The following is a 72,089-nucleotide window of genomic DNA, read 5'->3' on the forward strand; positions in this document are numbered from 1 at the left end:
CCTAGCTGCTGTTCAATTAAGGAAAGCAGAGATAGACAAGCCTGGTGAACTGGGGACTTGGAGTCGCGGGTACATGTCCCCAACTAGAGTTGGCCTTTATGCTGGTTCTCAAAGATTCGTATAAAGAAGAATAGGGAAGCCACAATAAGTTACCATTTAACACCCTTCACATTGGCAAAAATTAAGAAGTCTGCCAATACAAAGTTGATAAGAATTTGGAGCGGTGGGAAGTGGGGGGAGTGTAAGGTGATAGGAGCGCTGTGGAAAACAATGTATTACTGTCCTGTAGCCTGGATGCCACATACTGTATGACCCAGTCATTCCATTCCTGGATACGGAACAGTAACCTGCAGAGATCTGTGCAAGATGCACTAGGAGACATACACAGAAATGCCTGTAGCAGCACAAAAAGGGAAAATAAACTTAGTAAAAGTTTTCATAGAGCACAATAAGGGGAACAACACAAATGTCCATCAATAATAAAATGAAGAAAGAGAATACTATATAAAGTATACATAAATTTCATAAATGCAATATTAAATGCAAAAAAAAAAAAAAAACAGGCCAAAGGAAACATATCTAGAATCTTTCCACCTCAGATGAAGCTCAAAAACCTGCAAAACAGGGATGCCTGGGTAGCTCAGTGGTTGAGCGTCTGCCTTCAGCTCAGGGTATGATCCTGGAGTCCTGGGATCAAGTCCCACATTGAGCTCTCTCTTTGTGTCTCTCAAAATAAAATAAAATAAAATAAAATCTTTTAAAAAACCTGCAAAAGAGATATATTCACCTATGATAAAATTTATTTTAAAAAAGCTAAGTGATTAATAAACTCAGTTTTAAAAGAATGATTGCAGTTGAGAAAGATGAACTCCAGGAGCTGCAGTATTATTGGTAATGTTCTATGTCTCAAGCTGGGTGGTGGATACACAGATGTTCACTCATTATTGTCACTACTTAAATTAAATGTGCAGATATTACTATATACCTACTTATATTATTGAGATATATTTCCTAATAAAAAGATTAAGGAGCATGGGATATCCTCTACAGGATGTAGAGTTCCATATCCAGGAATGGAATGACTGGGTCATATAGCATGTGGCAGCTAAGTTACAGGGCAGTAATGCATCGTTTTTCACAGAGATCCTACCAGCTCCTACCAGCACACCCCCCAACAATAAACAAGAGCTCCTGTGGCTCCAAATACTCATCAACTTTGTATTGTCAGCCATTTTAAGCAGTGGTAAAGAGGAATAGTCTTTTCAGAGAAGCTCCAGATGAATTTAGAGCACCCCCAAAAGAAGCATGCCCTGTAAAAGTCAGGAATGCCCTCCACACAATAAAGGTCCATGAATCCTCTTAAATTTGATCATCCAGTCAGCTCAGAGGGTGCCCCCAGGAAGCAAAATATATATATATCTGAAGCCAAGGGTAATGGAGAAGAGGCTTCCTTGAGTCACTGTGCTGTCTCCTAACCTCTTTTATGGAGGGTGTAGGGCTTCATAGCCCTGACAAGCACAAAATATGTGTTGGGCAGTGACCATGAGTTATTGACTGCTCACAACAACCCTGTAAGGAGAGCTTTATCACTCCCATTTTACTGATGAGGATACTGAGGCTCAGAAAGTTGATGCTACTAGCTCAAGTTTTTAACTACTAAAAAGTATAGACAAGTTTCAAACTCAAGTCTATCTAATGTCAAATCTTGACTTCTTTCCTATAAGAAAGACTGCCTTTTGAGTTTCATCATCTACCAGCACCCTTCCCCATCCACCACAGAAATACCTTTGGAGAAACAAACACAAAGACCCCTTCCTTACAGGTTGTTTCATATAAGGTCAACTTAAAGGGGAGCAATTTTAATCTTCCCAGCCCAGCTGCCAGGCCAATAGTATAACTGAGCAGTCACTAATTTGTCATTAGTAAGAAATGATAGCAGAGGAAGGATACAGGGAAGTTGTACCCAGTTTCTTTTTTTTTAAATTTGTTTTTATTGAAGTTCGATTTGCCAACATATAGTATAACACCCAGTGCTCATCCCATTCAGGTGCCCTCCTCAGTGCCAGTCCCTCAGCTACCCCATCCTGCCACCCACCTCCCCTTCTGCAACCCTCTGTTCATTTCCCAGAGTTAGGACTCTCTCATGGTTTGTCTCCCTCTCTAATTTTTCCCACTCAGTTCCCCTCCTTTCTCTTATAATCCTTTTCACTATTTCTTATATTCCCTGTATGAGTGAAACCATATGATGATTGTCCTTCTCTGATTGACTTATTTCACTCAGCATAATACCCTCTAGTTCCATCTATGTCAAATCAAATGGTGAGTATTCATCCTTTCTGATGGTTGAGTAATATTCCATCATATATATATATATATATATATATATATATATATATATATATTACATCTTCTTTATACATTCATCTGTCAAAGGACACCGAGGCTCCTTCCACAGTTTGGCTATTGTGAACATTGCTGATATAAACATTGGGGCACCGGTGTCCTGGTATTTCACTACATCTGTATCTTTGGGGTAAATCCCCAGAGGTGCAATTGCTGGGTCAGAGGGTAGCTCTATTTTAACTCTGAGGAAACTCCACACAGTTTTCCAGAGTGGCTGCACCATTTTGTATTCTCACCAACAGTGCAAGAGGGTTTCCTTTTCTCAACATCCTCTCTAACATTTGTTGTTTCCTGTCTTGTTAATTTTGACCATTCTCACTGGTGTGAGAAAGTATCTCACTGTGGTTTTGATTTGTATTTCCCTGATGGCAAGTGATGCGGAGCATTCTCTCATGTGCTTGTTGGCCATGTCTATGTCTTCTTTGGTGAAATTTCTGTCATGACTTCTGCCCATTTCATGATTGGATTATTTCTTTGCTGTTGAGTTTAAGAAGTTCTTTATAGATCTTGGAAACTAGCCCTTTATCTGATAGGTCGTTTGCAAATATCTTCTCCCATTCTGTAGGTTGCCTTTTAGTTTTGTTGACTATTTCTTTTGCTGTGCAAAAACTTTTTATCTTGATTTAGTCCCAATAATTCATTTTTGCTTTTGTTTCCCTGGCCTTCATAGATGTATCTTGCAAGAAGTTGCTGTGGCCCAGTTCAAAAAGGGTGTTGCCTGTGTTCTTCTCTAGGATTTTGATGGATTCTTGTCTCACATTTAGATCTTGCAACCATTTTGAGTTTATCTTTGTGTATGGTGTAAGAGAGTGGTCTATTTTCATTCTTCCACATGTAGTTGTCCAATTTTCCCAGCACCGTTTATTGAAGATACTGTCCTTTTTCCAGTGGATAGTCTTTCCTGCTTTGTTGAATATTGGTTGACCATAGAGTTGAGGGCCCATTTCTGGGTTCTCTATTCTGTTCCATTGTTCTGTGTGTCTGTTTTTGTGCCAGTACCACACTATCTTGATGATCACAGCTTTGTAGTACAACTTGAAATCCAGTATTTTGATGTCCCTGGCTCTGGTTTTCTTTTTCAAAATTCCTCTGGCTATTTGGGGTCTTTTCTGATTCCATACAAATCTTGATATTATTTGTTCCAACTCCGTGAAGAGGCATTTTGATAGGGCATTGAATGTGTAAATTGCCCTGGGTAGCATAGACATTTTCACAATATTAATTCTTCCAATCCATGAGAATGGAATATTTTTCCATCTCTTTGTGTCTTCCTCAATTTCTTTCACAAGTGTTCTGTAGTTTTTAAGGTATAGATCCTTTACCTCTTTGGTTAGGTTTATTCCTAAATATCTTATGCTTTTAAGTGCAATTGTAAATGGGATTGACTTTAATTTCTCTTTCTTCAGTCTCATTGTTAATGTATAGAAATGCCACTGATCTCTGGGCATTGGTTTTGTATCCTGCCATACTGCTGAATTGCTGTATGAGTTCTAGCAATCTTGGGGTGAAGTCTTTTGGGTTTTCTATATGAGTATCATGTCATCTATGAAGAGGGAGAATTTGACTTCTTCTTTGCCAATTTGAAAGCCTTTTATTTCTTTTTGTTGCCTGATTGCTGAAGCTAGGACTTCTAGTACTATATTGAATAGCAGTGGTAAGAGTGGACATCCCTGTCATGCTCCTGATCTTAGGGGAAAGGCTCTCAGTTTTTCCCCATTGAGAATGATATTCACTGTGATTTTATTAATTTGAGTATTTTTAAAATAAATAAAATAAATAAATAAATAGTGGTTTAACTATCTTATTAATTCTTTCAAAGAACCAACTCCTGGTTTTGTTGATCTGTTCTACAGTTCTTCTGGTCTCTATTTCCTTGAGTTCTGCTTGAATCTTTATTATCTCTCTTCTTCGGTTTGGTGTAGGCTTTACTTACTGTTCTTCTCCAGTTCCTTTAGGTGTGAGGTTAGCTTGTGTATTTGAGTTTTTTCCAGTTTTTTGAGGGATGCTTGTATTGAGATGTATTTCCCTCTTAGGACTGCTTCTGCTGTATCCCAAAGATTTTGAATGGTTGTGTCTTCATTTTCATTAGTTTCCATGAATCTTTTAAATTATTCTCTAATTTCATGATTGATCCATTCATCTTTTAGTAGGTTGCTCTTTAACCTCCATGTGTTTGAGTTTCTTCCAAATTTCTTCTTGTGATTGAGTTCTAGTTTCAAAGCATTGTGATCTGAAAATATGCAGGGGACAATCCCAATCTTTTGGTATGAGTTGAAACCTTGATTTTTGACCCAGTATGTGGATATATCTGTGAAATCTATTTGGTCCAGGGTATCACTTAGGCCCTTGTTTCTTTGGTGATGTTTTGCTTAGAATATCTCTCATTTGCTGAAAGTGGTGTGTTGAAGTCTCTGACTATTAGTGTATTATTATCTAAGTATGTCTTTACTTTGGTTATTAATTGATTGATGTACTTGGCAGTTCCCACAGTAGGGGCATAAATATTCATGACTGTTAGGTCTTCTTGTTGGATAGACCCTTTAAGTATGATATAGTGTCCCTCTTCATCTCTTACTACAGTCTTTGGTATAGACTCTAATTGATCTGATATGAGGATTGCTACCCCAGCTTTCCTTTGAGGACCATTTGAATGCTAAATAGTTCTCCACCCCTTCATTTTCAAGCTGGAGGTGTCCTTAGGTCTAAAATGAGTCATTTGTAGACAACATACAGATGGGTATGCTTTTTTTATCCAGTCTGATACCCTGCTTCTTTTGATGGGATCATTTAGCCCATTCACGTTTAGGGTAACTACTGAAACATGAATTTAGTGTCATCGTAGTACCTGTACAGTCCCTATTTTTGTGGATTCTTTGGGCTCTCTCTTTCTTTTACTAGGCCTCCCACCCCCCTTAATATTTCTTGCTGAGCCAGTTTGGTGGTCACATATGTTGTGCCCAAGAATACGTATCCAAGAAACCACCAAGGAGCCGACACTGATGCAAACACACGAGGGTTTATTTACAAACTCGAGCTTGGGTACAAGCATACCCGACACAGCGGAGCAGGGACTTGGACCCCGAGGTGGGTTCCAGCTTAGTTTTATGGGCTGGTCTAGGGGACCTCCAGAAGGGGTGGAGGAATTTCTCAAGTTCTGTTTACATTCTGATATGGGGCTTTCAAGGGCATTTAGCTCTGTTCTCATTCTAATATGGGGCTTTCTGCCACTGGCTTGGGCTATGTTCTCATTCTAATATGGGCTTTCTAGGGCGTTAACCTGTAAGCTGTTTTTTTTTTTTTTTTTTTTTCCTGTAACTGATGTAATGTAAAATTCAGCTCTTATTCAGAGGGCCCTGGGATGGCTGTACTTGTGCTAACGCTGAACTTAAAGTGGAATGGCCTTAGTTTTCTCAGCCTCCACAACATACTCTAAGTTTCTGCCTATCTTGGAAACTCTTTATCTTTCCTTCTGTTCTGAATGACAGCCTTGCTGGATAAAGTATTCTTGGCTACATGTTCTTCTCATTGAGTACCCTGTGTATATCCTGCCAGCCCTTACTGGCCTGCCTGGTCTCTGTGGAGAGGTCTGCTCTTAACCTAATACTTCTCCCCATATAAGTTAGGGATCTCTTGTCTCATGCTGCTTTAGGGATTTTATCTTTATCTTTGGAATTTGCAAGTTTCACTATTATATGTCAAGTGTTGAACAGTTTTTATTGGTTTTGGGGGCAGTCCTCCCTATCTCTTGGATCTGAATGCCTGTTTCCTTCCCCAGATTTAGGAAGTTTTCAGCTATGATATGTTCAAATATACTTTGTGGTCCTCAATCTCTCTCAGCCTCTTCTGGAATCCCAATTATATGTAAGTTCTTCCTTCTCAAGCTATCATTTATTTCCCTAAGCCTTTCTCATGGGCTCTTCATTGTTTTTCTCTTTTTTCCTCAACTTCCTTCCTTACAATCAAAATGTCTTCTATGTCACTCTCTCATCTATCTCATTAACCCTAGCAGTTAGAATATCCAGTTTGGATTGCATCACATTTAATCTATTTTTTCATTTCAGCCTGATTAGATCTCAATTCTGCAGCAAGGAATTCTCTAGAGTCCTTTAAGCTTTTTTTTCCAGAGCCACCAGCAGCTTTAAAGTTGTACTTCTGAATAGATTCTCTGACATAGTATTAAAATCCAAATTCTGCAACTCTGTGGCTGAGTAGTGTTTCCGGTTCTTCTTTTGTGGTGGGTTCTTCCTTCTAGTCATTTTCTCTAGTGTGGAATAGCTGTATGAGAGGGCTGAGTCAACAATATCAACCACGACCTAAGTAAAATATACCCTAGATGATTCCAAAGAGGTCTTAGATCAGAAAATAATAGAAAAAGAACAGAACAAAATAAAACAAAAGTACCCCTAAAGTGAAAAACAAATTTTAAAACAAAGTAATAAAAAATAAAAAGCCAAGAACCAAAAACAAAGAAGAATAAAAAAGAAAAGGAAAAAGGAAAAAAGTAAGGAAAAGAGGAAAAAAGATTTAAAAAAAGAGGGGATGGATGGTGGTGGTGAGGAAGTGGTAGTAGAGATTGAATGTAGGCTACTTGACAGGTCCTAGAGGGTGATCTTCTTGGCTCTGAGTGTATATTGTTCTGAATGTTAGAAGATGCTCAATCTCAAATTTATATAAATCTGCAATACTTATAGAAAGCCCAACATTGACCAGAAAAACATATACAAGATAAAAGAGAGGGGTGGAATGGGAAGGAAGAGAGAATATAATCTTGCAGAATGAACTAATGCAGCGTTCCATTTGGTTCTGGGTTATGTTGGTTGTGTTTTAGAAGGTGCTAACCTCTACAGTGTAAAACAAAATGAGCAGAAAAACCAAAAATCCCTATCTCGTATATTTACCAAAATTAAATTGAATATGTTGATGGGAATTCAGAAGTGAAAAATATATCTAAGACATGTAACTGTAGAAATATAAAAGTCAAAAAGGAAGAAAAAAAGCTTAAAAACGAAAAGATGGTTTTTACCAATATTTTTATTGTAGGTAAGGGAGGAAAGAGAAAAAAATATTGGAAATTTTTAGCCTGATATAAAAATGAGGTGTAATGGAAAAAGAATAAAAAGGACCCTCTAGTTCTATATAAATTTCCCTTGGTCCTGGAGCTTTCCAGCGCTTCTTGGTTAAGAACTTGCTCTTCCCTTGTCCTTCCAGCTGGTCTTCTGGGGGAGGGGCTGCTGTGCTGATTCTCAGGTGTGTGCACTTGGCGGAGCTGCCCCGACCCCTGCTGGGTGCCATGGGTGCTCTTTACCCCATGAGGCCTCTGTCCCCTGGTGGCCCCGCCTCTCTCAGGCACAGGGTAAAACCAAGAGGAAAAACAACACTGGCAGCGGCTAGATTCCCAGCTCTGGAGTCAGGTTCCCCACTAGCAACTAACTGTAATCTCCCAGTCCTCACCTGCCTAGATGCTCCTGGGGTGCCCCCGGTGCACTGATTTGCATAGCTTGCGAGGCGCCCAGTGGCAGGAGAGTTCTTGCTGTCTTGTGTCCGCCCTCCTGTGTTCTCCCAGGCAGAATGCAGGATCGTCGGCTGTGGCTGCTCGGGCGCCCTGGGGTCTGGGCCTGTGCCGCTGCACCCACAGTCCGGGCCGCCTCTCCCGAAGGGAACGGGGTGCAGCCACCCCCATCCGGAGCCGCCCGCGGACCCCACTGGCTTCTCCCGGATGCCCCGAGGGCTGCGGCGCCCCAGCCCTTTACCCACATGGACTGCGGTTGGCAGAGCCCTCCCCGGGCCCCTCCTGCAGTGACTCCTGGACCTGGAGGCTCCGCTGCCCTCCTGCTTCACTGCCCTTCCTGCCCTTCCTGTGATTCCCTACTAAGCACTTTTCTGTCAGGGAAAACTCTGGCATGAATTTTTAAAGTTCCTGTTTCTCCAGGGCTGGGCTTTCCTGCCGTGGAGGCTTTTGCTGCTCTGCATAGCCCGGCTACTCGCGGTGCTCCTCTCCCACTTTATTATTTTTTATTTTTCATTTTTCATCTTCCTATCTTGTTAGAAGTGAAAACTTTTCATTCTGTAACATTCCAGCTTTCTCTTTTTAAATCTCAGGTCGAATTTGTAGGTGTTCAGGATGTTTTGAAAGTTATCTTAGGTAAGTTTGTGGAGCCAGGTGAGTTGAAGACCCCTCTTCTGTCATCTTGTCCTTCCCTCCTGGTGCCTCGACTCTTAAACACTCACAGTAGGTGTTCTTTTTTTTTTTTAAGGTTTTATTTATTTATTCATGAGAGACAGAGAGAGAGGCACAAAGACACAGGCAGAGGGAGAAGCAGGCTCCATGCAGGGAGCCCGACATGGGACTCGATCCTGGATCTCCAGGATCAGGCCCTGGGCTGAAGGTGGCGCTAAACCGCTGAGCCCCCCGGGCAGCCCACAGTAGGTGTTCTATACATGACCTCTGAGTAAATGAATGAAGGGCTGAGTAAACCATGAATTAATGATTGGGCTTGTTGAAGCTTGCTCCAAGGCTCTGGGAACCCAAAGATGAATGAGGGAGTCCATGTCCCCTTACAGTGATCCCAGGAAGGACTTCCATCAGAGGAAGACAGGAGGTGGACAAACTTTCAGAGCACAGTGATGGGAGGAGTGGGTCTGAGGAGAAGGTGTGGTGGGTGAGTGCTGTTTGCACTGTCCAGAGGAGGCAGCCCAGGTGTCCTCAAGCATGTCTTTTGGGCTAAGCATGGCTCTCAGGCTCAATATCTTTCTTTAGCTGCAATACCAGCTTCTTCAAAAGGCCCCAGGAACAATCCAACAAAGGACAGGGGCAGCTTGCCAGCCAAAAGTATATGGCAAGTGGAGGAGTGGGACTGAAGACTATAGGAATAGGTAGGATCTTCAATGATGCTTTTTAGGGTAGGCTTGTGACTCTGCCTGTGGTTTACAGACCTATTCTGATGACTTATGTGTGAAACCCATCTGTCCCACAGAATGACTCATGCCAGAGTAGTGCATACTGAGCAACTCCCATATCAACTGATTGACACACAGACTCACACACTGGGTGACTCATAGCAGGGTGACTCACACACCAGGGTGACTCACCCAGTCTCTCTTTTTAAAGAATTTGTGTGATGTGGTGTACAGCACTATCTTTTATGGATTTAACCTTAGTGATGGACATGGTGGCCACTACTGCAAAGCTGGACAAGCTCACCTCTCAGGGCACCTTACCACATCCTGGATGGTTTGGGACATCCAACTTCATTTTCATTCAGTCCTGGTATGGGCAACGTAGTGAGGGACTTTGTGAAAAGGATGGACCTAAAATCTGCTTGAATTAAAACCCAGGCAAGGAAAGAAATCCAAGCTAATGGTCCCAAGCCACAGATCTCCCCAGTCAGGTACAGTGTGCAGCTCTGTGATGATTTATCAGTGAGCACTCCAGATGCCAGGTCCCTTGGGGAAGCGCTTTGGATGGAGAGCCACGACTGGGTGCTGAAGCCATAGCCTTCTTTCCTCCCAGGGACTCATTTCATCTCCCCTGCAAAGGACCTTGCCTGCTCTGTCTTGTGGATACCCGCCCCCTGGTGTTAGAGAGGTTCCCTCATCCAGTCCTGTGGGCTCAGCCCCAATTAATCCCCATTCTCTAGAAACCCCTGGATCAGGTATTACTGGGCTGAGTTGTGCAGTCACTCAGGACTGGCTCATGGGCCTGAATGCCTCTTATCCACTGAGGCAGAGGACCTGCAAAGTCACTTAGGCCCTCTGGCCCTTATTTTCCCCATATGTAAATTATAAGGCTGTGGATGTGGACCAGATACTCAGTAAATGCCCTGAGGAAAAGGAATGTTAGGAGGAAGTAAGGAATCTGGGGGTGTGGGCCTTGAGCTAGTTTGTCACCAGTGCCCTAGAACCCTGGGCCAAGTGCATGTGTACATGAGGAGTGTTGCAACAGCAGTTCCAGGAACGTCTGGAACTCCAATGTTTTGTGATTTGGGGGTTGCTGTCTCCAAACCATAGTCCTTGGCCTCCAGCCCAGGGTCTCCAGGCTCTGATGAGGACCCCGAAAGGCAGATGGCAGAGGCTAGCAGGACTGCCTCCTCTGGAACACCCTGAAGGAGGTGATCTTGGCTCCTTCACCCCCTCTCAGAGCATAGTAGAGACACTGGCCCTTAGCTGGCTCAATGAATGTTCACTGGTGAGTGAATGGCATTGACTTAGGGGCTATAAATATACTCCTAACTCCCTAATAACTCACCAGGAATAGGATGAGGATGGGCTTCTCTAGAACTTTCCAGAAAGGGCTCCACCCTCCTCTTCCTGTGTTCAGAACTTCTTGAAATAGTACATTCCTTAAATTTATCTTCCACAACTAGGAGCTCCTAGAGCTCAGCTAGGCACCTGTAGAGATTCAAGGACTCACTCATCTGCATAGGTTGCCAAGCTCAATTGGGTGGGGGCTATGCCATGAGCCAGGTTCCCACAACCGCACAGGGAGGAGAGGTCTCTTACAGGTGGGAGCATGAGATAGGGAGCCCTGGGCTCTGGGCACAGGAAGTGGGGCTCTGCATGCAGGCTTCCTGGGGAGGTGACAGCTGAGCTTGAGTCACAAAGATTTCAGATGGATTAGCCCCAGCTGGTAAAGGAGAAGAAGAGGTGAAGAGGGACTTGGCAAAGGAATGAAGTGTGTTTGAGCACAGAGCTGCTGAATATAGGTGCAGCTGTATAAACATGTGTGTTCATGGATGTAGTTGAGTCTGTGTGTGTGTATACATGTGCACATGTGTGTGAAAGAAAGTTTGGGGAGGGAGGGAGGAAAAGCTGGCAATGGAGAGACTCAAGCCTTGGGCAGGCACCAGGACTGGTGGGCGGGGGTCATTTCTGTCTTATATTTGGATGTGTCCTCTGTGCTCTGTAGGCTCAGTGATGTCTGTTGGATGGATGAAAGGGAGCACAGGGTGTTTCCCAGACCTTGGGCAGGAAACCTCTCTGTCTGCTGCAGTCAGAAGCATGAAAACAACCCCCTCTCCCAGAAGCCACTTTCCCTCAGCCTGTGAATCGGGGCATCCACAAGCCCTCCCAAGTGCTGGGGAGAGGAGCCAGGATTTTCTTAAAGGTCCACTTTCCTGCCAGGCTCTGTCTGCTACCTGAACGAGGACAAGGTGGTGGGAGGTCAGACATATAGAGTACAGACAGTGAGGGGGACAGGTGAAGTATCTATTTAGGCAGGATTTTTAAATTTGCAATTGACAGAAATCCACTCAAATTGTCTTAAAAAGAAATGAATTAGATCCCAGAACTGGAAGTCCCGGTATGGCCAGGACCAAGGCTCAGAGGATGTCCCCAGGAGGCTGTCCACACTTGGCAGCTTGGTCTTGCTCTGGGAATAGTTCCTCAGGCAGGTGGCATAGACAGGTCCCAGCCACAAGTCTAAGGAGTCCTTAGCACCTGTGACTTCTCCACCCCATTCTCATAGAAACCCACCCAGGAGGTTCTGACTGGCCACTTGTCAGCCCTGCCCCAGTTAAGACCGCTCTGATTGGCCATCCCAGGTCACTTGGCTGCTTGGCACAGAGAAGGCAGCTGAGGAAGTGCCCTGAGGGTTCGGAGGGGTCGAGGTGAAGCTGTCAGGCAAACAGAAACAATAGGCGGGCCTCATTCTCTGCCACAGGCACCTTACAACCACATTCACGTCTTCAGCAAAGGGAACAGGCGACCTGGGGACATTTCCATGTGTTCAAGATCTGGGAAATGTTTATTTAAAGACAAAGATGGAAAAGAGAGAAGCTTGGTTAAATAGAGGTGTCCTATCTGAGTAATGCTCAGGGAGAAGAGGAAGGTGTGACTTGGGGGCCAAAAAGAAAGAGTTAAGAAAGAAACTTCAGATTTTCCAAAAACATCTAGAAGTGAACTCTTCATAAAGACACCCCAAATAAACTGGAGAAGTATCTCCAGGGCCCAGCAGTCCCCAGATCACAAATGAAAACACTCTCTGCTCTAGCACTTAACATGAAGAACAGAGTGTGAGCTTGCATTTTGCAAATCATTTCCTCCATCATTTTGTTTTTCCATAGTGACACATGGAGTTGCCCTCCTGATGTAGTATCTATCATACGGTGGCTGGTTTCCTTCCATCTTTTTAAAATAATATATTTCCACTTAGCTTGTGCTGTCTTCTGGGATTAATTAGTAACTGCACAACTTACATGAGGTTTAGGTGGCCAGTGCCTCTTGACAGATGGCAGCTGGAGAAAAATGGGAAATGATGGCAAAGACGGTAATTATGATTTTCTGGATGTGAGAAGTTTATGAAATATCTCCAGGGTTGAAGCTCCCATGTAAGTTCTTGGAGCTCCTGAGCCGCAGCCATTCATCCTCCTCTGCACTCTGCCTGGAAATGGTATTTCCCTTTACATGGAAGGCAAGAAAAAAAAAAAAACAGAAAAGAAATTTGATTTATATGCAAGACTCCTGCTCCATAATTATGGTCTAGAATTAATTGAATACCCTGTAGCTTTTTGTACTGTATATGCTAATGATGACCAAAAATGGATTCTCTTCTATATTTCTTTATTAACTTATCTTAAAGTGACATATTGTGAATAACAACCTCCTGTACTGCTGGACTAGGCAACTTTATAATTTCCAATTCAAGCTGTTTATTTTATTCAGTTTGTTTAGGTAATTAATTTTTCTAGGGAGGACAAAAAAAGGAACCTAAATTGTAGGAACTAACAGTCCCTGTTGCTGGAAAGTGCAGGGATTGGGAGTGAATAAATATTTCTGAAATGAGATGATCATGACCTTGCGTGGGGGGCTCGGTGAGTGGTCATGCTAGTTTTATTTTATAGACCATATTGAATTAATTCAATTATAGAATATCAGTGCTCTGCCTGGTAATTAGCACTGCAGAGATTTCTCTGAGCGCTGGCTCCAATAATGGGCAGGGCTGTGAAGGTGCTCAGTGGCCACCACCTTGCGGAGGTGGATGCTGACTCTGCAGCAGGAGGCAGGTGGGCATTCCCCCTGGATTGACAATTTGGGGGTTCTCACCTTCTCCTCAAACTGATCCAGCCCCTCTCTTCCCTGGAGATAAATGCAGGGGTCAAGCAGAGAGAAGTCAATATAGTGTCTTCTTTCTTGCCATATTATAATTTGTTGTGGTTTTATTACATAATCTAATTATTAATGTTTTCAACTACGGGAAAAGTCAACGTTTTGTGTCCAGCTCATCAGGCATCTCAGCACTTTACCTCCAAATCAGAGAGTACCTGTCTGAACTAGAGCAGCCCTCTGCCATGGAGTCTGGCTTTGCTAAGAGCAGGGAAGATAAGACTTTCCCTGCAGGTTCCTGTCACATCCCAGGCCCAGGAATCCTTGATTCTTGAGCAGCAGAGGAGGAGTGAGGGGTGAGGCTCTGGCCAGCAAATGCTCCTCTGTCACCACAGTGACCATATTGAACCTTCTATAGCCCTGTACCTCTTGCTTTTTTTTTTTTTTGTTACTCCCACATCTCAGCTGGTGATTGACCGCTTCTTTTGCTGAGTAATTGAAAGATTTTATCAGACAGAAATTCAATTTCCCCCCAGCAAGTTAACACATTGATCTGTGTCCTGTGCGGCCCTACCCTTCCTTCCCTCTTCCCTCACTTCCTCCCTTCTTCTCTCCATCCCTCCAACCCTTCTTTCCTTCCTTCTCATTGGGGATGCCCTACTGCTCAGGGCCAATCCCTCCACATTATTCTGGGTTCCAGCCCTTTCTGCCTCTTCGGAGATGTGACTTCATTGGCCATCTCTTCTCCATTCTGTATCATTAGACCTCTTTGTGTTGGTTCCTTCCTGATGGTAATTAAATCTTCTCAAGTCCACTAATATTAAGAAAATTCTTTCTCTGACTGACTTATTTCCCTTAGCATAATATTCTCTAGCTCCATCCATGTCATTGCAAATGGTAAGATTTCATTCTTTTTTTAAAAAAGATTTTATTTATTTATTCATGAGAGATACAGAGAGAGTGAGAGAGGCAGAGACATAGGCAGAGGGAGAAGAAGCAGGTTCCCTGTGGGGAGCCCGATGTGGGACTTGATCCCAAATCCCAGGATCACACCCTGAGCCAAAGGCAGACACTGAACCGTGGAGCCACCCAGACATCCCAGATTTCATTCTTTTTGGTGGCTGAGTAACATTCCATTGTATATGTATACCACAGCTTCTTTATCCATTCATCAGTTGATGGACACTTGGGCTATTTCTATAATTTGGCTCTTTTAGATAATGCTGCTATAAACATTGGGGTGCATGTATCTCTTTGAATCAGAGTTTTTGTATTCTTTGGGTAAACACCTAGTAATGTAATTGCTAGATCATAGAGTAGTTCTATCTTTAACTTAAAGAAACAAAACAGATGGGAAAAATGAGAGAGAAATCAAGAAACATACTCAACTACAGAGAACAAACTGTTAATTACCAGAGGATAGTGGGGTGGGGAGATGGTGAAATAGGTGATGGGGATTGAGGAGGGTACTTGTGATGAGCACTGGGTGATATATGGAGGGTTGAATCATTATATTGTACTCCTGAAACTAATGTTACGCTGTATGTTAACTATATTGGAATTTAAATAAAAATTCTACTTTCACTCATTGTTTTCTGGCTACCACTCACAGCATTTCACATTTCTGGTATTTTTTTGCTTCTCTCATTGCTTACATCCAATCTCACACTTCCACTAAAACTGCTCCTGCTTCCAGTGTTCCTGCTCTCCATGGGATCCTGATTGTTGGATGGACCATTCTCATTCCTCTTCTTATTGATACCTTAGCCTTAGTCCCTTTTAACAGGGAGCATAGTGGCTAACAGCTTGGGATCATAACCTTTGTGACCTCAGTTTCTACATCTCTAACAAAGGAGTAATAATAGGATACAGGAAAGTGCTTAGAATACTACCTAAGCACTCAATAAGTGATATGTATTGTGATTATCAATGGCTCCCTCCCAAACTCCATACTCCACTGGACATATCTCAATGCCAATCTTAACCCATTAACCCTGAGTTCATTGTCTTCTCCAGCATTCTTTCTCCCTATGAATGGATCCTTTGGATGAAAATCTGCTAAAGTCAGAATCCTAGGCTTGGCTCTGGTTGTTGGCCTGCCTTCTCCTTTAGTACCCAGGGCTCATCAACAACCAAATCTATTTCTGGAACTATCTTTCTTTCTTTCTTTCTTTCTTTCTTTCTTTCTTTCTTTCTTTCTTTCTTTCTCTCTCTCTCTCTCTCTCTCTCTCTCTCTCTCTCTCTCTATCTCTGATTTACTTATTTATTTGAAGGGAGGGAGGGACAGAGGGAGAGGGAGAGATAGTCCCAAGCAGACTGCACTGAGCATGGAGCCCGACATGGGGCTCAATCTCACCACTGTGAGATAACGACCTGAGCTGAAACCAAGAGTCAGACACTTAACTGACTGCATCACCCAGGTGTCCCTAGAACTTTCTTAATATTTGTCAACTCTTTCTACTTTTCTTCATCTTTACTGCCAGTACCTGAGAGCATACTGCCAGAGTGTTCTGACCTACCTCTTGATTTTTGAATCCATATTCTGAAGTAGCCTTCTGGAAAGAGATCCATGTATGTGTCTGTGTACTGCAAGAACTCTTGGGTGGCACCCAATGCTCCTGAGAGGAAATAGCATTCTCTGGAGGCTGTTCCAGGATACTTAAGACCTGCCATTCACTGCTTCTCCAGCCTTGGCATTCTCCATTTGTCCCTTACACCTGCTCTGGGCAGCATTGAACTATTTGGAGTCACTTGAATATACTGTATTGTTGGAAATGTGCTTCAAACCTTGGGTGAAAAAAAAAAAAAAAAAACAGACTCAGCAGGGAATCATCCAAAGAATGTCAAATCAGAGATGGCACCTGCATTGGCTCCCTTTTAAGATGACTTCCTGGAAGCCCAACACATTATTTGTACACACCTGTGAAACACACTGACAGGCTCATTTCTAGCTGTAAGGGAAGTGAGGAAGGGTGGCCATGTGTCAGCTAAAAGTCCATCTTTACTGAGGTTGAAGGGGTGTGGGTACTGGAGATATCAGTATTGTAACCACATGAGCCATAGTCCCTGCCAGTCTTGCATGTACGAATGGAAAGGGGAGTGTGGGTTTCTCTCAGTCTGGTCTACAAGACCTGTTCAGGGGACTGGGGGCCTCATCCCAGGACTGGGGGCCTCTCACTGCAGTTTCTCACTATGTCCACTGAGCCCAGGCTCCTTCCCCTCAGCTGTTCTCTGGCACCTCTGGGTAGAGAAGCTTCCTGATGACCTTGCTCTGTCTCCCCAGGGCAGACCCCCATCTGGCCCACAGCCAAGGCCTCTGGTCATTAGGTATTTGTGTTGGATGGGAATCAGGTCTTGTCCTTGTATCACCCAGAGATATACACCAAACCCTCCTAGGGACTCTCATGAAGCTTCTTTCACTTGGCTTAAGGTGAAGACAGAAGAAAAACCAATGGCACTTCAGAGCTAATCTTTCTCTAGATAAATCTTCTCCTAAATTTCTCCCATCTCTCTTGTCCTATCCCATGTACTTCCCTAAGTACCTACCTTGAGCTGAATGGTGGACTGTTTACTTTTGGTCACTCCTTCCTGAACAAGTTATGCAGAGAATGATGGAGCTGTAAGCCCTCTGGGTGGCCTGTCATGGCAAGACAGTCTTAGATCGTAGGATGCAGAGTTCTAAGGGGCATAGTTCTGTTACCCTTGTCAACCAGTAGCCAGTGGCCTGGACAAGAAGGAGAGGAACTGAGGTGAGACTCTGGATTTTCTGGAGCTGCTCTCATTAGAGATGGAACATAGACCTGGCTTGGACCTTGCCACTTATGTCAAGGAATTCAGTGTATCCAATGGAAATATGATGCCAGGCACACACGTGAATTAAACTTTTTCTTGTAGCCACATTTGAAGAACCGGGCATAATCGTTATAATTTATGTTTTATTAAACCTAATATATCAAAAAAGTTATCTCAAATTGCTATAAATATAAAATATATTTATAAAATATTTTATGCATACATATTTTTCACTAAGTCACCCAAACTCAGCATGCATTTTATACTCATGGGATATCCCAGTTCACAATGTCACTCTCCAAGGCTCGTGAGCCTTTTGTGGCTGGTGGCTGCTACATAGACAGTGCCTGTCCAGCTGGCTGGACACTAGATTTCTTTTCATTATGGGAGATTTACTTTCTATGCCTCCACTCCCTGGGCTCTAAGGAAGGGTGGTAATGTCACCCATTGGCTTGTTGGGAATAGTAAAGTAGTAGCAGTAAGTGTCACATGGTAATATTTGAGGTAATTACTAAGGTATTTCTTTGCTGTATTTTTGTTTTAGGTGTGGTTGTCCCATATGCTTCCTCCGTGGGCCCTTTGTTGCTTTTGGGGGTATCTTTTGGTCCAGAAAATAGAGGCCACGAAACACTAAGAGAGAACAGAAAAGTCAATTGCCTTTCTAAATGTTAATAATAGCTATACTTTTTGAGTGACTCTTCAATGCCTGATACTTCTGAGCACTTTCAATTGTATTACTTCATTATTAGTATTCTCATTTCATAGATGTGGATATTGACATAGAGAGGTTCACTAACTTGTCTGAGATCACACTGAAGTTAAGGAAATAGAGGAACTGGAACTTGTCAGTTGGCAAACTGACTTCCTCTGTAAGCCTCCTATTAATTTTTTTAATCTTATAAAGACAATCTTATCTCTGGCCAAAGCACAAGTACTTGGTATTTTGAGGGAGAAAAGATTTGTGCAGTTCCTGGCTTTGGTATCTAAAAAGAGCTTCAAGAAGTAACAATCCCAAAGAAGCTAAGTCTAGACCTAAAAAGTGTGGAAGATATAGAGGTGGGAAGAATGCCAAATAGTATAGAGGGCCCTTCTCCCAGTACACAGATGGAAGTGGACAGCTAGGAAACTCAGGAGAAGAGGGTAGCAGAAGTCTGAATAAGTTTGGGCTGTCCCAGAGCAGGGACATGCAACTGGCCACAGGCCTCCAGTGCAGCTATTGATGAGGGTCCGTAGCAGGTGGAGGGTCTGCCTCACCCCCATGGGCTCTTGCTCATTCCCTGGGGCAAGGTTGGCTTGCTGACCCTGCCCACGAGGGCAGAACAGGACCTACAGATGGAAAGCTAGGACTAACCCCCAGGGGGCTTCACAGAATGAGAGTCAGTGAAAGGCCATAATGAGCTAGGATCACTTCGGGGCAGCCAGCAGGGGTGCTGGGGTATGCAAAAGCAGGTGGCCAAAGGAGTGTTCCCTGGGCCCTGAAAGGCATGGAGAGAGCCCAGAGGCTCTGTTCACCATGCAAGACACTACTTTCCAGGAGACCCCCAGGACCTACAGTGGCCAAGGTTAAACCTTGTTTACAGCCATTATCATTTAATGGAAATAAATAAGTTTTGGCTAAGAAGCCCAAGCAAAGTGGAGCTCAGGCTTCTCTAGGCTGGGCTGGATGCTCATCCTGTCAAACTGGGGAACATGGTGGTCCTAGAAGCTTCAGAGCACTAAGGGATGCTGAACCCCAGCCCCCATACAAGGGCAGGCCATCTCCTGTGCTGTAGTCTCAATGGCCACACCAGAGAGGTCCCTGTGCATGAAAGCATTCTGGTTGCCTCCTCCCCACCAAGGCTGAAGACTCCCAGAAGAAGGAAGGGGATGGAGATGAGAGAGAGAAAATGGGGAGAATAAGAATGATTTTTTTTCTTCCATTAAAGAGGCAATTGCCTGAATAGCACTTGGGCCAGGCAAGGGCAGGGATGGAGGAAAATATTTTTGATACTCGTCCATCCTGAAATACCTGGGTCAGACAGTCGAATCTGTGGATGCCACCAGAATTCATCTTAGAGAGGCAGGCACAGAGAAATATTCCAGTCAAGTGCAGACATCAGGAAGCACACATGCCACAGGTCAGGGCATGTATATATGCATGTGTGTGCATGTGTGTGTGTGTGTGTGTGTGTGCATGTGTGTGAGCCCCTCAGCAGCATGACAGCTCTGGGGTCAGGCCCACGCCCAGCCTTCCCAAGTGCAGGCAGCCCTGGGAGCAGGTGTCAGGTCCGATGTGCAGATATGTGCAGATGGACAGCCCCATCTGGTCCTGTTCTCCACTTGCAGAGTGACATCATGATGCTCTCCTGAGAGACAAAGAAATTAAGACTCGGAGGCAAAGGAACTCATCCAGGATCACACTGATTTGGTAGGGCAGCCAGGGTTTGAACCCAGATTTCACTGGCAAGCCTATGTGTTTCCTACTGCCTTACAGTGTCATTTCAAAGCCCCCAGGTCAAAACTCAAAGATGTGTCTATAAAATGCTGGAAACTTTGGACACGGAAAAAGTGTCTTTGTTTAGGTGTGGCTCTGCAGAAGTTGGTTTCCATTGCCTGCAGCTGAGCCGGAGACATCAGAGCACAGGGATGGAGCTTTGCATCCTTATGCCACTGTGCCCTGATGGCTGTGTGTGGCCTGGCCCATGGGAGTGGCTGCCACGAGACAGGCAGCAGGGAGGGCTGGACTGGGAATGGGGTCCCCTGTGGTCATGGGAGGCGCCGAGACAGTGCCCTCTCAGTCCTCACTGGACTGCTAGCGTAGGAGAGCATGAAGGGCTAATTTCATGGCTGATAAAACTCTCTGTACACGAGACTTCACAGACAAATGAGAGCACGGCTTTTCTCTTCACTATGACATTTATTTTCTCCTTTCCTTGAGAGAGGTACATGTTACAGCCTAATTCAGTCCTGGCCACCCCCAGCCCTGTGAGGGGGCAGGGGTCATTTCATTGGGGAAAGTGTGAACACCAGAGGGGTGAAGTAGCCGGGTCAGTGCCCCCAGCCACATGGAGGTAGGCCTGAGTCATGCTGCCGGGGAGCATACTGGGGCTGTGTAGCTGGCTGGTGCCAGGTTCCCCGTGACACTGCAGGGTGCTCCGTGTCATCCTGGAAGGCTGCATTCTGACTGGCATTGAAACAGCGGGACTTGATGGAAGGATATCCTGTCAGCCTGTGTCTTCTAATGGCCTTCCCCAGCCATACCTGCTTTCAGTGAACTCTCCATGACCCAGTTGAACCCTTGCAGGTTCCATGTGGCCCTTCTGATTGCTCCTGTTCACAGCCATCTCCTTTTCCCAGAACAGTATCTGAAGCCGACTCTCCTATTCCTTCTGGCTCTTTCCCCTGGGCCAGGCTTTGCATTTCAGGATGTTCTTCCTGGAGGCCACACTATCTGCTGCAGAAGAAGTTAGTAGTAGAGGTGAGGAGGCTGAGGTCCAGCCAGTGCTGTGTGATCCCCTAGCTGATATGTGGTGGAGACTGATGAACTCCATGGCCTGTGTGGTCCAAGGCCTGAGCCTAAGCTGCACTGGCTCACATGACCTGACTTTTCAGAGGTCACACTTTACCCAAATGCCTCCATGTGCTTGGTCTCTTCACTAATTACCTAGAAGCTTCTTGGGAGCAGGTATCACTTTTGTCCTTCTGTGCTTTCCTCTAAGTACAAAATGCAGATACATACAGATACAGAAGATGGAACACACACACGTGAAGAGATACCCACAGATAAACACACATAGGACACCACAATACACACATGAACACACAACCACGTGCTGCATATACATGTCTGAATCCACATGCAAGGCTGTGTGTGCATGACATCTGCCTGCAGAGCACATGCAAGCATGCTCACTTACATTCACTCCCCAAGCACACAGACATGATAGGAAAAGAAAGCTGTGGAAGGGATTTTGGCAGAAAAGAGGACTAAGACTTCCTTGAGAATTGCCTGCAGCAGGCATTTGGTTTCCCCTGCCACCTCCAGGTCTGGCACGTGCGCTGTGGCTGGGTTGTCGGATCACAGCTCATTGGCTTGTCCCAACAACTCTCCCAGCTCAGTTTCCCCATCTGCAAAGTGTGTTCAGCCTGCCTTGCTCAAAGGCTGGTATGAGGATTAAATGAGAGAACAGAGGCCCCAATGTTGGGCTCACAAAAAAACAGACCTTTCATTTCTCCCTTGACAATGAGACTTACTACTCAGAAATGAGATCTTTTCCTCTGGCCCAGGGGAAAGAGCCGCATGGTGGTCAGTTGTCAAAGAAAGATGCTTTTGTTGGTCCCAGGCTGGAAAATATTGGCAGGAAAGGGAACTCAGAAATTTTCACAAATTGACTTTAAAAAAAATGAAATTTGTATCATTTATTACATTTTTTATCTTATAGGTAGGATACAGTCCATTTAAAACATTTTAGAAAATACTGGAAAATATTAAGAATATTTTTAAAAAGTACCCAGGGACCAACCACTCTGGCTACTTTATTCATGGATTCACTCAGCAAGTCTCTTTTGAGTACCTAGTGTGTGCTGGTCTTGTTTTAGGCCCAACTGGTCAGCATGAGTGAGACAGGAAAAGAGCCTACTGTCGCAGGACATAGGTTCTGGTAGGGAAGGGATAGACCACAGACAGGTTAACAAATAAATATTGTTCCACTTTCTAAGTGCTTTGTTATAGTCACTGCAGCAGGGTAAAGCATGCATTTAGGGACTGTGAGGGTTAATTTCATGTGCCACCTTGTCTGGGCCATGGTGTTCCCAGGTATTTGGTCAAACATTATTTTTGTGGTGTCTGTGAGGGTGCTTCTGGATGAGATTAACATTTGACTCCATAGACTGAATCACGTAGATTGCCCTTTCCAATGTGGGTGGGTCTTATATGGTTCACAAAGGCTTGAACAGAACAAAAGGTAGAGCAAAAGAGAATTCACCTTTCTACCTGTCTTTGAGCGGAGACATTGGTCTTCTTTATCCTTTGGACTCAGAGTTGGACTGAGACCTACACCATTGGCTCTCCTGGTTCATAGGCCTTCAGACCACAGATCTTAGGAATTCTCAGCCTCATGTGAACCAATTCCTGACAACAAATCCTTTATTATCAATTTATATCTATCTATCTATCATCTATCTATCTATCATCTATCTATCATCATCTATCATCATCATCTATCTCACCTATCATCTTTTATCGGTTGTGTTTCTCTGGAAAACCCTAACTAATTCAAGAAAGAGACTGTCTTTTTAAGAAAAAAACATTTGGGTAACAGATGAAGGATAGGAACTGGTGGGCAGGTCCAAGGCAATGAAGGACGGGCCGCTCACCTTCGTGAGTTTCAAGAGCTGGAAGTTGATAAAGCTGTACTGCACATAACAGCCAACTGGCTGGTGCCCCTTGTGGTCTGGTTGCATTGCATTTGCTTTAAGAGAGCCAATACGTGGGTCTTTTCCCACTGTTTGTTCACACTGCAAAAAGTTATATGTGGGAGCATGCAGGATCATTCATTTCTCTGACATACACTGAACTCATTGCATAGGAACATGGAAAGTGCTGGCTTGCACCATCCCAGGATGGCACGATGAATTACTGGTGTGGAGTCCCAAGAAATGAAGCTGTGATCACTGTGGAGCCCAGATTGTTGGGGTCAATGCCCTCTTTCTTCCGCAAGGTTGACAATGGGGAGTGATGTACAAAGGTTGAATGTGTAGGACTTGACAGGCTCTGGAGCATTTGGACTCCTTAGATAATACAGTTGCAGTAAAACAAAGCAGAGATCCCCAAACCAGGATCAGAAGAGTGAGGAGCTGGGAGGAGGAAGAGAATATCCACAGATTGGACACTATTCCATAAACTAGGTGGTCATGGGCATGTCTCTGCCTTTGCCTGCCCTGGGTTACTTGGAGCCAGAAAAGTGAAGCTGGGCCAGGACCCACAGGGTGTGTGCACCAAGCTGCAACCCATCAGTGTTTCCAGCCCCTGTCCCATGTCACAAACTCAGTGGACATTATGCTCAGGTAACACAAGCTCACCCTGTCTCCTAAGTTTCCACACTTTGTCATGCCATTCCCTCTGCCTGGAGTAACCTCCCCACTGCCTGTCCTCCTCCCTCTCCCCTCACTGCCTTCTCTTTCCATACAGTCAATTTCCAATATTACAGGTCTTATGTTCATGTCTCATCTATAGTGAAAGGGTCCTTGGACTCCAGACTACCCCAGAGCCCCCAGTAAGCTTGACATATATGTTTTTTTTTTAATTTTTTTAAATTAATTTATTTATTTATGATAGTCATCAGAGAGAGAGAGAGAGAGAGAGAGAGAGAGAGAGGCAGAGACACAGGCAGAGGGAGAAGCAGGCTCCATGCACCGGGATCCCGATGTGGGATTCGATCCCGGGTCTCCAGGATCGCGCCCTGGGCCAAAGGCAGGCGCCAAACCGTGGCGCCACCCAGGGATCCCCGACATATATGTTTATGGTAACTCTTATCACACTGTACTACAGTCCCCACACCCCCCCTCCTTTTGATTTTTATAGTAGACTGTGAGCATCCGGAAGATGGGGCTATCACTCCCTGGAGCTGAAGAGGTATGGAGTATGTATGCATGGTGGACAAGTGGCCTTCTCCACACCCAATAGCCGCCTTGGGGTCAAGAGATCCATGGTCAGAGGCTTCTTCCTGAAACCTGGCTCAACTACCTGCACCACTGAGATAACACTTTGGCTTTCTGTTCTGAATGGCACCTAAGGGTGAGAACAAGGGGGACTGCTAGTCAGTGGCTTTGAGAGTTTTTGACTCCAACTGCACCCTAAGAAACTAACATTACATGGCAAGCTAGGACACCTGTGGACAAGGACGAGTGTTGCCAGCTGGCATTTCCTCTCACACCTCTAGACAGTTTCTATTCTCTATTTTCTTCTTTTCCCTTTCTCAAAGAACACTGGTCAAGACCCACTGAATCAATCAAGGGACACTACCGGATAACTTGCACTAACTGACCTCTTACCTCTGTACATTGTCTATGAATTGGCAGCTACAGCTAAGTCACCTCCCTAGAATCAGTATGGCCCACGTGTGTGTAGCTTTCCTTTATGTGTGCATGGGTATGAATCTGTGAGTGTGTAGGAGTGAGTGACTATCTCAAGTGTGTGTGTGCTGGTGAACATGTATGTTTGTGATGCACTGTGCAGGTCAGTGTTTCCCTCACAGTAGAATAGGTGTGACACATTTTCATCCCTCCGTCCATCCATACATCCAACCATGCAATGTTAATTGAGTCCTGCTGTGTGCCTGGGACTGTGCTGGGTGGTAGGGAAAGGGCAGCGCCCGAGATAGAGAACTTTTGACACAGTTTCCAGTGTGGGTCCTTTCTTGGCTTCTCAATGTGGTTGGTCATAGGCAGTGAGAGGCTACTACTCAGGCAGACTTTTATATTCTTAAACTCAGCATTTTTGCAGCTCATGCTGGACTCCCAGGGCCTGGAAGAAAGGGAATGAGCAGTGGAAGGACACCTGCAAGGACTTCCCACTACTAGTACCTCATCCATCTCAGGGACCTGAATGCCCTGGGTCCCACCAGATGTGAGAAGACCCCCTGCAAGCCATGTTTACCCCATGTGACACACTGCCTACCTTGAACTCCTCCTTTGAACCTTCCGTGGTGGCTGGTACCTTCCTTCCAGGTAAGCTTGTCCCCCAGATCTTGCTCACTGCCAGTTCCAAATGCCTCTTCTCTACCTCTGTGCACCCTCTGGCTCTGTACACATGGTACATAGCCAGACAGTGCTGATTCCAGAATCAGCTTTTATAGACCATCCCTGCAGGAAGCCTGGCCTTGCCTCTGCCTCTCTAGAGAGTCCCTTCTCCCTGTTTTTGCAGAACAAGCCTGCCTGGTGCACGTGCTGGGCCACCCACCCACTGTCCTTTACTCTGGCATGGAGTACAGGGGCAGAAGCAGCCACATGCTTTTTCAAATCTGCTGCCTGGCATGGATTGGCTGTGCACACAGGTAAAGCTAACTGAGTTAGTGCCCATCAAAGCTCCATGTGGATGCTGGCATTTGCAGCAGCTCTCAGCAGGTAAAGAGGCCTGGGGATCAGAGCCTTAGCAAACGTCTAATCACATCTTCGCTGTCTTCATGGAGCTGGAGCACTGGGGTCATACGGCCATGCGTGAATCTCACCTCCAGCACATATCAGCTGTTCGGCCTTGCAAGTCATGCCCCTTGCTTGCTTGCACCTTGGTTTCCTTGCCTTCATGAGGGACACAGAGCAGTGTGGTGCAGGGGCAGTTCCTGTCCTGCGAGATTCTGCACTCGGGTGGTGGCAGCTGCCGTCACCAAGAAAGGCAGGTGTCTGCCCACCACCACCCTCCCCCCCGGCTCCTGTCACCCACATCTGTCTTTCCCCTATTGGATTTCCACATTTCTCCTTGGGCAGAAAGGACAAAGCTGACTTAAGTGTGGGGAGCCTGTCAGTGGAGGAGAAGCGGGAAATGAAGATGGAAACAATTACAAATTAAAACCTGTCACTTCTAAAGCGCCTGCTGCCCCCTTCTTATTGTGATTAAAATCACCCCCCTTCCAGAGCCCCCTGTGGGGGAGCTGGGTGCACACCATCCTGTCCTGTCCTCCTGGGCCTCCCCCACTGGGCAGCTCTCTCCTTTCTCTGTGGGGGTTCCCCTGTCAGCATTTGCTCATCCATCCATTCATTCATTCAGCAAGTATTCCTCAGATAAGGTCATGTCTGCTGTGTTCCTGAGCTAGGAGATAGAGCCAACATGAATACCCGATTTAACATAGTGGGGATAGTGACAAGGAAGCCCCCCTCTTTTTACAGATTTATTTATTGATTCATGAGAGACACACAGAAAGAGAGGCAGAAACATAGGCAGAGGGACGGGCAGGCTCCCTGCTGGGAGCCCCATATGGGACTCCATCCTGGATCCTGGGATCACGCTCTGAGCCGAAGGCATACACTCAACCACTGAGCCACCCAGGCAACCCAAGGAAGCCCTTTAAACACCTGTGTGTTATGCATTGTGGCAGTTAGCAAAACAGAGAGGGCAGTGTGATCCATCTGCAGAAACCTAGGTATGGAGGGAAGGCTGGTGGCCTTTGGGCAGGCCATGAAGGGGCACTGAGGGACAACTGAACAGAGGATTCTCAGGATACTTGTGTCAGGTGGATGGAGTTGGGGAAACAAAAAAATTATGGGGGTGTAGCCTCCACAGAAGATAAAGAGTGATGCAGAACTGGGCCAGGGGAGCCTCCAGACCACGTGAGATCTAAATGCATTTCCACCAGCCCATGGGAGCAGGAAGGGGTTCCAGAGCATCTGGGTCTGTCCGGGGGCCTTGCTGGTCCCCAGAGCCCTGTGTTGGGGAAATGGCTGGGCCCTCACACATCTGCCACACACACAGTTACTGGCTGGAGACAGCTGAAAGGAGAGTAACTTTGTCTTGAAAGCTGGGCAAACCTGAAGGAATTAGTTCAGGGCTGCTAGCAAATCCCTTTCCTGTTGCTGAGTCCTTTCTTATAGGGAGTTTGAGTGGTGCATTTTTGTGTCTGCCACAATAAAAAATGAGGTTTATCAGCCTAAAAGAGAGGACGCATCCCTGCCCCTACACCTCCATCCAGGGCTCTAAGAAGGTTCTTAAGACAGGTCTTCCTAGCATGGAGGGGAAGGCTGGTTAAGAACCCAGAACTGCCAAGAAGCAGGGAGGTGGAACCTTGGGGTCCTCAGCCCATGCCAGAGTCCCTGTTGCAGGAAGTGGTGACTGGAGTTCATGGGCTGGGGCTGGAAAGAAGTCGTGGTGACCTCTTAGGGTTCCACTTGCCTTAGCTCCTGTTAAACTAACCTTGCCATGAGTCAGAACTGTAGACTCTGGACACAGTGTTGAACGAAGTACACGAAGGCACAGGACAGTGACCAGAAGCAGGTGGACACTGAGTTGGGCTTCAGGGGAAGGGAGGCATGGGTGAGGCTCCAGCTTTCCCCTCACAAGAGGATGTGAAATTGGGGGCATAAAGCCCAGAGTGTCCCTGGTTTGCAGGATGAGGGGACCAACCAAAGCTGTGGGAAAGCGAGGAGAGAGTCTCAGAGAGGAGAGAACTGGAGGAGAGGGGGCAAATTCTGTGGATAAAGGGCCCACATCTCCTGCTGATCTGCAGACCACACAAGGAGTCTAGCTGAAAAGAAGAGAGATTGCATGACCTTCCATCACAGGGGAGCTGGCTTTCTCAGCAAGAGGCCAGCCAAGCTGACTGCCTCCTTTAAAAAAAAAAAAAATCAATATTGTGGGAGAAAGTGGGTGCAGTGGAGGAGGAAACCACACATGTAGGGACCAAGGGATGCTAAGTGTGGAGAGGACTGGGGAAGGGGATGGAGCTGCAGCTCTCCAAGACTTACAGGTCTCTGCATGTGACAGGGGCAGACATGAGCACAGTCTCAGGGGTGCAACGGGCTCTCTGAGTTGCTGTTAGAAGCAGACAGTTCTTAGCTCCACATAAACATTTGCTCAAAAGGAGTCTTATCCTTTGAACTGTCATTTGGCGGGAGCTGCCTCTTCACCACCCTCCTCCTGTTTCTGCCTTGTGTTCCCAGTCACTGGACAAGTTCAAGGAAAGCCCAGTGACTCTGGAGGGGCTGTTGTTATGGGCAACATGGGGGCAGGAGGAAATGGAGATGGACAAACTAGAAAGGCTCTGAGGTCAGGTGGTCCTGGGTTTGCGTCCCCGTCTAGTTACACATACCTCATCCTTAAAAAAAGAGAAGTTTACTTGGTTGGGACTTGGATTCTCTGGGGGGTCTGAGACACAGGAGATGGTCAGTAAGGCACTGAATGGGGGGACAGCCCCAGCTGTGCAGAAGCAATGCTGCTGGCCCGATGCTGCCACTGGCTCCTTTGTAGTCCTCCTGGATGGTGGGAAACCATACGTGGGCCTCCCTGGGACTGGAAGGTGACACCCTGAGTGCCTGACCCGGTGTGGGGACCCAGATCTCCCACCTCCCGGCCAGCCTGACTACATTGCTCAAAGGCGCTGCCCCACCCAAGTCACCACCACTCCCCTTCAGATGAAAGGAGGAGGCACATCATGTCCTTCCCTTCTTATGTGCAAATTCAGAAAGGGCAAACTAACTGGAATGCTGAGGTGACAGGCAGTGGTGCTAGCTGGGCAGTAGACACAAGTAGATCTGACTGCACAGACAGGGAAATGAAAATGAGCTTGGGAGCGTCCCTGCCTCGCTTTGATCATTGGAGACACAGTGGGGGTCACTGGGAAGAAGCCCTTCTGGAATCATAAACAATTTTTATCCTTTGGAGTCCCTTTAATTGGGCTGCCTTGAAATCTGCCAGGCTCTCTTGATTCTAGGGAGCGGGGAAGTGGCTTGTGAGGATTTGGGGAGGAAGGAGGTCTTGCTGTTACCACTGGAGGCTGAAGGAAGCCATCCTGTGCTGCTGCTCTCTGATTATCATCAAAGCTAATTAACACAGCCCTTGAACCACTCAGTCCCAGGTGAGGCCCCGCCTGGAGGGGACCAGGCCAGCAGGAGGAATGGGCTGCACTGAATAACTCATTCCAGCTCCCCTCCCCATCCCCCAGGATGGAGGACAGCAAGTTGCCAGCCTGTGGGCCCCACCCTGGACTCTCCCAGTTTGGATCCTGAGCACTGGCTTCTTCCACTTCTCCCTCCTCGCCTCTGGGCCAGAGGGCTCAGGCAGTCAGTCAGCTCCAGGGCAGGTAGATGGGGCCGAAAGAAGTTCATTTCTGGGAAGACTTGGCTTCTGTGTGGAGCCAGGTCACCAGCAAACTGCCTGCTTTCAAAAATTCTGTCCTAAGCACCTGCTATATGCTGGCACTCTACAGACCCTGGCAATAGGACCATTAGATACACGTGGGGGTCAGCCAGTAGGGCCTGGAGGAAGAGACAGATCCTGGAGGTGAGCAGGTGAGGGGGAAGCTCCGCAGCTTAGGGAATGCCAGGAAGGGAACAGAGCGGCTGGACTTGAGGGCCCAAGTCCCTTGTGTGTGGGCCAAGCCCAGAGATGAGGAGAGATTGTGGAGGAGGTGCCAGGTGGGGGAAAGGTTAAGTGCAGAAGTACTGAGAAGGGGGAGCATTTGGGGCGCCTGATGCAGATATGGCGAGGGTGGGCGGGCCATGGCCTCGTGGGCAGGACGCGCAGCCTGATCTTTCAGTCTAAATGACATGTTTGAAAGGACTCGCAAGCGAGGCCATCGATTGACTTGGCTCTGCCGCTCATTTACTTGCTTGGTTCTGCTTTCATTCCGACGTCCGCTCATTCAAGTGTTCACTCGCTCATTTCCACTCCCCTGCTACTTACGCATTCCGAGGTTTCAGCGCCGGCCCTTGGCCCTTGGCCATCCGCTCCCATCAGTGCGCGCCGCGCCGCGAGGACAGGGCAGCTGCGGGGAGCGGCCACCAGAGGGCGCGCGCGGCACGCGTACGGCGGCAGGCCCGGCCCGGGTCGCCACGGCGGAGGGGAGGGACGCGGGTTCGCGGCCACCGCGGCCCTTCCACAGCCAGCAGCACAGGCGGGGGCTCGGCGGCCAGGAGGACGGGCGTCGCCGGCGAGAGCGGACCAAGGGGGAGACGGGGGCTCGCGCGCAGGGCCGGTGGCCGCGGGGGTGCGCAGAGTTGGGGCTTCGGAGCAGCCGCCAGCACGTCCTCTGGGACCCCGGGCACCCGCGGTGGCGCCTGCAGCGGGGGCGGACCCCTGGGGGGAACCGGAACTGGGGAGGCCTTCGACGCCCGCCCTGCCCGCCCCGCCACGGTGTAGCGGGAGGTGCAGGAGGCGGGCCCCGGCGTGGGGGGGGGCCGCGGGGGGATGCCAGGGGCGGGGGGTCGGGCCGCGGAGGGAGCCCCGGGGTGGGGGGGGTGGTCGCGGAGGGAGCCCCGGGGCGGGGAGGTCGGGCCGCGGAGGGAGCCCCTGCGTGGGGTGGGGTTGGGCCGCGGAGGGAGCCCCGGGGGGGGGGGCGGGGGAGCCGGGGAGGGAGCCCCGGGGTGGGGGAGGGGCGGGCCGCGGAGGGAGCCCCGGGGGGGGGGCGGGGCGGGCCGCGGAGGGAGCCCCGGGGTGGGGTGGGGTGGGGTGGGGTTGGGCCGCGGAGGGAGCCCCGGGGGAGCCGGGGAGGGAGCCCCGGGGTGGGGGGGCGGGGGCCGGCGGGGCCTGGTGGGGGTTGCTGGGGGCCTGCGCCGCGGGCGTTCCCGGCCCGTCACCTTCCACCCGCTGTGATGCGGGGCGCGGAGCCGCGCGCTTTCTCTGGGGTCAGCAGCGCTGGAGACGCCGGAGGCCGAGGCCCGGAGAGGTCGGGCTACGTGCCCAGGCGGCGCGGCGGCGCAGTAGGAGCGGCTGAAGCCCGCAGCCCGGGCCTGGGTGGGTCCGCGGTCCTGGAAGCACTGCCCCAGGGCGGGAAGGATTGCGCCGACGTCCCCTCGGGCCCGCCCGCCCGCCCCGGAATCCCAACACCGGGCGGGGACGGGGGCGGGGACGCTCTGCCCAGCGAGGAGGCTGGAGGGCGGCGGCGAGCGGCCTTGTGTCCGCGTTTCCTGCCTGCACCTGGCGGCTTTGTCCAGACTCAGGCAAACTACGGGGTGACCCGTTTTGGGATTGGAAGCTCACAGCCCCTGCACCTGTCTGTGCGAACCTCGCTCTGGTTGCCCTGAGCTAGACCACGTGGCCCTGGAGTGGGGTCCTTGCGCGCCTGGAGGGGGTGCTGTGGACTCCATGGGGAGCTCACCATCTGGCTTCCCCAGCCCTCTCCTGTGAGCTGCATCCTATTCCCAGGGCCCAGCACAGCCCCATGGCATTGCTTCTCTACCCTCATTCTGTCCCCGCTCCTGCAGGACCCGAGGCCTAACTTGTCGTCAAGGTCCAAGCAGGGATCGCGGAGGAAGCAGCAGCAAAGGCTGGAGTGAGGGAAGCTGCCCTCACGTCTGTTGCCTCTGGGGGGCCCAGGACAGGAGCACCGGCAGCAGGGCCAAGGGCCAGCAGAGAGGCAGGTAGCTGGATTTATCCCAGTGTAAACCCCCTGGAACAGCCCCTCTCATCCTACCCCTCTGTTCCTTCAGTTCAATGCTCTGCATGCTCCCAAGACTCTGCGGAGACTACAGCCCATTAGCGCCTGGGCTCCTCACATCCTGCTGCCTCCAGGAGGGCTTCCCTGAGCACTGCCACCAACCACCACTCCTGTCTTTTCCCAGGTCAGGGAAACGGAGTCCATTGGACTTCTGAGAGTGCCAGCATTACCCAGGCCTTTACAGACAGCACCCACTTTAGTCCTGGGACAACCAAGGACCTCTTTACATCATGCTCAACAGTAAGTGTAGGGAGATCCCACAGCACTAAGCAGAGAAGTTGGTCATTTGAACCCCAGGCAATCCTAGATCTAGAGCTCTTCTGCCCTGACCACTCAGGGCTCCTCAAGGCATAGATCTTAGCACAGAATCCCATGAAGCATTTTGCTATTAGGTGCTTGTTGGATTTCTAGGGATAGGCTCAAGGATCTTACAGGTTTTTAAAAAATCACCTCTTGGAGTCCAGACCCCAGAGTACTGTTTTCACCTTTGTCTCCCCTGCTCAAGAACACCCACTGGCTCCTTTCTTCCACTTAATCAACTTTTGTCCTCATTTGATCAACTCCTCTGCATGGTTTCTAGGATATTAATAGTTAAGTCTTCTGTCCCAGAGTGTGCTCTGTCATTGGCATAAGGAGTTCCTGGGTTCCGGCATGAAAGCACTGCATTGTCAGGTGGGAACCTAGACCCCTAGACTGATGCTGCTGGAGTGCAGGTGGTGTACAGATTCAGGATGGGTGGTCGAGAGCCTGTGGGGTGTGGCATGGCCGCAGATTGGGCAGGTGCACACAGAAGCACGCCACCCTCTCAGTCATTCCAGAGTCCCTGTGCCTGCCTGGCTCTGTGCCTTTTTGTAAGACTGTGAAGTCAGATGGTATATCCCTGATTACCCATGTCTCTCACCCCATGTTCAATGACTGACTACCAGAGATTCCTTCTAGGTTATCACCTTGGTCTCTCTCCTCCTCAGCTTCCTGCTGTAAAATCCTCATGGTCCTCTGTATCACATAACTGGCCTTTCCTGGCTTCCCCGGCCTCCTTGCAGGATCACCAAGGCTCAGAGGAGAACTGGCCCAGTACCGCTCAGGGGATGCAACTGATGGAACATGGGCCCTCCTTGCCCTCTCACTGTCCTCAACCATGCCTCAGCTGCTAGTAAGACTTGTCCGACTACAGGCTTTAGAACACAGAGAACTAGCTCTCTCTCACAGACATGAAGTACTAGAGCTGGACTGCCCAAAGGTGTGTGGTGGCTTCATGAAAGGCTGTCCTTTCTGCTCCGCTCTCCTTAGCATATGGTTTTTTTCCTCTAGTAACCAAATGGTCAAATATGACTGCAGGAGATCCATCCCAGACATCATTTCCAAGTTCCAGGTGGCCACCCTTGTGAAAAACAGAGGAAGAAAATTCTGAGTGGACTTGGGGGGAAAGTCTCCTGCACATGAAATGCATATGATTAATTTTTCTGCAATCAGCAGAATGAGGGCTTGAGAGATAAGTAGTATTTAATTATAGAAAAGATTATAAAATATGTACTTTTTTGCATATTCAAATTTGTAGACCAAGAAAAAAAAATTCTTTGCAGCTAGTGCTACTCATTGCAGTATATGCCAGGTGCAGAATGAGTGCACAACAAATCAGCTAGTTTTATTATTTTACTATTAACCAGTAATAAATGAAGGCCATCAAAGAATGAGCAAAATTCCTTCATTGTTGTTTTTTTTTTATTTTTTTCTTACTTATGTAATCTTGTCATCTGATATGGGGCTTGAACTCAGGACCCGGGGTTGCATGCTCTTCCAACTGAGCCAGCTAGGTCCCCCCAAATCTCTTCGAGCTTAAGAGAGATTATGAAAACCATTAAGAGTCTGAAATAGTTTTTGGTTATATTTCTCCATTATATAGTACTGATTGACTCTCTGCTAGGAAAGATAAGAATATCAGTGTTATTTCCTTTTTTTTCTACATGCTTTCTCTCTCTTTTAAAGATTTTATTTATTTATTCATGAGAGACAGAGAGAGAGAGGCAGAGACACAGGCAGAGGGAGAAGCAGGCTCCCTGCAGGGAGCCTGATGTGGGTCATGATCCCAGGACCCGGGACCACGCCCTGAGCTGAAGGCAGGGGCTCAACCACTGAGCCACCCAGGCATCCCTCTATATGCTCTCTTAACATTGTCCCATTGTAATTTGTTTTTTATTTTATCTGAACATACAACAACCTTATTCTATGTTATAATCAGAATTCCTGTCCTTGTTTAGTTTTAGTTATAGATGTAAACAGATTCATTGCTTACCCCAGTTTTTAAATGATTTTTCCATGACTGCTTTATTTTAATTAATCTCTTAACTGTCTAGATTTTTTTTCTTGTAAAGTTTTTTTTTTTTTAAGGAAAGACTGGGAATTTGGTAATTTCTAAGTTTTTGTCATGTTTGCATGTGTTGACTTATTGCTTAAATGATCTTATAAAATAGCTTGACTTTTATACTTAAATGATATCTTGGCTGGGTATTGCAGTCTTTCTTAGGACTTGCACCTGTTGCTCTGTTGTCTTCTGATGTTGCTATGGAGGAATTTGAAGCCAGATTGGTATTTTTTCTCTTTCTAGATTATTTAATGCCTGTCAGAATGCCTGGAGAATTATTTCTTATCCTTAAATTATAATAGTTAACTAGAAAATTAGGTCTTTCAAAATTATGTACTTTATCATTGCTAGATCAAAATGTGCTTTTTAAGTTTATAGATTATTTTCCTAATTTCAGAGACTTTTTTGAGTTATTATCTGAAACATGTTTTGGGACATGCTTTGATTGTTTTTACCTGTTTTCCCTCATGATTATTTCTTTTGTCATTTTTCTCTTTTTCTTCTGTGTTCATTATCCAGTCGCCTAAGATTAGTGAGCCTTAGTTTTATCACTATAAAGCATTCCTATCTCACATGGGAATTCCCAGGATTAAAAGACTTAATAAAAAGCTCTTAAAACAGTGCTCAGCCCAGAACAAGACATATGCAGGTGATAATGATTATTATTTTTAAGGATTTTTATTGTTATTATTAGTCACAGTGAAGTGGTTAATTATAAGGATTCCGGAGCCAGACTGCATCTTAGCTGTGTGACCTTGGACAAGATACTAAACCTCCCTGTGCCTATTTTCCTTATCTGTAAAATAGAGATAATAATTATCCCTACTTTGTAAGATTACAATGAAGATTAATGGTTAATATTAGTAAAGTGCTTAGAACAGTCTGGCCCCACATAAGTGCTGTATATGTTGTTAAATAAATATCTTCTCAAGCTTTTCTTGAAGATGAACAATTATTTTTAGTTGTTTTTAGAACTTTTTTTGCAGTTTCGAATGTATTATTAGTTCTATAATGATGTTGTTTTGTTATTAATTTGCTTCCTTATTTCTGCTCCCTCCTTCCTTCCTTCCTTCCTTCCTTCCTTCCTTCCTTCCTTCCTTTTTCTTTCTTTCTTTCTTTCTTTCTTTCTTTCTTTCTTTCTTTCTTTCTTTCTTTCTTTCTTTCTTTCTTTCTTTCTTTCTTTCTTTCTTTCTTTCTTTCTTTCTTTCTTTCTTTCTTTCTTTCTTTCTTTCTTTCTTTCTTTCTTTCTTTCTTTCTTTCTTTCTTTCTTTCTTTCTTTCTTTCTTCTTCCTTCCTTCCTTCCTTCCTTCCTTCCTTCCTTCCTTCCTTCCTTCCTTCCTTCCTTCCTTCCTTCCTTCCTTCCTTCCTTCCTTCCTTTCTTTCTTCTTTCGATTTTATTTATTTATTCATGAGAGACACACGGAGAGAGAGAGACAGAAACACAGGCAGAGGGAGAAGCAGACTCCCTGAAGAAGCCTGATGTGGGACTCGATCCCAGGATCCTGGAATCAGGCCCTGAGCCAAAAGCAGACGCTCAACCACAGAGCCACCAGGTACCTCGAATTCTCTTTTTTCATTTCATTGTGTTTTATCCTCTCCCGTCTCTGAGTTCTTTCACTATACATGTCAGGCCTTTTAAAGTTGCTCTTTAGCTTAAAGCAATGTGAGGCACTTGTCACACCTTGAGTCATGTTTCTTTCTAGGTTGGGTTCCTTGTTCTTTCATGCTTTGCTCCTTTTCTCATTATTATTATTTGTGTGTATGCAAGGAATGTGCCTTCTGCTGTTGCTTGTGTGGTTGAATCATGTCATGGGGCTCCTGCTTCAGCAATGGTGTCCATGCTTCTGCCTGCTTGTTCAGCACACTTGCTGACTTTCCTCTGTTCTTTGAGGCCCATTCACTTTCCCCGAGCTTCTGTGCATTCGGTGTTTCACTGGGTTTGTGTTCTGGAGGCACGATGGAGAGAATGAACTGGAGTGCTGTGTCTCTGAGAACATCTGGGCCAGTGTTTGCCTCTGATCACTGAGGTATCAACACCAGAGTGATTACCACTACCTTGACCGTGACCTCAGAGCCTTCCTGCTAGCAGGGTGTCTGGTGTTCCACAGCGAGGGCCCATCCTCACATTCACCCACATCCATTTATCTCTCAGTAGTTGGCAACTACTTCCACTTTGCCTCAGTACAGAAAGGTAAGACCCCCCCCCCTGCAGCCCCAGTTTTCTTTGTTTAGGGTTTGAAGATGTTAGTGGGGGGCAGCCCGGGTGGCTCAGTGGTTTAGCGCTGCCTTCGGCCCGGGGCCTGATCCTGGAGACCCAGGATGGAGCCCCGCGTCGGGCTCCTTGCGTGGGGCCTGCTTCTCCCTCTGCCTCTCTCTCTCTCTTTTTCTCTCTGTCTCTCATGAATAAATAAGTAAAATCTTGAAGATGTTAGTGGGGAGTCTCAAGATTTTGCTGCCTGCCTGATGTGTTCTCTGGGGTGGGCAGGTTAGACATGGTGCAGTGGGTACTACATGTCTTCTGCTTGATGCTCTTTTCTTTTTCTTTTTCTTCTTTTTCTTTTTCTTTTTCCCTCCCTCCCTCTCTCCCTCTCTCTCTTTCTTTCTTTCTTTCTTTCTTTCTTTCTTTCTTTCTTTCTCTCTTTCTCTCTTTCTCTCTTTCCTCTTTTTCTTTTGAAAGATTTTATTTATTTATTCATGAGAGACACAGAGAGAGGCAGAGACTTAGGCAGAGGGAGAATCAGGCTTCCTGTGGGGAACCCGATGTGGGACTCAATCCCAGGACCATGGGGTCACAACCTGAGCTGAAGGCAGATGCTCAACCACTGTGCCACCCAGGTGACCCAGTCTGATGCCATTTCTATCACCAGTTCCACTGGAACCTCCTGAGTGCCTTTTAATTAATCTTTTTTTCGTTACTGATCTCCGGCAATCTTTTAAAAGACCACTCCTTAAAAAAAAATAAAAAAATAAAAGACCATTCCTTTATCAGATCTATAGAGTATGCCAGGAAAGTGCCTCTGAACTTGAATGAAGGCTTTAAAATGTGGCCAATATGTGCTCTTCCCCCCACCACCCCCGATTCAATGAAGCAAAAACAGTTGCCCTGAAATGCAGTTGATTCTGAAGTACTCCCATAATTGCAGAGAAATATAAATTCTCTCAACTGTCTTATAGGCTTGAGGACAGCAAGGGTCAGGTTGGCTAACTTTAATTATATTCTGTTAGCATGTCTTGAAGCCCATAAATCTAAATGCCAATAAATTAATATATCATGCTGAAGGCCTCTCAGCCACGGCATTAAATCAGCTACGCAGGGAGTGCCACATAGAATAGGGCAAACTCCCAGAAGCACTAGCATTTCAATTTCACTGTATTAATCTGTCATTAAAGTGGCCCTCAAGTCCCAGTGTCCACATGTATGACTGTGAGCAATGGTAATTTGCTGAGTACAAATTCAGCACACAGTACCCGTGGCTTCTGCACAGCTGTCTACCCCCAAAGCCTCCAAGATGGGTGCCAAGTCTTCTATACCAATAAGCCTGGTATGGCTTCAGGGAAGGGGTGGCTCTTGTAGTGCAGGAATATTATAGTTAGGCTGGGTTTACGTACCTCTGGCCCTGGCTGTTGATATTAAAAAGTTAATTTAATTAATTTTTAAAGATTTTATTTATTTATTTATGAGAGACACAGAGAGAGGCAGAGATACAGGCAGAGGGAGAAGCAGGCTCCCTGCAGAGAACCCGATGAGGGACTTGATCCCAGGATCCCAGGACCCTGGGATCATGCCCTGAGCTGAAGGCAGATGCTCAACCACTGAGCTATCTAGGCATCCCACAAAAAAAAAAAGATTTAAAAGCTGGGCATTTAAAAAAATTCCAACATAGTTAGCATACAGTATTACATTAGTTTTGGCTGTACAATATAGTGATTCAACACTTACACACAACACTTGGTGCTCATCACAAGTGCCCGCCTTAATCCTCATCACTTATTTCATCCCTCTTCCTCGTACCCCTCTGGTAACCATCAATTTATTCTCAATAGTTAAGAATCTTTTTTTTTTTTTTTTTGGTTTGCCTCTCTTTTTCCCCTTTGCTCATTTGTTTCTTAATTTCCACATATGTGTGAAATCATATGATTTCAATCTTTCTCTGACTGACTTATTTCAGTGTGCATAATACCCTCTAATTCTAGCCACATTGCTTCAAATGGCAAGATTTCATTCTTCTTTATGGCTGAATAGTATTCCATTGTGTGTGTGTGTGTGTGTGTGTGTGCGCGCGCGCCACATCTTGTTTTTCCATTTATCTATCAATGGACACTTGGGCTGCTTCCATAATTTGGCTGTTCTAGATATTGCTGCTATAGACATAGGGATACATTAACCCTTTCAATTAGTATTTTTGTATTTTTTGAGTAAATGCCCCTGTAGCATGGTTATTGGATCTTAGGGCATTCTATTTTTAACATTCTGAGGAACTCCCATACTGTTTTCCATTGTGCCTATGCCAGTCTGCATTTCCACCAACAGTGCAGGTGGGTTCCTTTTTCTCCACAATCTCATCAACACTTGTTAGTTCTGTTTTTGATTTTAGCCATTCTGACAGGTGTGAAGTCATCTCATTGTATTTTTAAAAAATATTTTATTTATTTATTTGAGAAAGAGAGAGAGGCTGTGCATACGAAGTGGGGAGGGGCAGAGGGACAGGAAGAAACAGACTCCCTGCTGAACAGGGAGCCTGACATGGGGCCTGATCTCAGGATGAATGCAGATGCTTAACAGAAAGACACCCAGGTGCCCCTCTCATTGCAGCTTTGATTAGCACTTCCCTGATGATAAGTGATGCTGTGTTGTTCATGTCTATTGGCCATCTGGATGTCTTCTTTGGAGAAATGTCTGTTCCTTTCTTCTGCCCATTTTTAATATTGGATTATTCATATTTAGGGCGTTGATTTGTAAAAGTTCTTTATATATTTTGGATACTACCCTTTATTAGATATGTAATTTTAAAATATCTTCCTCATTCAGTAGGTCACCTTTTGGTTTTGTTGATTGTTTCCTTTGCTGTGCAAAAGCTTTTTATTTTGGTGTAGTTCAAATAGTTTTAATTAATTAATTAATTCATTATTTATTTTTTCCTCACTCACCAGAAATGCTTTTATAATATAAATATATATATTTTACTGGAGTTCAATTTGCCAACATATAGCATAACACCCAGTACTCATCCTGTCAAGTGCCCCCCTCAGTGCCCATCACCCAGTCACCCCAATCACCTGCCCACCTCCTTTTCTACTACCCCTTGTTCATTTCCCAGAGTTAAGAGTCTCTCATGTTCCATCACCCTCACTGATATTTCCCACTCATTTTCTCTCCTTTCCCCTTTATTCCCTTTCACTATTTTTTATATTCCCCAAGTGAATGAGACCACATAAAATTTGTCTTTCTCCAATTTACTTCCTCACTCAACATAATACCCTCCAGTTCCATCCATCCTGCAGTTCCATCGAAATGGTGGTATTTGTCATTTGTAATGGCTGAGTAATATTCCATTGTATACATAGACCACATCTTTATCCATTCATCTTTCGATGGACACCGAGGCTCCTTCCACAGTTTGGCTATTGTGGCCATTGCTGCTAGAAACATCGGGGTGCAGGTGTCCCGGCGTTTCATTGCATCTGAATCTTTGGAGTAAATCCCCAGCAGTGCAATTGCTGGATCATAGGGCAGGTCTATTTTTTTTTAATTTTTTAAAATTTTATTTATTTATGATAGTCACAGAGAGAGAGAGAGAGAGAGAGGCAGAGACACAGGCAGAGGGAGAAGCAGGCTCCATGCACCAGGAGCCCGATGTGGGATTCGATCCTGGGTCTCCAGGATCGCGCCCTGGGCCAAAGGCAGGCGCCAAACTGCTGCACCACCCAGACATCCCCGGGCAGGTCTATTTTTAACTCTTTTGAGGAACCTCCACACAGTTATCCAGAGTAGCTGCACCAGTTCACATTCCCACCAACAGTTCCCCTTTCTCCACATCCTCTCCAACACTTGTGGTTTCCTGTCTTGTTAATTTTTGCCATTTTCACTGGTGTGAGGTGGTATCTCATTGTGCTTTTGATTTGTATTTCCCTGATGGCAAGTGATGCGGAGCATTTTCTCATGTGCTTGTTGGCCATGTCTGTCTCCTTTGGTGAAACTTTTGTTCCTGTCTTCTGCTCTTTTCATTATTGAATTTTTTTGTTTCTTGGATGTTGAGTACTTCTTTATAGTACTTGGATACTAGCCCGTTATCTGATATGTCATTTGCAAATATCTTCTCCCATTCTGTAGGTTGTCTTTTAGTTTTGTTGACTGTTTCTTTTGCTGTGCAGAAGCTTTTTATCTTGATTAAGTCCCAATAATTCATTTTTGCTTTTCTTTCCCTTGCCTTCATAGATGTATCTTGCAAAAAGTTGCTGTGGCCCAGTTCAAAAAGGGTGTTGCCTGTGTTCTTCTCTAGGAATTTGATGGTTTCTTGTCTCATATTAATATGTTTCATACATTTTGAGTTTATCTTTGTCTATGGTGTAAAAGAATGGTCTAATTTCATTCTTCTGCACGTGGATGTCCAATTTTCCCAGCACCATTTATTGAAGAGACTGTCCTTTTTCCAGTGGATAGTCATGCCTGCTTTGTCAAGTATTAGTTGACCATACAGTTGAGGACCCATTTCTAGGTTTTCTATTCTGTTCTATTGATCTTTGTGTCTGGTTTTGTGCCAGTACCACACTGTCTTGATGATGACAGGTTGGTAGTACAACCTGAAATCTGGTATTATGATGCTGTCGGTTCTGGTTGTCTTTTTCAATATTCCCCTGGCTATTCGGGATCTTTTCTGATTCCACACAAATCTTAAGATGATTTATTGCAACTCTCTGAAGAAAGTCCATGGTATTTTGATAGAGATTGCATTGAACGTGTAAATTGCCCTGCGTAGCATACGCATTTTCACAATATTAATTCTTCCAATCCATGAGCATGGAATATTTTTCCATCTCTTTGTGTCTTCCTCAATTTCTTTCACAAGTGTTCTATAGTTTTAGGGTATAGATCCTTTACCTCTTTGGTTAGGCTTATTCCTAGATATCTTCTGCTTTTGGGTGCTATAATAAATGTGATTGACTATTATTTTCTCTTTCTTCAGTCTCATTGTTAGTGTATATAAATGCCACTGATTTCTGGGCATTGATTTTGTATCCCTCCATGCTACCACATTGCTGTATGAGTTCTAGCAATCCTGGGGTAGAGTCCTTTGGGTTTTCCATGTACAGTATCATGTCATCTGCAAAGAGGGAGAGTTTGACTTCTTCTTTGCCAATTTGAATGCCTTTTATTTCTTTTTGTTGCCTGATTGCTGAAGCTAGGACTTCTAGGACTATGTTGAATAGCAGTGGTGAGAGTGGACATCCCTGTCTTGTTCCTGATCTTAGGGGAAAGGCTCCCAGTGTCCCCATTGAGAATGATATTTGCTGTGGGCTTTTCATAGATGGCTTTTAAGATACTGAGGAATGTTCCCTCTATCCCTACACTCTGAAGAGTTTTGATCAGGAATGGATGCTGTATTTTGTCAAATGCTTTCCCTGCATCTATTGAGAGGATCATATGGTTCTTGTTTTTTCTCTTGTTGATATGATCTATCACATTGATTGCTTTATGAGTGTTGAAGCAGCCTTGCATCCCGGGGATAAATCTCACTTGGTCATGGTGAATAGTTCTCTTAATATACTTTTGGATCCTATTGGCTAGTATCTTGTTGAGAAATTTTGAATCCATGTTCATCAGGGATATTGGTCTATAATTGTCCTTTTTGGTGGGATCTTTGTCTGGTTTGGAATTAAGGTGATGCTGGCCTCATAGAATGCATTTGGAAGTATTCCATCTTTTTCTATCTTTCCAAACAGCTTTAGTAGAACAGGTATTGTTTCTTCTTTAAAGGTTTGATAGAATTCTCCTAGGAAGGCATCCAGCCCTGGACCTTTGTGTGTGGGAGGTTTGTGATGACTGTTTCAATTTCCTCCCTGGTTATTGGCCTGTTCAGGTTTTCTGATTCTTCCTATTCCAGTTTTGGTAGTTTGTGGCTTTCCAGAAATGTGTCCATTTCTTCTAGATTGCCTAATTTATTGGTGTATAGCTGTTCATAATATGGTTTTAAAGTCGTTTATATTTCCTTGGTATTGGTTGTGATCTCCCTTTTTTTCATTTATGATTTTTTAATTTGAGTCTTTTTTTCTTTTTAATAAGTCTGGCTAATGGTTTATCTATCTCATTAATTCTTTCAAAGAACCAACTCCTGGTTTTTTGAATCTGTTTACAGTTCTTCTGGTCTCTATTTCATTGAGTTCTGCTCGAATCTTTATTAACTCTCTTCTTCTGGTTGGTGTTGGTTTTATTTGCTGTTCTTTTCCAGTTCCTTTAGGTGCAAGGTTAGCTTGTGTATTTGAGTTTTTTTCAATTTTTGGAGGGATGCTTTATTGCAATATATTTCCTTCTCAGGACTGGTTTTGCTGTATCCCAAATATTTTGAATGGTTGTATCTTCATTCTCATTAGTTTCCATGAATCTTTTTAATTCTTCTCTAATTTCCTGGTGGACCCACTCATCTTTTAGCAGGATGCCCTTTAACCTCCACGGGTTAGAATTTCTTCCAAATTTCTTCTTGTGATTGAGTTCACATTTTAAAGTATTATGGTCTGAAAATATGCAGGGGGCAATCCCAACTTTTTGGTATTGGTTAAGACTGATTTGTGACCCAGTATGTGGTCTATTTTGGAGAAAGCTTGAGAAGAATTGTATTCTTGTATTGTGCACTTGAGAAGAATTTGTATTCAGTTGCGTTTGGATGTAAAGTTCTGTAAATATCTGTGAAATCCATCTGGTCCAGTGTATCATTTAAAGCTCTTGTTTCTTTGGAGTTGTTGTGCTTCGAAGATCTGTCATTTGCAGAAAGCGCCATGTGAAGTCTCCTAGTATTAGTGTATTATTATCTAAGTATGTCTTTGGTTATTAATTGATTGGTATACTTGGCAGCTCCCACATTAGGGGGATAAATATTCATGATTGTTAGGTCTTCTTGTTGGATAGACCCTTTAAGTATGATATAGTGTCCCTCTTCATCTCTTACTACAGTCTTTGGGATAAACTTTAATTTATCTGATATGAGGATTGCTACCCCTGCTTTCTTTTGAGGACCGTTTGAATGGTAAATGGTTCTTCAACCTTCCATTTTAAGGCTGTAGGTGTCCTTAGGTCTAAAATGAGTCTCTTATAGATAGCAAATCGATGGGTCTTGCTTTTTATGCAGTCTGAAACCCTGTGTCTTTTGATGGGAACATTAAGCCCATTCTCGTTCAGAGTTACTAGTGAAAGATATGAATTTAGTGTCATCATGATACCTATTCAGTCCCTGTTTTTGTGGATTGTTTCCTTGGACTTCCTCTTTCTTTTACAGAGTCCCCCTTAATATTTGTTGCAGAGCTGGTTTGTTGGTCACATATTCTTTCAGTTTCTGTCTGTCTTGGAAGCTCATTATTCCTCCTTCTATTCTGAATGAGAGCCTTGCTGGATAAAGTATTCTTGGCTTCATGTCCTTCTCATTTAGGACCCTGAATATATCCTGCTAGCCTTTTCTGGCCTGCCAGGTCTCTGTGGAGTGGTCTGCTGTTAATCTAATATTTCTCCCCATATAAGTTAGGGATCTCTTTTCTCTTGCTGCTTTAAGGACTTTCTCTTTATTTTTGGAATTTGCAAGTTTCACTATTAGATGTTGAGGTGTTGAATGGTTTTTATTATTTTAGGTGGGGATCTCTGTATCTCCTGTATCTTAATGCCTGTTTCCCTCCCCAAATTAGGGAAGTTCTCAGCTATGATTCATTCAAATATGCTTTCTGGCCCTGTGTCCCTTTTAGCGCTTCAGGAACCCCAATTAAACGTAGATTTGTTTTTCATTCTGAGGCTATCATTTATTTCCCTTAACTTTTCCTCATGGTCTTTTAATTTTTTTTTCTTTTTTCCTCAACTTCCTTTCTTGCCGTCAACTTGTCTTCTATGTCATTCACTCTTTCTTCTACCTCATTAACCCTCATCATTAGGACCTCCAGTTTGGATTGCATCTCATTTAATTGATTTTTAATTTTGACCTGGTTAGGTGTAAATTCTGCAGTAATGAAGTCTCTTGAATCCTTTATGCTTTTTTCCAGAGCCACCAGTAGCTTTATAATTGTGCTTCTGAATTAGCTTTCTGACATCGAATTGTGTAATCTAAATTCTGTAACTCTGTGGCAGAGAGTACTGTTTCTGATTCTCTTTGTGGTGAGGCCTTCCTTCTAGGCATTTTGTTCAGTGCAGAGTGGCCAAAAACAAGTTGTACTGGAAAAAGGAAGAAAAGCAAAAGGAAACAAACAAACAAACAAAAAAACCCAAGGAGGTGTATCCTCTGGTTCTATATACTGTGAATCCCTCAACCTCTCCTGGAGCTTTCCAGGACTGCTCAGTCAAGACCTTGCTCTCCCCCATCATTCCAGCTGGTTTTCTGGGGGAGGGGCCTGCTGTGCTGATGATCAGGTGTGTGCAGGGCTCAGTGGGAGCTGTTTATCCTGAGAGGCCCCTGTTCCCTGGCGGCCCCACTCTGTCCAGGCACAGGGTGACACCAGGAGGAACAATAACACTGGTGGCGGCCAGCTTTCTAGCTCTGGAGTTATTTCTGGCAGTAACTACCGCAGTCTCCCAGTCCAGTCCACACTGGTCTGGATGTTCCCGGGGGAGGGGATGCTGACCTGCACAGCTAGGGGGCACCCAGCGGCAGGAGAGTCCTCGCTGTCCTGTGCCCTTCCTGCCTCCGCCTTTCCTCGGAGAGAGTGCAGGGTCCTGGGCTGTGTCTCCTGGCGCCCTGGGATCTGGGGCCTGTGGTGCTGGAATCATGCTTCTGGGGCCATGGCTCCCAAAGGCAGCAGGGTGCAGCCCCCTCTGTCCAGATCCACTGCCTGAGCTTCTCCCGAGGCCCCACCTCGGGCTCCAACCCTTTACCAAGCTCGGCCCACAGTGTGTGCAAGCTCTCCCCCCGGGGTGCACTTCCTCTGTTAGTGACTCCGGGAAACTGGAGGCTCCACTGCCCCTCCTGCAGTTCTGCCAGAGTTCCCTGCTAAGCATCTTTCCATCCAGGAAGAATCTGGTGCAGATTTTTAACGTTTCTGCTTCTCCGGGACTGGGCTTTCCTGTCCTGGTGGCTTTCAGGGGCTTTAGCCTACTTCTCATGGGGGCCCCTCACCCATTTGATTCTTTTTAATTTTATTATTATTATTATTATTATTATTATTATTATTATTATTTTCCATCTTCCTACCTTGTTAGAAGTGCAAACTCTTCTCTCTGTAGCGTTCCAGCTGTTCTCTCTTTAAATCTCAGGTTGAATTCATAGGTTTTCGTGATGATTTGAAAATTAGGTAAGTTGGTGGGGCCAGGTGACTTGGGGACCCTACTCCTCCACCATTTTGTCCCACCTCAATAGTTTATTTTTTATTTTGTTTCTCTTTCATCAGGAGAGACATCTAGAAAAATGTTGCTATGAGCAGTGTCAGAGAAATTCTTGCCTATGCTCTCTTCTAGGATTTTTATGGTTTCAGATCTCACATTTAGGCCTTTCATCCGTTTTGAATTTATTTTTGTGTATGGTGTAACTAAGAAAGTGGTTCAGTTTCATTCTTTTGCATGTAGCTGACCAGTTTTCCCAAAACCATTTATAGAAGAGACTTTTTCCCATTGGATATTCTTTCTGCTTTGTTGAAGATTCATTGTCCATATAATTGTGGGGTTTATTTCTATTCCATTCTATTGATCTGTGTGTCTATTTTTGTGCCAGTACCATATTGTTCCTATTATTACAGCTTTGTAATACAGCTTGGAGTCTGGAATTGTGATACCTCCTCCAATATTGCTTTGGCAATTTGGGGTCTTTTGTGGTTCCATATAAATTTTAGGATTTTTTTGTTCTAGTTCTGTGAAAAATGCTATTGGTATTTTTTTAGGGATTGCACTAAATATGTAGATTGAGTTGTATCAATGTATAGACATTTTAATAATATTTGTTCTTCTAATCCATGAGCATGGAATGTCTTTCCATTTCTTTGGGTCATCTTCAGTTTTTTTCTTCAGTGATTTTTAGTTTTCAAAGTACAGGTCTTTCACTTCTTTGTTTAGGCTTATTCCTAGGTATCTTATTATTTTTAGTGTGATTACAAATAGGGTTTTCTTAATTTTAATTTCTGCTGCTTCATTGTTAGTGTATAGAAATGCAACAGATTTCTGAACATTGATTTTGTATCCTGCGACTACTGAATTCAATGATCAGTTCTAGTAATTTTTTTGGTAGAGTCTTTAGGGTTTGCTATGTAGAATATCATGGTATCTGCAAATAGTGAAAGTTTTACTTCTTCCTTACCAATCTGGATGCCTTTTATTTCTTTTTGTTGTCTGACTGCTGTGGCTAGGACTTCCAGTACTATACTGAATAAAAAGTAGTGAGAGTGGACATCCTTATCTTGTTCCTGACCTTGGGGAAAGGCTCTCAGTTTTTCCCCATTGAGCATGATGTTTGCTGTGGGTTTTCCATATATGGCCTTTATTATGTTGAGGTATGTTCCCTGTAAACCTACTTTGTTGAGGGCTTTTATCGTGAATGGATGTGTACTTGCCAAAGGCTTTCTCTGTGTCTATTGAAATGATCATATGGTTTTTATCCTTTCTCTTGTTGATGTGATATAATGTGTTGATTTTTTTTGTGTGTGTGCAAATATTGAACCACTCTTGTATACTGGGAATAAATCCTATTTAACCACAGTAAATTTTTTTTAAAGGATTATTAGTTTTTTTTACTAGTATTTTTTTGAAGATTTTTGCATCTATGCTCATCAAGGATATTGGCCTGGCCTGCAGTTCTCTCTCTCTCTCTCTCTCTCTCTCTCTCTCTCTTTCTCTTTCTCTTTCTCTCTGGTGTCTTTATCTGGTTTTGGTATCAGAGTAATCCTGGCCTTATAGAGTGAATTTGGAAGTTTTCATTCCTTTCCTATTTTTTGAAATAGTTTGAGAAGAATAGGTATTAATTAAATGTGTGGTGGAATTCATCTGTGAAGTTGTCTGGTCCTGAACTTTTGTTTGTTGGAAGTTTTTTTATTACTGATTTAATCTCTTTGCTGGCAATCAGTCTATTCAAATATCCTATTTCTTCCTGCTTCAGTTTTGGCAGGCTATATGTTTGTAGGAATTTATTCATTTCTTTTAAGTTGTCCAATTTGTTTGCATATAATTTTTCTTAATATCCTCTTGCAATTGTTTGTATTTCTGTGGTGTTGGTTATAACTTATCTTCTTTCATCTGTAATTTCATTTAGTTGAGTCCTTTCTCTTTTTTTATGAGTCTGTCTAGAGATCAATGAATTTTGTTTATTTTTTTAAAAAAACAGCTCCTGTTTTTGTTTATTCTAAGTTTCTATATAATTTATTTCTTCTTTAATCTTTATTATTTCCTTACTTCTGATGGTTTTGTGTTTTGTTGTTCTTTTTCTAGCTCTGTGAGGTATAAGGTTACTTTGTTCATTTGAGATTTTCTTGTTCCTTAAGATAGGGCTGCATTGCTATAAACTTCCTTTTTTTGAACAGTTTTTGCTGCGTCCCAAAGATTTTGGACTGTTGTGTCTTTATTTTCAATTGTTTGCATATAGTTTTGGATTTTTTCTTTGATTTCTTAGTTAACCCATTCATTTTTTAGTAGCATGTTATTTAACCTCTATGTATTTGAGTTTTTCCAGATTTGTGTGTGTGTGTGTGTGTGTGTGTGTGTGGTTGATTTCTAGTTTCATAGCATTGAGTCAGAAAAGATGCATGGTATGACTTTGATCTTTTTTAATTTGTTGAGACTTGTTATATGTTCTAATACATGATCTATTCTGGAAATGTTCCATGTGCACCTGAAAAGGATATGTGTTCTTTACTTCTAGGATGGAATGTTCTGAATATATCTGTTAAATCCATCCAGTCCAGTATGTCATTGAAAGCCATTGTTTTCTTGTTGATTTTGTTTAGATGATCTGTCGATTGCTGTAAGTGGGGTGTTAAAGTCCCCTACTATTATTGTATTATTATCAATTATATTCCTTTAGGGATCCCTGGGTGGTGCAGCGGTTTGGCGCCTGCCTTTGGCCCAGGGCACAATCCTGGAGACCCGGGATCGAATCCCACGTCGGGCTCCCGGTGCATGGAGCCTGCTTCTCCCTCTGCCTGTGTCTCTGCCTCTCTCTCTCTGTGACTATCATAAGTAAATAAAAAAATTATATTCCTTTATGTTTGTTATTAACTGTTTTATGTATTTGGGTGCTCCCTTTTTGGAGCACAATTATATCTTCTTGTTGACTTGTCCCATTTATTATTATATAGTGTCCTTTGTGTTTTCTTACCATCTTTGCTTTAAAATCTATTTTGTCTGATAAAAGTATTGCTACTCTGGCTTTCTTTTGACATCTATTTGCATTATAGGTGTTCTCCATTTCCTCACTTTCAATCTGCATGGGTCTTTAGGTCTAAAATAGGCAGCAAATAGATGGGTCTTGTTTTTAAATCTGTTCTGTCACCCTATGTCTTTTGATTGGAAGATTTAGTCCATTTACATTCAGAGTAAATATTGATAGATATGGTGTATTTATTGCCATTTTATTGCTTGTTTTGTGGTTGTTTCTGAAGATTTTCTCTGAGCCTTTCTTCTTTTTCTTGGTTTGCTGGTTTCTTTAGTGATATATTTGGATTTTTCCCTTTATTATTTGCATAAATCTATTAGAGGCTTTTGATTTGTGGTTATCATCAGGTTTTTATATAACCTCTTCTGCATATAGCAGTCTAAATTAAGTTGGTGGGCATTTAAGTTTGAAACCACTCTTTACTCCTCCCATCCCACCCCAACATTTTAGGTATATGTTGTTATATTTTATATCCTTTTATTTTATGAGTTCCTTGACTGATGTTTTACAGAAGTATTTATTTGTACTCCTTTTGTGCTTCCTACCTTTATTTTGTCTCTTTTGGTATTTCCTTTCCACTCAAAGAGTTCCCTTAATATTTCTTGCCTGACTAGCTTAGTGGTCATGAACTTCTTTAGTTTTTTTTTTTTTTTTTTGTCTGGGAAATGCTTTATCTCTCTTCTTATTCTGAATGAGAGCCTTGCTGGATAGTGTATTCTTGGATGAAGATTTTTTCCATTTAGCACTTTGAATATATCATGCCACTCCCTTCTGGCTTGGAAAGGTTTGGCTGAAATATCTGCTGATAGCCTTAAGAGTTTTCCCTTGTATATAACTGTCTTCTTTTGTCTTGCTGCTTTAAAAATTTTTTCTTGGGGCACCTGGGTAGTTCAGTGGTTGAGCATCTGCCTTCGGCTCAGGTTGTGATCCTGGGGTTCTGGGATTGAATCCTGCATCAGGCTCTCTGCAGTGAGCCTGCTTCTCCCTCTGCCTATGTCTCTGCCTCTTTATGTCTTTCATGAATAAATAAAAACAATCTTTAATTTTTTTTCTTTATCATTACATTTTGCCATTATAATTACAGTATGTCTTGGTGTAGATCTGTTTTGGTTGTTTTGTTGGAGGTTTCTCTCTGCCTCCTGGATCTGGATATCTGTTTCCTTCCCCAGATTAGGGAATTTTTCAGCTATTATTTCTTCAAATAAATTTTCTGCCCCTTTTTATCTCTCTTCTTCTGGGACTCCTATAATATGAATATTAATATGTCCATTGGAGTCACTGAATTCCCTAAGTCTATTCTCATTTTGCATAATTCTTTTTCTCTTTTTTGTTTAACTTGATCACTTTCCCGTACTCTGTCTTCTAGGTCACTAATTTGTCCTTCTGCTTTTTTCTAGCCTGCTGTTCATTCCACCAAGCCTGTTTCTAATCTCACTTATTGAGCCCTTTATCTCTATGTTATTCCTTACCTCTGTGTTAAGAGTCTCAGTGATGTCTTCTACTCTTTTCTCAAGTCCAGTGAATATCTTTATGATCATTACTTTAAATTTTCTGTCAGGCATGTTACTTATATCTCCTTCACATTGACCTCTGGCCATGGCCTTATTCTATTCTTTCATTTTGGACAAATTCCTCTCTCTTTTTATCTTGTTTAAGTCTCTTTGCCTGAGTTTCTGTGTTAGGAAAGTCAGCTATGTCTTCTGTTCTTGAGGGTAATGGCCTTATGAAGAAGAGGTCTTATAGTACCCTCAGTGCCATGTCTCCTATTCCCTAGGGTCTGGCATTTCTGAGAGTGTCCCCAAGGTGTGCTGCATGCACTCTGCTATTGTGTTGTGACCACTTTATCTTTAGGCCAGTCATCTACAGAGGCTCTCTTTACCTGTTGTGGGCAGTGTTTGGTTCCTGGCCTTAATGTGGTGTGTTTTAACTAGGTGTGCTATGATCTGCTTGTGCAATGAGACTTGTCACCACCACCACTGGAACTGAGGCTCTACAAAACTCTTAGGTTGGGAGACATGGTGTTGGCAGGGGTTTGGGTTGGTCTTCTGAGGGAGGAGGCTTACTGCACTGGTACTGAGACAGGTGTGGCTGGGGAGAGCAGTTCCACCAGAGCATGGGGGTACAGGGCTTGGTGTAAGCAAATTAGGTCATGAGTATTGAGACTGCACTGGCTCCTACAGGTGACCCTGTGCTTATGCTGAGGAACAAGGGATGGAAATGACACCTGCCAAGTCATTTGTTCCCAGAGGAGTCTCTTTGGAGCATGCTCTGAGATGAGCAAATGATCTCCCCACTGTGTGCCCAAGTGCTTGTTAGGTCACTGTTTTCATGCTGTATGTTCATGGGCTCTTTGCCCTGCTTTCTCTCCAAAAGCAATCAATGCAGTGCTCTTGGAGCTCTATCCCAGCCAAGCCCATTGATCTTTAAAACTCTAGGCTTTAAGCCCAGCTGGTTGCAAGACCTCATAAAATCCAACCCTTCTCACTTTCTAAGCCAATTGCTATGGGAATTTGTCTTCCTCCTGTGGCTCCCCTGTATGCTATTCTGTCTCTTGTCCTTCTCAGCAGCTACATCTCCCTTCCCATGGCAGTAGCTCTGATCCATTGCTCACCCAAATTGTGTCTCCACACTTCCTACCTTATTCAATGTGGCCTTTTCTCTACCTTTAGTTATGTAGTCTGTTATACCAGTATTCAGGTTGACTTCTGGGCTAATTATGATAATTTGATAGTTATTAAGTTGTATTTATGGGAGGAGGTGAGTCTAGGGATCTCTTACTCCACCATCATCTTCCCTAAAAACTTGTCCTTTTATACTTAGGCTGAGGAAGGCTTGGATTTGATCTGTGCTGGGATCCAGGTGAGGCAGCCGAGGAGTCCAATTTCATATATACCACTCTATTTGATAATTAACCCAACTTCATGGCTTGGTGAGTCAGACAACACCTAGTTCATGGTGTGTGGCCAAGGTTGGATTGTAGCTTGGTGGCCCCAGATTAAGCATTCAATCTTCACTAAAACTCTGTAGCAAGCCAAAAACTATTTTCTCAAAAGGAGAGTAGTTATCCAAAGAGAATGGAAGGGATTTGCTTCAAAATGTTAATGTTCATACTGTGATTCACCCAAAGGGGTGTGACAAAGGCTCCAAACAGCATTTGCCTGTCATTGAAACTTCAGGCATCTTTGGATCTCCTGGGTCATATGACCCAAGTGGCAGAGAAGCTTGTGCGACAGTCTGGACCTGTTGCAGAGCTTTCTTTGTTCAGAGCCTCGCTGAAAACTAGCCACGTTTTGGGTCATTCAGTAAACGAACCAGTGTAACACACTCAAATGAGGACATGTTGCCTTGAAAATCCAAAGAGGTTCCATTAGGTGTGGTTCCTCTTCTTTGGTAATAGGGGGTACCATATGCAGCAGTGTGTCCCTTCACTGTAGAAGGGATATCCCACCATGCCCTATAACTCACTAGAGTTATGCCTTATCCTCATTAGATCCCTATAACTTTTATTACCAAGAAAGGACACTGAATTTGGTGGGATTTATTCTCAACCTAGAACATAAATGTTTTACCAAAGCATCTAGAGTACTTGCTACTTCTTGTTCACTGAGTTCAGTCAGCATAACATCATCAATGTAATGGCCCAGCACGATGGCCTTGGAAGAGAAAGGTGATCAATATTTTTGCAAACTAAATTATAGCACAGGACTAGAGAGTTGATATTTCTCTTAGGTAGGACAGTGAAGGTGTATTGCTGGATTTGCCAGCTGAAGGTAAACTGCTGCTGGTGCTTTATGGAGAGATGTGGAAGAAAAAGAATTTGCCAGATCAATAGCTGCATATCAGGCACCAGGGGCTGTTAATTTACTCAAGCCACGTCTGGTACAGGAGCTGCAACTGGAGTCATTACCTGGTTTAGTTTGTGATAATCCACTGCCATCCTGCAAGACCCATCTGTCTTCTACATGAGCCACATAGTGAATTGAAAGGCGATGTGGCAGGAACTACTACCCTTGCATCCCTTAAGTCTTTGGTGGTGGCATCATCTCTGTAATCTCTCCAGGAATGAGGTATTGCTTTGGTTTACTATTTTTATAGGTATAGGCAGTTTTAGTGGCTTCCATTTGCTCTTTCCTATCATAGTAACCTTCACTCCACAGATCAGGGAGCCATTGTGGGGATTCTGATAGTTCCTGGGTAGGTCTATTCCAGTCATGCATTCTGGAACTAGGGAAATAGCCACACGATGGGCTCCACTATGAAACAGACCCCAGTTAGCACTCCACTGATCACCTGACCTCCATAAGTGCTTATTCTGACTGGTGAACTACAGTGATGTTTTGGGTCTCCTGGGATAAGTGTTAGATCAGAGACAGTGCCCAGTAATCCTCCAAAGCCTGATTTTCTTACCTCCCCCAGTTCACAGTCACCTTGGTAAATGACCATATCTTGCTTCCTAGGGAAGGCTGGGATAAAGATTAACAGCATAAATTTTGGCACTATAGTGCAGTCTTTCTTCAAGGAGACCCATCCCCTCATTCAAGGAGTTCTGGGTCCATACTTTACTTGTCTGGGAATTGGTTGATTAGGGGACTTTCTCTTTTGGTAATTTAAGTCAGATTTTGCTCACTAAAGAGGCATAAAGTAAGCATAAGTTCTTTCGCCACTAAAGTAAGCATAAGAACCTAAAGAACCTACATTTCTCTGCCCTTACACTTTATCCCAGTATTAGCACTTGCCTATTGACTTGTCTTTTCCTCAGTAGGCTATTAAAGTTCTTGAGGAGAGGGTTGTGTGTGACTTACCTTTGCATCCCCAGTATAGGGCTTTGTACATAGCCAACATGCAGTGAATGCTTGTTCAATGGAAGTGTGTTTTTATTTATTTTTATTTTTATTTTTATTTTTATTAAGATTTTATTTATTTATTCACGAGACACACACACACACACACACACACACACACACACACACAGGCAGAGACACAGGCAGAGGGAGAAGCAGGCTCCATGCAGGGAGCCTGATGTACGACTTGATCCCGGGTCTCCAGGATCAGGCCCTGGGCTGAAGGCGGCACTAAACTGCTGAGCCACCTGGGATGCCTGGAAGTGTGTTTTTAAACTGTGGTGCTGAAAGTGTCTGAAGGATGTTATTGACCCCTCTTGGATTGACCTGACCAGGTGAGATGTGTGGACATTCCAGATCATTCTCATGACTGTAACTGAGTTGTAAAAGGCATATTCTCAAATTTCACTAAACCTCTCCATTCTGCATATCCAGTCAGCGATGCTGGAAACTTGGCATACCCTGCACGATTTTTTGTTGTTGTTGCTTTTGACAGTCTTTGCTGTCTGTCAACATGATTCTCTATAAATTGTTCTAATTTATAAGGCATTTCACACTACACAGGCTGGCAGGAACATGGGAGTGGGGTGGAGTGGGAAAGCCAGCTCTGAGGCTTGTAAAGCTATTTGGGTTCATGTAGAATGCTGTGGAGGGGTTGTTCTCCTGGCTGGAGCAAGGGATCAGTGCTGGGCAGGAATTTTAATTAAAGGCAAAAAGTTGGCACTTCTGAGCTTTACCACTTTCCCCAGCTCCCAGCTCTGCTTTGCAGCCCCTGGAAATTCCTGCATCAAGCAGTGAATTATTCAGCAGGACAAGTCAAGTAAACAAAGAGGTGGAAGTGTTCACCTTAGCTCCAGTGTGTGGAGGTGAGCAAAGAGACTCCACAGTGGCAAGAAGTATAAACTTAGCGTGGAAACAAGAACATTTACAATGCAAATTATTTTTAACCATCCATGTCTAACCAGAAGCAAAAAATCTGGGCATGCTTTTTGTTAGTCTACTGATTTATTTATCTATCTATCCTCATTAGGGACCAGTAACATAGCATTTTATTTATTTATTTATTTATTTATTTATTTATTTATTTATTTATTTATTTACAATTTCATGATTTATTGTTATTTTTAAGGTTGTATGGATGTCATTCCACAGAAGCGCGTATGGTTTTATGTATGTGTTTGCCCAGAAATTAAACTTATAAAATACATTTATCTTACGAAGCAGTTGTTTGCCATATTTAAAAGTTATATCAAAGTTGCACAAATCATTTATCTTGGGCCTTTGGGGGGTTGATTTGATATTCTCACTTTAGGGCTTGAAAAAAAAGGTAGAGAATTTACTTCCGGCATCCTGTCAGTAGGGAAGTGGGCTAGAATATTGAGTATGGGCTCTGTTTTCAGGCGATACCTTCCCCCTCCACCCTCTGCCTTGCCCATGTGTACATCCATCAGGAGACTCAGAGTCTCACTGAGTGAATGTGGACAGCACAGAGCCATGATGGAAGTGAATGGCATAGCCCAGGACAGTAAAGAAGGTGAGACATTGCAATACTGCTCAAGGGAAGGCCAGTGGACAAGCTCTTCAGGTATCTTAAATTTCTCTCTCTGATTCCCTATCAGTTAAAGTAAATGTCTCAGGGGCACCTGGGTGGCTCAGTGGTTGAGCGTCTGCCTTTGGCTCTGTTGTAATCCCAGGGTCCTGGGATCGAGTCCCACATCAGACTCCCCACAGGGAGCCTGCTTCTCCCTCTGCCTGTGTCTCTGCCTCTCTCTCTGAATAAATAAATAAAATCTTAAAAAAAAATCTCACTCTTTCCTTTAACACTGAGTTGTTGTTCAGCCTGCTGGTTGTCCTTTAGCAAACATCCTCTCAATTAGAAACAGTATTTTCTCAAACACCTTATTTCCACTTTAAATCATTTAGCTCATTCTTTATTGTATTTATATTTTGTTTACATACTTTATCTCTCCAGACAGACTACAGGCTATCTGACTGCAGGATTTGTGATTGATTTGTCTTTGTATTACTGATATAATTATTGCTAGCAATAACATATAGATGGCTTATATATGTTTAATGAGTGAATAAATGAATTAATGAAATCTCAGATCTTAATACTCTGAGAAAAAAAGCTACGTGTTGCATATTTATTTTTAACCTAACAATTAGCTTAGGGCAACAAAGCAGACAAAGGCATATTTCTTTTGTCAAGAATAAACAACATTGTTGTAACATTTACAGGTCAGATTACCATTAGTTGAATATATAAGGAATACATTATGTTGAGATGTTACAAATAAACTGACTTTGCCTGAGGCTGTCACAGAACATTTTGGGACCCCAGAGCCAAGAAAGGGTATGAGGTCAGTCAATAACAGCTTCTGGTAGGGACCACAGTCAATTAGGCTTCACACAGGTGCAATTAAACTGTATGTACCAGACAACATTTCTAAGTTGTTGGGGGTGCTACTGGGGTTGCTACAGAGATATGTAATTTATTCAGAATTGGAATAGGTTTAACAAAGACTTCACAAAAAGATCAAACCCCAGTCCAGGGGAACTCAGCCCAGGAAGGGAGACCTACATGTTAACAGACACTTCTAGTGGCTGGATGGCTGTAGGACATACACTGTGTCTTGGGTGTCATGGGTCCCCTGGTCAGTCTGCAGGTGTGAGGGCTGACTTTCCAGAGTAGGCAGCATTTGTGTTGAGAATCAAAGAAGAAGTAAGAATTTTCTGGGAATATTGGTGTTTGGTGGACAAAAATGTCCTGTGAGGAGGGACCAGAATAGGCTAAGTCAGAAAGTGTGTGTGTATGTGTGTGGCACATGTGTGCACATGTGAGTGTGTGCGTACATGCACACATGAGACAGAGGAGATGGGGAGAGAGAAAATGGTTCCTTTGATGACTTAGGGGTAGTTTACCTTTGTTGGAGGATAATATGTTAATATTTTACCCTCAAAGTGGTTCCAGAAGGGATTACTTGAGGCTTACAAAGATGCATCAACTGCAGTTACACTCAGTCACTGAGCGCACAATTATCACATGGCTGCGGAAAGCAAGGTGCAGCTCTGTGGGCTAAGTTACAGAAATGTTTCACACACATGGCTTGCCTGCGTGGGCCTACATCTCATAGGAAAGGCAGACAATAAACAATACAAGAAGGTAGAATCTGCACAGTACCAGAGTGGCAAGTGCTAAGAAAAACTAAGCAGGAAAGGATGGACAGTGTGAGGGGTGGTGGGGTTGCTACTTTGAAGTAGGTGGTCAGGAAAAGCTCCCTGAGTGACACTGACATCAAGAGAAGAAAGAAGGAATGCTGTATGGTAGATGCCCCAGGTTCCCTGTTCTATTAGGTGCAGATGAAATGGTTTCAACCCCTTGAGGACTTGTACTGCAGACCCTTCTCCCAGTGGTGCTAACAATCAGCTTCTCTATGTGTGACAGATACTAGGCAGAGAGATGCAATGGAGGGATTTTTCTTTGCCAGTTTACCTGGCTTTCAATTGCTGTCTGAAGGTCCCTTTTCTCAGGGCCTCAGGTCCATGGCCTTCACAGGAGGGTGTCCTTCACATTGCTGCAATGCTGCCCATGCTGTCTGAATTCCTTAGCCCAGAACAATACTGTCCAATTGGACATTTGTGATAAAAGAGTGATTCTGGATCTGTGCAGAGTGCTGGAAATGCAGCTGGTGTGTCTGAGGCTCTAAATCACAATCCAGCTTAAGTTTAATGACTTAAAAGGTAAGTAGCCACCGGAGGCAATGACCACTGCATATTGGAGAATGAGATCTGGAGTAACTCTCTGGAAGGCATAGGGCGGTGCTTTGGAGTACCGTTCCAGGGTGAGATTTTCAGCTCTCTGTCATATCCCTGTCAAGGGCTTTCCACCCTTGGGGGGAAGATATTCTAAGTGCCTAACTTAGATACATACAAGCACACGTATGCACAAGTCCCTCTAGACAAACACTGACCTTCATAGATTTCAGTCTATACCCTCAAGAGGACAAGCTGCCATGTCCACAGTGGAGTTAGCACATAACATTCATTTGTTCCTTCTCTCTTCTACCTTCACATTGTGCTCACTAAGTCCTGATGGAAGATGGGATTCTGTTTTACTCATGACCTAATGCCTCTTAATGACCTTTCCATTGGCCTCAGCAAGGCCAATGGAAGCTTTGAGGTATAGCTTTGGCTGCCTTTAGCGAGTTATAGGCTGATGGGCTAGTTAAAATAACAGAGTAGCCTGTGTTAAAAGAGGAGCAAACAAGAAAGATAAGGGCCAGGAAAAACCAAGCCAGGAGTAGGACCCAAAATGCAAGCCATAGTGATGAACGCACTCTATAGTTGTACATCAGATTTGACTCCCTGTCATCTAGATGTCTCTGTGAGGGGGGGATAGCAAGCAGGTGCACAGCATGAGAGGGGGAATGCACAGTGATTAGAAGCAAAGCCTCCACGCTGAACTGATATCACACCAGTATCCATGAACATAACTGTGCCCAGACCTTGGGTTCTATACCATTCTCCTCTAAGAGGAACCAGGGCCCCTTGGGGAAATGAGGACACAGGGCTGGGACAGGGAAAATACAAGATGACCCTAGAATGTTTTGTACTAGAGAGATAGTGTGCAGAAAACAACAGGGATGCTTCAAGGAGACAGAAACTGCTTTGATCAGGTCACAACCAGGCCACGTCCAGGATCAGCAAAATAAATGATAGCAGTGGATTATCACTCAATGTGAAAAAAATAAGAATCCATGAGTCCATACTGCCAATGAATGATGAAATGAAGGGAAAGAGAAAATCAAGTAATAAATGTAGAAGGAGTGGTAGAGTTGGGAAACCGGCCACTACCGCATCTGAGTGCCACTAGATTCAGGGAAGCATTGAGGGTTGCTCAAGTGACAAGTGAGACTCGATGGCAAGTGGCCATTTACATACTTTCAAAGTATGTCCACATAGATCACTTACTGATTATAAAAAGAGTGCCATTGTGATGGAGAAACCTGGCAGATACCACCCTCACTGAATGATCAAAGCTAACATCATCAGGACTGGGGCAAATTGGGGCGCCTGGGTGGCTCAGTTAGTTAAGCATCTGCCTTTGGCTCAGGTCATGATCCCGGGGCCCTGGGATGGAGCCCTGCATGAGGCACCCTGCTCAGCTGGGGGCTTGCTTCTCTTCCTCATACTTGTGCTATCTTGGATGCTATCTCTTTCTCAAATTAATTAATTAATTAATTAATTAATTAAAAAAAAAAGAACTGGGGCAAATCAACATCATGTGCCTCCTGCCATCATGCACTGAGAACATATTATCACTTCTGGGGATTCCTGCCAAAAATGAACGACCTGAATTTAATTATGAGAAGACATCAAACATCAGATGTACCCAAATGAGGGAAATTTGGGGAAGAACAAAACCACTCTGCATTATTAAAAAGTTTCAGTATAATAAAAGACAAAGAAAGGCCAAAGAGCCATTAAATATTAAAGGAGGTTAAAAAGACATGAAAATTTGGCACCATAAAAAAATAGTAGTCAAGAAGAATAGTAGTCAAGAAATTGGTGAAATTTTAATAAGGTCTGTAGAGTCACACATAGCATTGTTATCAGTCTTAAGTTTCCTGAATTGGATAATCATATCTTAAATTTATAAGTGAAGGTTATTATTCTTAGGATTTCCACTCTGAAGCATTTAAGAGTAAAGGGACATGTTGGCAATGTACTCTCAAATATTCAAATAGCCAAGAGAGTGAGAAAGAGTGATAAAGCAAAAATAGGGCAAAATGTTAATAATTGGTTTATAGAGATGTTTTGTAATGTTTTTTCAATTTTTCTGTAAACTTCAAATTATTGAAAAAAACAAAAAAAAAAAAACAAAAAAAACCTAGGCTTTGGTGTCATATTGCCTGGATCTGAATCCAAGCACTGCTACTTATTACTCTGTGTCTGTGGGCAAGTTACTTAACTTCTCTGGGCCTCAGCTTCTCTATTTGTAACATAAGGAAACAGGACCCTTTCAGAGTTGCAAATGAGATTAAAGAGTTAACACATGTAAAGCACTTAAAAGAGTGTCTGGCACATGGCACACACTGGACAGCTGGTGGTTGCTGTTTTTGTGCCTAGAGATGAAATCATGGAACCAGGAAGGTGAGGTGGGGATTTCTCCTAGAGACTCTCAGAGTGAGAGAGCATGTGATGGGGTAAGCAGTGCTCAGAGCAGCACCTTCTGCTCCTCAACCCAGGCTTTCGAACCACCCAAAGCTCAGTCTGGGTTGGAGGTGAGAGGTAGGATTGGAGCAGGACCATGCCCAAGATAAGACTCTGTGTCTACTCAGAGGACCAGGAAGGGTGGTGGGCCAGCTGGCATTGTGCTGTCCTGGGATGCTGCTCCTCCCACCCAGATGGTGAGAATGTAGTGTGCAGTGCCCCTGGCATGGACCCCTTGCTTGTGCCTGAGTGGTAGCAGATGCATTTGGTGCCCAAGGCATTACCGGACACCTAGCTGGCTATTTATCCCATGGCAGGGCAGACAAGTGTCCTCCCTTCCTTTGGTGTCCTCACTGTATAGCTATTGACCTTTAGCCTACTACCTGACTCCTCTGAGCTTCAATTTCAAACTAAAGATTATAATACCCCTCTAACTATTCACTGCAGCAATATTTATTGAATGTGTTGAATGTGCCAAGCATTTGGGTGGATAATTATTTAATCCTCAAAACAAACATCTGAGGTAGGTACCATTATTATTTGATTTTATATATCAGCCATCAAGGCTTAGAGATGTTAATTAAATTGCTCAAGGTCACACAACTAGTAAGTGGTGACACAGATTCATCTAGGCCAGTGGGGTAACCACTTGTTCTTATTACTGATAATAACGCATTGATTCTGAATATTTTTTATACCCTTCCTTCCTTCATCTCTCCCTCCCTCCTTTCTTCCCTACTTCCTCCATTCCTTCCTTCTTCTCTTTCTCCCTTCCTCCCTCTCTCCTTCCCTCTCTCCCCCTCTCTCTTTTCTTCCTTCCTTCCTCCTTTCCTTTTCCCTTCCCTTCCCTTCCCTTCCCTTCCCTTCCCTTCCCTTCCCTTCCCTTCCCTTCCCTTCCCTTCCCTTCCCTTTCCTTTCCTTTCCTTTCCTTTCCTTTCCTTTCCTTTCCTTTCCTTTCCTTTCCTTTCCTTTCCTTTCCTTCTCTCAGAAAAGTTCCCATAGAGGTTTAAATTAACTCCTATAAAATCATAGAGCATGTAAATTACTCAATAGCTGTGTCTTAACCTTGGCCTGCTAGCTAATGTTGCAGTGTGCCAGGGAAGTTTCTTCCAACTTGACCAGGACATCTACCCAGTGGTCCAGCATATGTGCTAAGTGTCAGTTTCCCCAGGGGCCAATGTCATGTGGCCTCACCCCTGCTAGGTAGGTGGCAGTTTGGAGACAACATGGAGGCTTTCAGCCCAGCCCAAGGCTGCCCATTCTCCAAGAGAGAGAACTGCAGAGAGGTAAGCTTCTTCTGAAGTGCCAGGTGAGCACCTGCAGGAAAGGGTGGCAGGGACTTGGCCAACTCATTTGCAGGGCATTATGGACTTTGGTTCTTTGTTCCTAAGAGCTGTCTCATGCTGGGTCAGGGCCAGGGGCAGAGCATTCCCAGACCTGTGGGGAGTTTACCCCCTTACATGGAGGCTTTGAAGATGTTCTTTAAAGGTGAGGGGGATTTAATTAATTAATTAATTAATTAATTAATTTATTTAAATTTATTTTATTTTTTTTTTATTGGAATTCAATTTGCCAACACATAGCATATCACCCAGTGCTCATCCCATCAAGTGCCCATCACCCAGTCACCCCAATCCCCCGCCCACCTCCCTTTCCACTACCCCTTGTTCGTTTCCCAGAGTTAGGAGTCTCTCATGTTCTGTCATGTGAGGGTGATTTAGACCCAGGGCCTAGCAGTTGAGCCACATGAGAAATGTTTGGGAGAACAGTAAACATTTCTGCTTCATGAGAGCTGTTACTTGCTGGGCTCTTTCATTAATGCTGACTCCTTGAATCCTCATCTTTCTGGGTGCTGGCTCTCCCTCCAGTTTCACAGATGAGGAAACTGGATCTCAGGCATGTTAAGTGGTCTACCTGAGGCCATCCATTAGTGAGGGGTGCCCCAAAGCCTATGCTGTTAACACAACTAGACTTTCTGAGGTTGGGAGGTGGGGGTGGGCTGGGGTAGTGATGTGTACCAGTTATGCTCAAGATCTGAAGACAGTAGGAGACCCCAAGAGGTGAGCAGGAGAATTCAGCTACTCCCTATCAGAATTACCTGGCCAGAGGCTGGCTGGTCAGGTGTGGGGGATGTACAAAAAGTGACATTACCTGGAGGTTGGATTTTAAGAGCCATGGGTCTGAGAGTTAGAACACTAGGAACCCAGTTCTTTGTATTTTAGTGAGAATTCAGTTATCAGAGGAGGTCCTGCTGGTTTTCCCTCCTAAATATCTCTTGAGTTTATCCACTCTTGCCCATTTCTAAAACCACATACTTCGAGTGCCAGCCTGCTGTGGCTATGGCTTCCTTATTGATCTCATCTTTTCTTTTTGGCCCCTTATCCATCTTTCTCCAGTCTGCAGCCAGTCTGATTGCTTCAAAATGTGAAATTGTCAATGTCCTTTACCTCCTTCCTACCCCCATGCACCAGCTGTTTGCATGGCTTTCTGTTGCTCTGATAATCTCTTGTCCTGATTACAGGCCCATATGGTCTGCACCCCTGCCCAGCCTCACCATGGCCCTCTTCCATATTTCTCATCCTTCCACATTGGCTTGTGGGATGGCTGATTCTGGTGCTATTCCACCATAGGGTCTTTGTGCATGCTGCTTCCCTTCCACTCCCCATTACTCTCCACTAACTGTTTCCCTTCACGTTCTTCCATTTGACTCCTACCCAAACTTCAACTCTGAGCTCATGCATTGCTTTCCATAGAAATCTTTCTTGATGGCCCCAGCTCTACATTATGTCCTATACTGCTCATATTTTATTATAATTGCACATTGTGGATGTGATTATTTCTTCCTTGAGTGTCTGTTCTCTCTCAGGTTGTGAACTCCATGAGAGTGGGCACCAAGTCTGCTTTGCTCACAACCCATCTACAACACATAGCAAAAGAGTATATACCCCAGACATACCTGCTACATAAATTTACTGGCAGGTTCTTGAAGCAATGGGACCCAGGAAAGAGGATTTTGAGAAATGGAAGGGCTAGCTTGTCCTTGCTGACAGGAGGGCTGTCCAGGGTTGTCTGGTCCCCTTCTGGCAGCCATTGATGGCAGAAGGTCCTCTCATGGGGAAGGCCTTCACCTAGGCATCTCCTCTGTTGGAACAACTTTTGACTCTCTTCTGTGTAGGGCTTTATGATCTGTTGGAGGTAGAGTTACAGGTGAGAGAGAGTGGGCTCAGACCCAGGGGTCCAGAAGGCACACTCCAGAGTCTGCACAGTGTAAGTGGCTGTGGGTCCCATCTGGGAGAGGTGTTTACTGATACTTCAGTGACTTTTTCACTCTGGCCCTGGAGGTCTCCAGTATTTGTGTAATCATGCATTCATTCAATCCTTCATTATTTCAATCCTTCTTGAGCATCAGTTATAAGGTCAAGAGGAAAGACTTATGTTAATTGAGATAATTTCTTACTAAATAATGTTAATTTGGACAAATATTCTTATTTCTTTGCAAGAATAAAATGATAGGTTAACCTTTCTGAAGATGGTTTAATATTGAACTATAATAAGAAACCAAAACTCTTGCTAAATTGTCTCCCTTCTGCTTTAGAGCTGACACTCCAACATATGGTTGATGGAAATGTGATCTCATCAATTACCTGTGCTAAAACCTGAGGCTCCTTCTGCTGACTCAGCTGTTCTAATGAAGCTAAATATTTAATGTGTATCTAGTTCACTTTATCTTCTCAGCCCTAAATTAGTTTGTCTCCATCACAATCTAATCCCAACCTCCCTTTATTAAGAAGGCTTTCTTACAAAGCAGAACACTTGGGTGAGTAAGTAAGAAGTATAGAGCAGTGCTAATCAACACTGTCAGACTGTTACCCACTTCAGAGAAAATATTTTGTAACATTTCCTTTACTATGTCAGAATTAAATTCAAACATAGGATGACTTACTTGTACACACAATTTTTTAAAAAGTCAATAAGGCCTTTTCCATAACACTATAATAAAAAGGAGAAATAAAAAAGCAATCTATAGTAAATTATTCGTGTTATAATATGTAAATGGTCAGGCCTGAATGACTCTATTAGAAAATATAATGACTTTATCAGATGTTTATTCCTACTTAAAATTAATAAAGGTAGGTGAAAAGAGTCAATAACTTTTTTGAAGATTTGTTTTATGTCTGACATTTTGAAGAAAGTGCTACAGAAGAGTACTTACATATAGAATGTACTTATTCATGGAATCACTGTGATGGCCACAAATGCAGATATATCCAGGTATTGTGTTCTGAAGATGACAAATATCTTTTTTTTTTAATTTTTTTAAAATTTTTATTTATTTATGATAGTCACACAGAGAGAGAGAGAGGCAGAGACATAGGCAGAGGGAGAAGCAGGCTCCATGCACTGGGAGCCTGACGTGGGATTTGATCCCGGGTCTCCAGGATCGCGCCCTGGGCCAAAGGCAGGCGCCAAACCGCTGCGCCACCCAGGGATCCCCTGAAGATGACAAATATCTTGAAGGAGATTGCCATTGTGATGAGATTTTCCTGAAAGAAGAGCAATTATTGGTAAAGAAGTATTTCTTCCCTTGATTCATGTTATTGTTGCATTTGAAAGTACAATGTATATAAAATTGGGTAAATATACTTTGTGTTTATGTATAAAATAATGTAATATTCAAGTAGAAACAGGTCTATCATATACAAATGTGTAGCAGAACATTTAAAAGGGGATTGGGACCCTTTTATGTAGTGCAGAAGGGCCATCCATGATACTGATAACCCCATGCACACCCACAAAGTTTCAAAACATGCCTAGAAGTTTGCATCCCCCGTATGTAGAACTATTGGTGGAGAGAGTCGGATGTCAGTATGGAAAGAAAATGATGCCAAGCCAGGGTTTTGCCTCTCTTTCTGGCTTTGCTCCTTAGCTATGAGACAACCACGCCTATAATAGCAATAATAGGATTCCGAGCTCTCATTTCCTGCTGGCCACTGTGGTAGCTGCTCTATTTACATGAATAACCCACATGAAGCCTCTGAGGTGAGTGTTATTACTCTCATTTTAATGATGGAGACACAGAGACTCTGAAGTTGGGCAACTAAACTTAAATTCTTAATTCTTTACCTTTCTGTTGTGTCATAAAAGGAGAACAACCGTGTTTACTTTCAATAAAGGTACAAAATATAAAATACATCTGTTTTTATTTCAGTGGGAAGTTCTGGTTAGATTAATTTATGGTAAGCATGAAATAATTAGAGAGTGAGTCTTTCTAGTTACTGTGTTATAAGATAGACCATATGTTAGATAAGAAAACAAGTCTTAGAGAATTCAAGAAAACTGAAATCATACCAAGTATCTCTTCTGACCTCAATGACATGAAACTAGATATCAACAGCAAGAGGAAAACTGGAAAATTCACAAATACATGGAAATTAAACAACACTACTTGAAGAACAAGAACAATAAAAATGGATCAAATAAACTAAGGGACAAATAAAAAAGTTGCTTGAGACGAGTGAAAATGGAAACATAGTGCACCAGAACTTATAGGATGCAGTAAAAGTAGTTCTGAGGGGGAAATTCATATTAGCTAAGATCTACATCAAGAAGCAAGAAATGTCCCAAATAAACAACCTAACTTTATGTCTTAAGAAACTAGAAAAAGAAGAATAAATTGAGTCCAAAGTTAGCAGAAGGAAGAAAATAATAAAAAATTAGAGCAGAAATAAGTGAAATAGAGAAAGGAAAAGAATAGACAAGATTATCCAAAGAGTTTGTACTCTGAAAAGATAAATGATATTGACATAATCTCAGCTAGACTAATCAAGGAAAAAAGAAGTAATATTCAAATCAATGAAATTATAAATGAAAAAGGAGACATTACAACTGATACTACAGAAATACAAAGGATCATGAAGGACTACTCTGAAGAACTATATACCAATATACTGGGTAACCCAGAAGAAATTGAAAAATACAACCTTCCAAGACTGAATTAGGAAGAAATAGAAAATCTGAACAGATCAAATCTGTAACAACAACAAAAAACTCTCAACAAAGAAAAGCTCAGGACCAGATGTTTTCACTGGTGAATTTTACCAAAGATTAAAGAACTAAAACCAATCCTTCTCAAACTCTACCCAAAAATTGAAGAACAGGGAACATTCCCAAACTAATTTTAGTAGACCTGATACCAGAGCCAGATAAGGACACTTACTAGAAAAGAAAACTAACGACTTATATTCCTGATGAACATAGATGAAGAATTCTCAACAAAATTCTACCAGACTCAATCCAGCAGCACACTAAAAGGATTATGCATCGTAAATGCTGAGAGGTTGAACATACACAAATCAATCAATGTGAAACACCACATTAGTAGAATGAAAAAAAAAATCATGATTATCTCAATAGACAGAAAAAGCATTTGACAAAATTCAACATCTGTTCATGATAGAAACACTTAACAAATCAGCCACAGATCAAGTCTTGCATGAATCTCCCCACAGGGAACCTGTTTCTCCCTCTGCCTCTCTCTCTCTCTCTTTCTCTCTCTCTCTCTCTCTCTGTGTCTCTTGTGAAAAAAAAAATAGACTTGAGTTGGTCTGTGTGCCTGTGCCTTAAATACTATCTTTCCTGTTTTCATCAGTGCTCAGAAAGATAGCCCATAAGAGGAAGAAACTGCTAGAGTCACCATTCCACTAATGCAGGCAGCTTTTAATGATAGTTTCCTCGATTTGAAGCATCTTCTTTAACTTCTCCTCGTAGAGGGGATATCCCCAAATTCTGCTTGGGAAGACAATTCCTGCCTGACACCACAGGAGAAAGTTTGAATCTAGCTAGTGCAATAAGGCAAGAAAATGAAATAAATGGCATCTAGATTGGAAAGGAAGAAGTAAAGCTACTTTATTTATTTATTCATTTTTGTATATTTTTAAATTAGAGTTCAATTTGCCAACATATAGCATAACACCCAGTGCTCATCCTGTAAAGTTCCCCCTCAGTGCCGCTCACCCAGTCATCCCAATCCCCCGCCCACCTCCCTTTCTACTACCCCTTGTTCATTTCCCAGAGTTAAGAGTCTCTCATGTTCCGTCACCCTCACTGATATTTCCCACTCATTTACTCTCCTTTCCCCTTTATTCCCTTTCACTATTTTTTATATTCCCCAAATGAATGACACCACATACTGTTTGTCCTTCTCCAATTTACTTCCTCACTCAGCATAATACCCTCCAGTTCCATCCACCCTCCAGTTCCATCCAAATGGTGGGTATTTGTCATTTGTAATGGCTGAGTAATATCCCATTGTTTACATAGACCACATCTTCTTTATCCATTCATCTTTCGATGGACACCAAGGCTCCTTCCACAGTTTGGCTATTGTGGCCATTGCTGCTAGAAACATCGGGGTGCAGGTGTCCCGGCATTTCATTGCATCTGAATCTTTGGGGTAAATCCCCAGCAGTGCAATTGCTGGGTCGTAGGGCAGATCTATTTTTAACTCTTTGAGGAACCTCCACACAGTTTTCCAGAGTGGCTGCACCTGTTTGCATTCCCACCAACAGGGCAAGAGAGTTCCCCTTTCTCCACATCCTCTCCAACATTTGTGGTTTCCTGCCTTGTTCATTTTCGCCATTCTCACTGGTGTGAGGTGGTATCTCATTGTGGTTTTGATTTGTATTTCCCCAACGACCAGAAATGCAGAGCATTTCCTCATGTGCTTGTTGGCCATGTCTATGTCTTCCTCTGTGAGATTTCTGGTCATGTCTTTTGCCCATTTCATGATTGGATTGTTTGTTTCTTTGCTGTTGAGTTTAAGAAGTTCTTTATAGATCTTGGAAACTAGCCCTTTATCTGATATGTCATTTGCAAATATCTTCTCCCATTCTGTAGGTTGTCTTTTAGTATTGTTGACTGTTTCTTTTGCTGTGCAGAAGCTTCTTATGTTGATTAAGTCCCAATAGTTCATTTTTGCTTTTGTTTCTCTTGCCTTCACAGATGTATCTTGCAAGAAGTTACTGTGGCCAAGGTCAAAAAGGGTGTTACCTGTGTTCTCCTCTAGGAATTTGATGGATTCTTGTCTCACATTAATATATTTCATACATTTTGAGTTTATCTTTGTCTATGGTGTAAAAGAATGGTCTAGTTTTATTCTTCTGCACGTGGATGTCCAATTTTCCCAGCACCATTTATTGAAGAGACTGTCCTTTTTCCAGTGGATAGTCATGCCTGCTTTGTCAAGTATTAGTTGACCATACAGTTGAGGGCCCATTTCTGGGTTTTCTATTCTGTTCTATTGATCTTTGTGTCTGGTTTTGTGCCAGTACCACACAGTCTTGATGATGACAGGTTGGTAGTACAACCTGAAATCTGGTATTATGATGCCGCCGGTTCTGGTTGTCTTTTTCAATATTCCCCTGGCTATTCGGGATCTTTTCTGATTCCACACGAATCTTAAGATGATTTGTTGCAACTCTCTGAAGAAAGTCCATGGTATTTTGATAGGGATTGCATTGAACGTGTAAATTGCCCTGCGTAGCATAGGCATTTTCACAATATTAATTCTTCCAATCCATGAGCATGGAATATTTTTCCATCTCTTTGTGTCTTCCTCAATTTCTTTCACAAGTGTTCTATAGTTTTGGGGTATAGATCCTTTACCTCTTTGGTTAGGCTTATTCCTAGGTATCTTCTGCTTTTGGGTGCAATTATAAATGGGATTGACTATTATTTTCTCTTTCTTCAGTCTCATTGTTAGTGTATAGAAATGCCACTGATTTCTGGGCATTGATTTTTGTATCCTGCCACACTGCCGAATTGCTGTATGAGTTCTAGCAATCTTGGGGTAGAGTCCTTTGGGTTTTCCATGTACAGTATCATGTCATCTGCAAAGAGAGAGAGTTTGACTTCTTCTTTGCCAATTTGCCTTTTATTTATTTATTTTTTTTTGTTGCCTGATTGCTGAAGCTAGGACTTCTAGGACTATGTTGAATAGCAGTGGTGAGAGAGAACATTCCTGTCTTGTTCCTGATCTTAGGGGAAAGGTTCCCAGTGTCCCCATTGAGAATGATATTTGCTGTGGGCTTTTCATAGATGGCTTTTAAGATACTGAGGAATGTTCCCTCTATCCCTACACTCTGAAGAGTTTTGATCAGGAATGGATGCTGTATTTTGTCAAATGCTTTCTCTGCATCTATTGAGAGGATCATATAGTTCTTGTTTTTTCTCTTGCTGATGTGATCAATCACATTGATTGTTTTATGAGGTTGAACCAGCCTTGCATCCCGGGGGTAAATCTCAGTTGTTCATGGTCAATACTCTTCTTAATGTACTGTTGGATCCTATTGGCTAGTATCTTATTGAGAATTTTTGCATCTGTATTCATCAGGGATATTGGTCTATAATTCTCCTTTTTGGAGAGATCTTTGTCTGGTTTTGGAATTAAAGTGATGGTGGCCTCATAGAACGAGTTTGGAAGTACCCCATCTCTTTCTATCTTTCCGAACAGCTTTAATAGAATAGGTACAGTTTCTTCTTTAAAAGTTTGACAGAACTCCCCAGGGAAGCCATCCGGCCCTGGACTTTTGTGTCTTGGTAGGTTTTTGATGCTGCTTCAATTTCCTCCATGGTTATTAGCCTGTTCAGGTTTTCTATTTCTTCCTGTTCCAGTTTTGGTAGTTTTTGGTTTTCCAGAAATGTGTCCATTGCTTGTAGATTGGCTGATTTATTGTCATATAGCTGCTCATAATATGTTTTTTTTAAATTTATTTTTTTATTTGTTTCAACTTGCCAACATATAGAATAACACCCAGTGCTCATCCCATCTTGTGCCCCCCTCAGTGCCCATCACCCATTCACCCATATCCCCGCCCACCTCCCCTTCCACCACCCGTAGGATAAACATTATATGGTCTCATTGATTTGGGGAATATAAAGAATAGTGAAGGGGAATAAAGGGAAAGGGAGAAAAAATTAGTGGGAAATATCAAAAAGCGAGACAGAACATGAGAGACTCCTAACTCACAATATGTTTTTAAAACCGTTTGTATATCCTTGGTGTTGGTAGTGATCTCTCCTTTTTCATTTGTGGTTTTATTAATTAGAGTCTTTTCTCTTTTGTTTTTAATAAGGCTGGCTAATGATTTATCTATCTTATTAATTCTTTCAAAGAACCAACTCCTGGTTTTGTTGATCTGTTCCACAGTTCTTCTGGTCTCTACTTCATTGAGTTCTGCTTGATTCTTTACTAACTCTCTTCTGCTGGGTGTAGGATCTATTTGCTTTTTTTCTCTAGCTCCTTTAGTGCAAGGTTAGCTTTTGTATTTGAGTTCTTTCCAGTTTTTCGATGGCTGCTTGTATTGTGATGTATTTCCCCCTGCTGTATCCCAAAGATTTTGAATGGTTGTATCTTCATTCTCATTAGTTTCCATGAATCTTTTTAATTCTTCTCTAATTTCCTGGTTGACCCACTCATCTTTTAGCGGGATGCCCTTTAACCTCCACGTGTTAGAATTTCTTCCAAATTTCTTCTTGTGATTTAGTTCTAATTTCAAAGCATTATGGTCTGAAAATACGCAGGTGACAATCCCAATCTTTTGGTATTGGTTAAGACCCGATTTGTGACCCAGTATGTGGTCTATTCTGGAGAAAGTTCCATGTGCACTTGAGAAGAATGTGTATTCAGTTGCATTTGGATGTAAAGTTCTGTAAATAACTGTTAAATCCATCTGGTCCAGTGTATCATTTAAAGCTCTTGTGTTTCTTTGGAGATGTTGTGCTTAGAAGACCTGTCGATTGTAAAAAGCGTGCATTGAAGTCACCAAGTATATGTGTATTATTATCTAAGTATGTCTTAACTTTGATTATTAATTGATTGATATACTTGGTAGCTCACACATTCGGGACATATATATTGATGATTTGTAAGTTCTCTTGTTGGATAGATCCTTTATGTATGATATAGTGTCCCTCTTCATTTCTCACTACAGTCTTCGGGATAAACTTTAGTTTTATCTGATGTAAGGATGGCTACCCCTCCTTTCTTTTGAGGACCATTTGAATGGTAAATGGTTACCCAACCTTCTATTTTCAGGCTGTCAGTGTCCTTTGGTCTAAAATGAGTCTCTTGTAGACAGTAAATAGATGGGTCTCGCTTTTTTATCCAGTCTGAAACCCTATGTCTTTTGATGGGGTCATTAAGCACATTCATGTTCAGAGTTATTATTGAAAGATATGAATTTAGTGTCATCCTGATACCTATTTAGTCCCTGTTTTTGTGGATTGTTCCCTTGGACTTCCTCTATTACAGAATCCCCCTTAATATTTCTTGCAGAGCTGGCTTTGTGGTCACATATTCTTTCAGTTTCTGCCTATCTTGGAAGCTCTTTATCTCTCCTTCTATTCTGAATGAGAGCCTTGCTGGATAAAGTATTCTTGGCTGCATGTTTTTCTCATTTAGGACCCTGTATATATCCTGCCAGTCCTTTCTGGCCTGCCAGGTCTCTGTGGAGTGGTCTGCTGTTAATCTAATATTTTTCCCCATATAAGTTAGGAATCTCTTGTCTCTTGTTGCTTTAAGGATCTTCTCTTTATCTTTGGAATTTGCAAGCTTCACTATTAAATGTGGAGGTGTTGAACGGTTTTAATTGATTTTAGGGGTGGATCTCTCTATCTCCTGAGTCTGAATGCCTGTTTCCCTCCCCAAATTAGGGAACTTCTCAGCTATGATTTGTTCAAATATGCTTTCTGGCCCTCTGGGCCTTGGCGCCCTCTGGACCCCAATTAAATGCAGATTTTTTTTTTCTTCTGAGGCTATCAGTTATTTCCCTTAACTTTTCCTCGGGGTCTTTTAATTGTTTTTCTCTCTTTTCCTCAGCTCTCTTCCTTGTCATCAACTTGTCTTCTATGTCACTCACTCTTTCTTCTACCTCATTAACCCTCGTCGTAGGACCTCCAGTTAGGATTGCATCTCATTCAATTGATTTTTAATTTTGGCCTGATTGGGTCTAAATTCTGCAGTCATGAAGTCTCTTGAATCCTTTATGCTTTTTTTCATAGCCACCAGTAGCTTTATAACTCTGCTTCTGAATTGGCTTTCTGACATCAAATTGTAATCCACATTCTATAATTCTGTGGCTGAGAGTACTGTTTCTGCTTCTTTCTTTTGTGGTGAGTTCTTCCTTCTAGTCATTTTACTCAGTGCAGAGTGGCTGTATGAGGGCCTGCATCAAGAATATCAACCATGACTTAAGTAATTTTCACCCTAGATGATTTTGCTGAGGTCCGAGACCAGAAATGAGGACAAAGATTGGAACAAAATAAAACAAAAGGACCAGTAAAGTGGAAAACAAATTTTAAAACAAAGTACTAAGAAATAAAAGGACAGTAATCCTAAAGAATAAGAGGGAAAAAAAAGAAAGAAAAGAGAGAAAAAGAAAAAAGGGAAAAAAAGTAGAAGACAAAATGGGGGAAGGGGGGCTGGGAGATGGTGGTGCTGAAGAGGTTGTAGTGGAGGGAGAATGTAGTCTACCTGAGTGGTTTTAGAAGGTGATCCTCTTGTTTCTGAGTATATTAAGTTCTGTGTATTAGACGATGTTCATTCCTAAATTTATAAAACAAATAATAGTTGTAAAGAGCCCCAACATTGACCACCAATACATAAATGAGATAAAAGATGTTGGCAGAATGGTAATGAGGAATCTCACAGCATGAACCAGCATGGTATACCACTTGGTTCTGGATGCATACTGGTTATGTTTTAGAAGGTATT

General features: G+C 43.5%; 1 long non-coding RNA gene across 1 annotated transcript; it reads right to left on the minus strand.

Annotated features, from left to right (window-relative positions):
* Window positions 1–20,111: 20,111 nt before the first annotated feature.
* On the minus strand, window positions 20,112–29,599 carry LOC140611829 (uncharacterized). The gene is made up of 2 exons (XR_012013076.1): window positions 21,469–29,599; window positions 20,112–20,668 (listed from the first exon to the last, which is right to left on the minus strand). It is a non-coding gene; the product is annotated as an uncharacterized lncRNA (long non-coding RNA).
* Window positions 29,600–72,089: the final 42,490 nt, after the last annotated feature.

The sequence above is a fragment of the Canis lupus genome, chromosome 20 (genome assembly GCF_048164855.1).
Source record: "Canis lupus baileyi chromosome 20, mCanLup2.hap1, whole genome shotgun sequence".
NCBI lineage: Eukaryota > Metazoa > Chordata > Mammalia > Carnivora > Canidae > Canis > Canis lupus.